Genomic DNA, 69,738 nt, shown 5'->3' with positions numbered 1-69,738 from the left:
ACTGCTCAGCCAAAGGAGCTGACAGTTCAGGGCTGTGAGGGGACACACACCCTTGTTCCCCACGGACTCCTCCATCCACGGCCATCTGGCTCCTGCCCCATCATGTCAGTGAACTGTCATGTTGCCAAATCTGATGGAACATTTTTAGTCCTCATCTCACTGGAACTGCAACATTTAACTCTTGAGTACTTCCCACTTTGTGAAATTGCCACAGCTTCTGTGGCACCAAGCTCTCCCAGTTCCCCTCCTGACCCTCTGGCTGTTCCTTCTGTCTTCCACAAGCTCTGTAAATGGTGTCCCCAGGACACCAGCCTCAGCTCTTTTCTCAGGGTAAATGTTCACCCTGGGTCATCTCATCTATCCCTGGGTTTTCCAGCTAACATCGGTAGAGCCAGTAGGAATTTGTTCCATGTCATTAAAGTATAAGAAATGTCATCTTTCTCTTTAAAAGTAGATTAAAATCTGACTTTGAACTGCTGCAGCCTGGCTGGAAAACATCTCTCATCACGTTCTTCCCCGGGAAGCTCAGCCCCAGGAGAGCCTGTCCGCTGCTCTTCAGGCGGGGTGCTCAGTCCGCAGCCATCACAGGGGGTGATTACAGGTCAAGGGAGTAGTTCACAAACTCTCTGCTCTCTGTACCCCTAGTCTCAGGAACCCCACTCTCCCTGGGTCAGGCCCAGGCTGCTCCCTTCTCTTCAACCCCCAAAGCCCTTCTGCTTGCAGACAACTCAGGTCTGTCTCTTATGAACACTGTACAAAGGCCAATAAATTCTCTCTAGGATCAAAGCCATTCTTTCCTGATGAGATCATGGCAGAAATCAAGATAGGCATAGATTTCAATGATTGTGTACAGATTTTCATGTGAACCTGTTTTCGCTCCTCTAGGACAAATTACTGTAGGTGAGATTATGGTTACCATATATGTTTAACTCTAAGAAACTGCCAAGCTGTTTTCAGAGGGGCTGTACCATTTTGCATTCCCACCTGCAATATGAGAGTTCCAGTTGCTCCGTATCTTCACCAGTTCTTGGTATTGCCAGATTTTTTATTGTAGCCCCTCTAATAGATGTGTAGTGGTGTCTCATTGTGGTTTTAACTTGCATGTCTCTAATGGCTAATGCTGTTGAGCATCTTTTTATGGGTTATTTGCCATCTATCTAGCCTCTTGAGTGAAATGTCTGTTCATATTTTTTGTCCGTTTGTTGGGTTGTTTCTTATTGTTGAGTTTTGAGAGTTCTTTATATATTCCAGATACCAGTCTTTGTTGAATATGTGATTTGTAAATATATTCTCCCCATGTGGCCCGTCTTTTCGTTCTCTTAATTGTGTCCTTACAGAGCAAAATTTTTAATTTGGTGAATTCCAATTTATCGATTTTTTTTTCTTTTTGGATTATTCTAAGAACTCTTTGACAAATCCAAGCTCTAGAAGAATTTTTCTGATATTTTCTCTTAAGAATTTTATTGTTTTATGTTTTACACTTGAACCTAAGATCCATTTGGAGTTACTTTTTGGATACCACTGAGTTATAGATTGTTTGTTTCTTTGTTTGCAAATGTATGGCCAGTTGTTCTAGCACCATTTGTTTGTTTCTTTGTTTGCAAATGTATGGCCAGTTGTTCTAGCACCATTTGTTGAAAAGACTGTACTTTTCCCATCCAAATGCCTTTGCATTTTGTCAAAAATCAATTGAGCATATCTGTACAGGTATATTTCTAGACTTTTTATTCTGTTCCATTGATCTACATGTCTATCCTTCACCAATGCCACCCTGTCTAAATTACTGTAGTCTTATAGTATGTCTTAAAGTTGGGTAGGGTGAATCCTCCAATTTTGTTCTTTTTCAACATGATTTTGGTTATTCTAGCTCTTTACATTTCCATATAGGTTTTAGAACCGACTTGCTTATATTTATAAAGAAGTCTGTTGGAATTTTGATTGGGATTGCATTAAATCTATAATCAATTTGGAGAGAATTAACATGTTAACTATTGAGTCTTCCAAACCATGAACACGATATGTCTCTCCATTTATTTAGATTTTACTTGATTTCCTTCATCTAGGTTTTGTAGTTTTTAGCATACAGATCCTGTTCCTATTTCATTATATTTGTAGCTGAGTACTTAATGTTAACAAAAATAATGTTTTTATTGAAACAATACTTTTTAAACAAAAAAGGGAGAAGAATGGCATTGTTTTACATTTTTGCAACTGTCTTTAATGTCTGGCTGAATGAAATAGCTGGATTCTCATTTTTGTTTCAGTGTTCAATCTGTTGTGATATGTTGTTTTGGTTGAAATATATGAAGAAAATTCAATATCACACAGATATAGAGTTGGAAAGTGGAAACATAGTTCATTAGCCTTTTCAGGTAATTGTGGATACTTTTTTTTGATACTTACTATACTCAAACTTGACAAGTGGCAGTTTCGTAAGGGTCAGATGCAATGTGGAATCTAAAACCTGTCAATGAACTTTTTTACTCAGTTACATTAAAATCTCTTGGTCTGTGTTGCACTCCAAATGGGTCTTTTTACCCATGCCTAATATTGTAACATCATGCCTTCATCAATTGGAAAATATTGATTCTGAGTTATGAACATCTTCCACATGCTGACACACTTCATTATACAATATCAAAAATAATATGTGTCAATATTACCACTGATCTCGGGACTTCCCGGGTGGCACAGTGGTTAAGAATCTGCCTGCCAATGCAGGGGACACGGGTTCAAGCCCTGGTCGGTGAAGATCCCACATGCTGCGGAGCAACTAATCCCGCTAGCCACAACTACCGAGCCCGCGTGCCACAACTACTGAAGCCCGCACGCCTAGAGCCCGTGCACTGCAACAAGAGAAGCCACTGCAGTGAGAAGCCTGAGCACCTCAAGGAAGAGCAGCCCCTGCTCGCCACAACTAGAGAAAGCCCGTGTGCAGCAATGAAGACCCAACGCAGCCAAAAATAAAAAAATAAATAAAAATATTACCGCTGATCTCTTAGAAAAGTATTTAAGGATTGGAAATCAGTCAAGCTCATGGGAAGGATGCAAATTTTCCAAAATTCTAATGTTCAATTGAGAGTTTAAATTCTATCCCTAGCAACAAATATTGTCTGTTGTTTTCCTTGCTGCGACAAGCTCATTCTGTTCATTTTTGAGAAAATGATTGCCAACTATCAAGTCTGAACAGTCATTTGTATGTTAATCTGCATTCAAGGAAAAATGGTATTTCACGAAAAAAATGTGGCTAGTTCAGCTTGCAGCTCAAAAATATTGGGTTGGCCAAAAACTTCGTTTGGGTTTTTCTGTAAAAGCTGTTACAGAAAAACCCAAACAAACTTGTTGGCCAACACAATACAAGGCTTTTCCTCAAGAAAACCTTAGTACTTTGGGATGCAGCAGAAGTGGTTCGTGCATATTTCCCATTTTTTCACACTGAACGTTAAAAAGACATGTATTTAGGATTGAGATTAAATAAAATGAATACTTTTCAATAATTAATCATTTCTACCACTTCATCAAAGATGTTCTTAAGTGAAACTGGCAAGAGTGTGCTGGCAAAGAACACAGTGACTACACACATGGTTTGGTGCCGTGGCCTTGATTCATGGTAAGGAGCCTGTAGTTTTGCGCACCACTGCTTTTGTACCATTGGTAAATGTCAACACAGTGAAAAATGCGAATGACATCATAGCATTATTATGAAAATAGTTTTGACCCTGCTGATCCCCTGAAAAATGTCTCAGGCACCTTAAGGGGTCCTCAGACCACACGTTGAGGACTGCTGTATTAGACCACACAGCAAGACAAAAACAGGGAAATCCGCAGGTATTGATTTTGGATAGGCACTTTCTGGAAATTCTACTGGAACCATATCTTGATCTTACTTTGCTGCTCACTCTGAGGAAAAAGTGAACAACCTCTCCCGTGAAGGGGGCTGAGGCTAGTCAGGTTTATGTGGTGATGTTGGGTCTTGTTGAAGAAGAGGGATGTTAATTTAACTGCAGTTTAATGAAGAGCTCAGTGGGTGGGAGAAAGAAGAGTGATTGGGAATTTGCATTTTCTTAACTTCCTCGGCTTGAAGCATCCCAGGTGTGTGTGCTAGAAACACTTCGATCATTCTGCCCAGGATTGGGGAAGCATGGCCAATAGCTTCAATATTGCAGATGAAGCCTGTGTGGGGTCTGCTTTGTGGTTGGGACTGGAGATTAGAACTCCATCAGGCTCTTCTCTGATAATCCTTCTAATTGGACTAATAGATGCCCCAAATTCTGTTGAATTCAACAAATTATGACAAGCAGTCACTAGTGCAAGGACTGCATTAAGTGCTGGGAGCAGGACTTGTGGTTGGAGTGGAGGACACACACCTATATCATGGTGTTCCTTCCCTGCCCCTTTCTACTCTGGTCTTTTTTTTTTAAAGCTTGATTGTTTCTGTAATTTTGCAATTAACTCTCACTACAGGAGCATCTGAAAAAAATCCAAACAATCCTGAAAACTATAAAAATAATATAAAGGGTACCATTTATTTGCCAGGCATAAACTCTCCACATCATCACATATTTTACTATCTCATTTAATCTCTCAACAACTATTACAATAGTAGGTACTATTGCAAAGAAGAAAGTAAAAATCACTTTAAATCCCACTACCCAGAGGTAAATATTATTAGCCCTTGGGTAAAATCTTTCTAGATCTCTCTCTATGTATCCATAGAGAGAGGTCTACAATTTCATATGAATGGGATCATATTATACAGATTATTTTGTACCTTGATTTCGTTTCCCTCAACAATAAGAGATAAACACCTTCCCCAGGGGGACGGATATTATCATCTTTAATGGTTGTAGAATACTCCATTGTGTAGATGTATCGATTTACTTAATCTGTCAGTGGACGTTTAAGTAGAGTAGTTAGTTTCCAGATTTTGATATTATGAACGTTAACGCCATAGATTTCTCTGTGCATGCTTCATTCTGAAGCAATGATCTCCTAAGGGTAAATTCCTGTAAGTAGGGTTGTCTACATATTTATCCAAAATGCTAAACTCTTTTTCAGAAGAGTTTAATTAACTTCTACAGCTCCACAGTGTCTAGGTCTGTTACCCCATGCTTCAAAGAATGCTAAAGGCAGACATAAAAGTACACATGAACGTGTTCTTACATGAATACCTGTGTGTCTATGTGAGCTGTCCACATGCATGAGGGGTTCATTTATTCATTTAACAAACATTGCTAGCATCTACCGTGAAGCAGGCACACAGCTAGGGGTGGAACTTTGAGAAACTCAACGTGATCACAGCTCTCACGGACTCAAACATACATTTTTTAAATATGTGAAGAAAAATTATACAAAGATATGACCAATGTTGATGAAAAATTAATCAATACTCAGTCTAAGAAAGAAATGGAAAATTTTATTTGCACCAATCTGGGGATTATAACCTGGGAGACAGTCTTTCAAAAAGCTCTGAGAACTGTTCCCCCTACCCCCCAACATTGCTATTAGACAAAGGGTTATATGTCAAAGGATTATACATCAAAGTAATATACTGACAGTTTACACAGTCCAGCAAGGTGAGTAGTTGGCCATTTTGACCCCTTACAGGATTAAGGAAGGAATGTTATCTCCTAAGGAGTTACCTCGCTGGCACGAGGAGGAAATTTCTTTTCTTTTTTTCTTTTTGTGGCTAATAGGCATTGCTGTGTCATCTAAGGGGATCTAGTTAAAGTATAATGCAGATGCACAATGCATACTAAAGAGGGGCGGTAGTGGCTCAAATAGCAGAGACAATTTTATGTTAAATTTTTTTCCTTTCCTGACTTAAAATAATTTCATTTTATCACCACCTATAATTAGACTCTGCCCTGGTCTAGTGATGGTGGTGGGAGTGGTAGGGGAATCAGGAAGGCTTCCTGGAGAAAGAGCTGTTAGAACCTAGATCTGAGGAGTTGGTAGGCATTAACTAGACAAAGAGTAGTGAAACCGAGTCCCCCTAAAACCGAGTTTTCATACCGAGTTTATGATTCATCTCTCTAGCCAAAATTTTATTCTTTTTTTGTCCCCTCTGACCTCAGTTCTATGCTAACTGAACACTAATCAGAGTCAGACTAAAATTACTGTTGTCAATAACACAGTTAGCATACTAAAATTGCCGTTGGTGTTACTGAACCAAAACCTGGGTCTGCTCGCCCACTGCACAGCAAAGCCAATCTACTGACACCGGGTTGTGGTGAAGGAGAGTACAGTGTTTATTGCAGGGCACCGAGCAAGGAGGATGACAGCTTATGCTCCAAAGACCTGAACTCCCTAATGGTTTTCAGGGAAGAGTTTTTAAAGGCAACATTTGGGGTGAGGGTTTGCAACTCGTGGACTTTCTTCTGATTGCTGCTGGTGAGGTGAGGTAATAGGGTGGTATTCAAGGAATCTTAATCATCAACCTTCTGGTTCCAACCAGTCTGGGGTCTACATGCTTGTGGTCAGTATGTAGTCACCATCCTCCACCCATGTGGGGGCTTAGTTTCTGCAGAACAACTCAAAGACAGATTGTTCTGTATATCCCTTGAGGAGGAACTAGGACTCTGCTCTATTGCTGAACTCTTGTTTAAGCTATCATTACTTTTCTTGCTAGACTGCTTCTCCTTTGTTTCTGCATTCCCTCACTTCCCTAATTAGGACATACTTCAGTCTATTCTTTGGAATTCAGGGAAGGCCTAGGAGACTAAAGCCTTTTTCTACAAACGAGAAACAGGAAACACGGAGGGACTTTTGAGGAGGGCCCCGCAGGATCCCACTTGGTTTCATTGCCCACAATGTGAATATACTAAGATTGCTATTATAGACATCATCATTAACATACAAACTCAGGTTGCTTCTCCAGGGCAAGCTGAGCTAACAGACCCCCCAAGCCATGGACCACCTGGCCAGAGAATTATAAACCAGAGGCATTCTGACTCCCGAAACTATGATTACGAAATATCACAAGACGATGATTAATCTCAGTCTTTTTGTTCTCCTTTTTAAAAACCGCTAGCTCAAAGGTCAAGTGGAAGTGGATGTGAGGCTTGTCTCCCACTCCCTTGCTCAGTGCCGTGCAGTAAATCCTTACTTTGATGCAAACTCCCACTGTCAGAGTTCAGCTTTCTGCACCACAGACACACAAGCCTTTGCTCAGTTTCAGTAGGAGAAAGTGTGTTCCAGGCAGAGAAAGTTTTTGTCTCTTGTTCCAGCCTCAGTGAGAACCATCTTGCCAGGAGAATCTACTGCCACTTCCCACTGTCGACTGAAAAAAAAAAAAAAAAGCACAACCTAAAAGTTGAGAATTATGTTTTATTCCGCAGACTTGCTGGGGACTTAAGCCCGGAAGACAGCAAGGAGCCAGGATATATAGGAGTTCTTGAAAAAAAAAAAAACCCGGGCAGCTGGAACACCAAAAGATTATTGTTAATTAAAGAAAAAACAAACAACTAAAGTTAATGAATTTAGCACTTTTCTATGTATGGGAAGATGCAAAAGTCTGGCTTAATGAAATCATTCCTTTGATATGCACCTCCACTATCTAGGGCCGGTATCCTGTTCTTTTCCATCCTGAATCCCCTCCAGTGTATACCGTTGGGGGCGCTACAGTAGCTGATGGTGTGGTGGCAGGCAGCCTGTTTGTCTCCATCCTGAGTTCCCTCAGGGCGCACCGTCAGGGTAGCTGCAGTGGCTGATGGCTTGATGACTGCAACATCCTCTGTTTGCTGATTCAGCAGGCAGCGTTCTTGGTCCACAGCTGACCACAGCACAAATGAGCGGTTCTGCTTTTCTGCCTCAATTTATTGCTCTCCTACCTCTCTTTCCTCCTGAGGCAGGAGGACCATGGCTTGAAGAATGCAGAGAAGACTGGAGATACTGAAGCCCAAAGACTGAGGGAGAGAGTGGGGCCAGAGGATGCTTAAGAGGTGGCAGGACCTGTGTCTGAACACGTGTGTCTTTGTGTGTACATGCATTGCAGCACACGTGTGAGTATCTCAGTGCTGTTGGTAGAGGCATTATTAGTGGGCTGGTTCTCAAAGTGCGGTCCCCTGGGGGCGGAGCCCAGCACTCTGTTTTAACAAGCCCTTCTGGTGGTTGTGAGGCTCGAGTCTCGCTTACATTCGTGAACCCCTCCTAGAAGACCTGTTTGTCTGAACACACCTGTGTGCACCAGGCTTGGGATAACTGACTTGCAGGTGGAGATTTGCATGTAGGCCTCCTGGCAGCAGGAAGCTCACTCCATCTTTCTTGACTATGTCCTCTCAGAGCACTCCCGAGTCTAGGGCAGGTGCTCTGGGGCACTTAGCAGATACCAAATGATGACAATAATGACAGTAGCCAGATGTGTCTCCAGCCTATTTCTTACCAGTTTCTGGTTAGAGCAGCCACAAGGCACCCTTCTTTGATCACAGACAGAAGTCTAATCTCAACAATACAGAAAGCAGGAAGTTCACGATGGGAGACCGAGGGAGATGGCCTATTCAGAGGGAAAAAAACTTCCGAGCACTTCCCCTAAACAGGTTGCTGGGACAAAGAAAGCAATTTCCTGCCTATCCCTGGCTAATGGCTTCTGGAATGCAGAGAGGGCAGGAGTGGGTGCCAGGGCCTCAGCCCAACACAGGGCAGGGGGCAGGGGTGGCTGGTGGCTACGAGAGGGTGTCCTTGTGTCACAAGATCATGCATAATGGGAGCCCTGGGGATTGGGGTCTTCTCGTGGGGAGAAGGGGCCAGGAGTGCAGAACCCCTGGAAGCTGTGAGCCGAGGTTGCATCCTCACCAAACAAACCCCAAACAAGCACTTGCTTTGCACCTGGATTTGGGTCCTGCCTCTGCCACTGATCAACTGAGCAACTTTGGGAAATTGCGTCATTCTTTTAGGCTCAGTTTCCTTGTCTGAGAAATGGGGACAAAAATAGGATCTGCATCGCAGGGCTGTTGTGTGGATTAAATGAGGGTGAGGCAGGAGATAGATGGGCTCCAGGCTAGACATTTACAACTGGCCACCTGTTCACACTTCTTGGGGCCGGAAAAAGATGGGCTCCAGGCCAGACACTTATTACCAGCCTCCTGTTTATATTTCCTGAGGCAAGAGACAAGTGGGCTCCGGGCAACGTATTTATGACCAGCCTCCTGTCCTCACTTTGAGATCTGCACTTTGATATAAAAACAACAGGAATAGGGTAACTTAGCCAGACATAGAACAATTTTATAGCAGGAACAGAGAGGGACTAAACCCTGTTTAAAAGATCAAGAGGTCACTTATTTCCCATCCTTGGGGCAAGGGAGACACGACACATGTGCAGAAAGGCTCCGTGGGGTCGAAAGGCAGGGGACGCCAGACCATAATTAGTCTTGCCATCCTCCGCAGACGCCCTTGCGCTGAAACCCACCTTTGCTGAGGGGTTCTTGCGCACCTAGGGGAGGGCCCTGAGAAAAATTAGCCATGGGGTCAAAGCAAGACGATTGGCCAAGAGAAGAGCAAAGTCCCAGAAGACTGGCCCCTTATAAAGGATCTAAACTTCCCAAAGGCATGACTCTAGCTACTCTCTCGATGAGTTCGCCCATGCGTCTTTCCCCACATATTCTGCTTTTCTAATAAACGCTTTACTTTCATCTATACCTTCTGTCTCCTTGTCAGATTTTTCCTCTCAAGGCAGACAAGGACTGGGGATTTAGACCCTAGACGCTGGCCCCCATGGTCTAGCAGTTAGGATTCCTGGTTTCCACCCAGGCGACCAGGGTTCGATTCCCGGTCAGGGAACTAAGTTCTCTTCCAGCTGCTGCTTACCGCAAGCTGCCACTCCCTGCTGCGTGCACCCGAAAAGAAGGGGATGTACGTGAACTCATCAGTGCTGTGCCAGGCCTGTGGTAAATGCTCAGAGGTGGCTGTTGGCATTTGTATCTCCTGCAGAATCCTCTCCCAACCAGAGAATGGTATTCAGTTCTCTTGGTCACTCCCCGAGCCAGCCTGATGAGTTAAATTGGATCAATCAGGGTCCCCCAGATACGGACAGGGTTAGCAGAACTTGGCACTTTCATCCTTCGCGGAGCACCCAGTTTCCTGCCGACGTGCAAAGGTCCACAGGTCAGAGCAGGGGGCGTGTCCCTCTGACCCTGCAGTTGCTGCTGTCTTGCATCTCTGCACCTGCTAGGACTTTTTGTCACAATGGTCTGCTACAGGGTGGAGTTCACAGGAAACTGGGAATCAGGAACACCTGGCACTCAAGGTTGTTGTGTGAGAGGGAGTGGGATATGCCTAGTTCCCTGCCTGGCACACGGTAGGTCCGTGATAGGTGTCAGTTACAGTTCTCTGTTGGGGCGGGTCAAAGTGGGCTTGGATAGTACAGGAAAGTCAAGAAACAAATGTCTGTTGAGCCATTGTCATTGCCAGGCACTGTGGTAGGTATTTTACACGTGTTTTCTATCCCAATCCCCATAATAATCCCATGGAATAGAGACTATCAATAATATGTCTTCACAGGTGAGGAAATTGGTGCCCAGAGAAGTTAAGTAGCTTGCTTAAGACCAACAGCACTCGAGTCCAATCAGTGATTATCCACGTCTGTTCTACGACTGGCTCACCGCCTTCCAGAAGAACCTGTTCTCTGGCATGGCGTTGTGGATCTCTCCGATGAGCAGGAATTATTTACCAAGGAAGTGAATTTACCAACCTCGCTCATTTTGCCCACTCTGATCACAAGGGAGTTCTTCCCTCTACGGGCCTTGACCTCTCCTACTACAAGCAAAATCCCTTCTCTCTTGTAAAATCTTGGGCCAAGGGCAGTCGGGAACATATAAATTGTGTGCTCCGTGCCTAGCAGTTCTTAGGAAAGAATGGGAAACTGAAAAGAAACTCAGCTGGGTGGTGTCTCTGAGGTCTCCCCTAATGATGAAGGGGGGGCTGGACTTTCAGGGGAGAGGGGGGCAGAGAATGGAATTCTGACACCAAATTCAGAAGCCCAGGGCCTCACTGAATTAGCTCCTGGGGCTCGCCCTCCCTCTCCCAGGACCTAGTCAGCTTTCTTATTAGCACAGCGGGGGGTTAGGTAGGGGCTCAGGAAGTCTGTGTCCAGGTCCTCCCACTTGGGCACCCGCCAGGCAGTCCTATCTCTCCTCCACTGGTGGAGGAACCAGACAAGAAAAACAGGCCCTAGATGGAAACTTACAAACCCCGGTGCCTTCCCGGCAGGGCTTCCAAATCTGCCAAGTAGATGGCCTGCACCTCCCTCACATCTTATTCCAACCTCTGAGCCTCAGCCTGCTCTCCCATCCCAACCCCCAACCCTCCTCCTTCAAAGCCCAACTCTTCCAGGAAGATGCCCCTGATTAGTCCCACCTCTTATTCTGATCCTTCTCTTGGATTGGGACATTAATAATAGGCACTCAAGTACACAGCTTAGTTAATATTTTAAAATATTTTCCATGCATTTAGGAAAGCGTGAGTTTTCTCCACTGCTCAGTTAGGACACAGAAACCCCGAGAGATGGGTGGGGCAAGGGAAGAAGGATAGGCCAGTCCTCAGGAGACCTCGCTCTGGTCCCCACTGGGCCACTAATAAGCTCTGTGACTTGGAGCCAGTCAGTTCCCCTCTCTGGGCCTTGGGGTCCCAATTTGCAAAATGTTCTCTAAGGTCTCATCTGGCTCAGATATTCCATAGCTCTGTTTCCTTAGACTCTCCTCCTGTGTCTTGTTCAGAGCTCCACACACAGATATCTCTTGTGCCCTGTTTCTTCAAGACTCTGCCTTTCTGAGTCTGTTTGATCTCTCTTACTCTGTGTCCCTGGCCTGGGTTCCTGCAGCTTTGACCCGCTGAGTCTGGGGTCACGGATGAAGCAGCCATGGGAGGAATAAGGGGGAGACCAAATTCTCCTTCTCGGTGCCAGGGAGGGCCTGTAAAAATACAGATGCCCAGGTCGATCCCTGGAGAGTCTGATCCATGGGCCTGCGGGGGACCCAGTCGCCTTGTTTTAGTCAGCTATGGCTGCAGAACAAAATGTTCCCAAATTTTCTGTTTATTATACTTATTTATATATTTATTATTTTTAATACCTGGAAGACCCACGTTTCCTGGACTGAGAATCAGCGTGTTGGGGCTCAGTGTGCTCTGCAAGGGCTGTGACCTGAAACTTTTTAAAGAACCATCCACATTTTGGGGAAGCATTTCTGAATTGTCCGTCACCAACCATTTCTTCTTGGATACCATCATGAAACACCTGTTTGCCGATTGGAGCTGTCCTTCAATTTGATGCACCTCTCGATCCGAATGAAACATTGAATTGTCTTCCTTCATCAGGCGTACAGTTTTTAAACTATCATTGGCATTTCAAGTCTTCTGAAAACAACATGGCAGTCTATGCACCAAATTTTCTGTTTCAAACAACAACCGTTTCATTTACTCCTGATCTGAGGAGCAGGAATTCAGGCGCCACTCCGTGGTTTGCGGTCAGCCTCACTCAAGGGGCTGCCTTCAGCTCGGCTGGGCTGGGAATGTTCACGCGGTCTGTCTGTCTGTCTGTCTCTCCCTCTCTCTCCAGGGGGAGTCTGACTTCTTCCAAAGCAGATGGCCTCCAAGAAGTGGCATTCCAAATGTCTAAGGCAGAAGTCGCAGATCTCTTAAGGCCCAGTCTAGAAAGTTACACGATGATAGTTCTGCCTCTTTCTGTTGCTGAAAACACGACACAGAGCCAGCCCAGACTCTCAGTGGGAAGAGTGGTGAAGTTTCACTGTAGAAGAGCCTGTGGGATGGGAGAGGCCATCTTTGGAAACACAATTTACCATCATTTTAAAAAATAGTCTCCTGGGACTTCCCTGGTGGTCCAGTGGTTAAGACTCCATGCTCCCAATGCTGGGGGCACGGGTTCGATACCTGGTCAGGGAACTAAGATCCTGCATGAAGCTAGGCACAGCCAAAAAGGAAAAAAAAAAAGCCTCCAGATGAGTCTGCTGCACCCGGTGTCTGCAAACCGCGTCTCAGGGAGCCTGCTTCCCATCTCTCCCTTTCTCCTTCCCGTCAGACAAGGCACAGCTTCAGACTGCCTCACAGCGCCCATATAGGGGCCAATTATTGACGCGTAGTGGTCTTCTCTGTCAATATCATTCCCATCATTTGCATTCAGTAAATACTGACCGTACACTAATTATATTGGTGAGTGGGGAGAGGGTTCAAAACATAACCCAGACACCCCTCCCGTCTTCAAATTACTCACCATGTAAAAGTAAACAACTTAGTCTGTTCCCTGGGTGAAATCATTGCATCCCTTCTCCTGATTCTGAAAAAGAAAGTCCTGAGTTAAATTTAGGAAGATGATTGCAGATTCTCTTTTTAACAAGGTCTCGGGAAGGAGTTGCGTGCCACGGGCTATATAAATGTTTACAATTAGAGTGAGTGGCTAGAATGGTGAGTGTTTTATACCTGTCACCTCCCACCAGCTACATCTAAGGTCCCATACAAGGTCTGAAAAATGAAAATCAATAGAGATAATGCTTGAAATGGTGGACATCAAATACGCCTCTGGTCTGAGAGGCAATTACTTGGACAGCATCATCAAAGAGACAAGTGAATTACAGGAGGGTTGAGAGGGACAGAGCAGGCAATGGTCCCAGGAGTCCAACATAAACAGAGAGAGAGACAGAGCCTCCATGACCACAGGGGGTCTGCTGACCTGCCCAGGATGCCAGGCTTCTGGCTACTGCCCTGTCCCCCTCGGGAAAAATGCAGGTTTGTCTCCAGACACCCGATTTTGCTCCGTAGGGAAGCTCCTCCCCTCATGGTAGTTAATCTGCAGGCTTCATGTGACTTCTCTATACAGAAGTTCAACAGTCTGCCAGCCCCAAACCATTTTTATTTCTTTCCTGAACTCCAGCTTGGGCTTTGGGGTGGCGGGGGGGAAGTTGGGGATGTGAGAAATAATAAGTGGATTCAGATCAGTCTTACTTGCCCAGCACATGTGCCTAGACTAATGGGATATTGTCTAGTTGCAAAGCTGGTTTAGAGACTGAAGGGAGGTGCCTTCTGGGTCACTATAGTTCTTCCTGGCCCCCAAACTCAGCTACAGCCTCTGTTCTGAGCCTGGATCCGGTGGGTTGGAAGAAAGGGTATGATGATAAACAGGTGTCTCTCTCCATGCACGCTGGCTCCAGGCACTCAGGGAGGGGCGGGGAGTTCAGATGCCTGCTTATGCTAACAGGCTGTCAGCTTCTCTGTGCACAGGGATAACAGAAACACGAAGCTATTCTGGTCTTGTTTGGGAGCCATTATGTATTGAATTTCCAACGTTATTATCTCCAAAGGGCAACACCACTCAGTTTTCTCCCATTTGCATTCACTGGGAAAAGACAAATGGGTGCATATTTGCAGAGTGGAAAGGCCGGGTGGGGGGAGGAGTGGTCATGTGCTCTAACTTGGATAACCAGCGGCTCTGGAAGAAGTGTGCTCATAATTAGAGATCAGCACCTTGAGGTGACGTTACACGCTTACAAGTTTAAGTTAATCAGGCAGCAACTGGTTTTCCAGACTACTGGGATTGGGGTGAATTTTTCACTTAGAAACAAATCTCATCCGTGCTTTGGCATGCCTTGCTTCCTGACATACGTCATAGTTTTCCTGTGGGAAGATAGGGAGAGATTATTTCAGACTTCCCCCGCCCTGACTGCCTTTGCTTTCTTCCTTTTCCAAAAATCAAGACCCAGATAAAGAGAGCTAAGGAAAGGGACCATGCAGGACGCACTCCACAAAGAGTGACGCTGGGATTTGTGTTTCTGATGTGCTGGTGTGTGTCAAGTGTGTGCCAGTGGGGCTGTAAGTGGCAGGTGTAGGTTTTCTAGGGGAGGAAGACGTGTGCTGAATTTCTGCTTTCTCATGATGAAAGGCTGCTCTCCTCTCTTGTATCCCTTAGGGGTGTGTTGGCTGCATGGGACAGAAAACCAACTACAGTCGATTTATGTACTGCGGGGTACAGCCGGTGCCACGTCTGATAGACTCAGCAAGAAGAGCCACTGTCAGCCTCTGGCGGGAGGGAGGGGTGACCTGGCCTGTACAAGCTTCTGCCCCCCATCCCTGTGTCCTCATCTTTAAAAAAAAATTCTCAGCCTGGAAAAAAAATTTATGTACTAGGAGCCGAGTTTTCTCATGTAACAAGAACTCTGAAATGAGGTAATTCAGATGTTGTTGATGGCTCTTTCGAGCTGCTGCCCTGTCATCCTTAGCTGCAGACTTCTTTCTTCATGCTTGCAAGATGGCTGTTTCATCTTCAGGCATCCCATCCATGTTTCTGACAAAAAAAAAAAAAGGACAGGACATAGAAAACAAACTTACAGTTGCCAAAGGGGAAAGGGGAGAGGAGAGATAAATTAGGAGTTTGGGATTAACAGATACACACTACTGTACATAAAATACATAAACAACAGGGACCTACCGTATAGCACAGGAAAGCTTATTCAATATTTGGTAATAACCTATAATGGAAAAGAATCTGAAAAAGAACACAGATATATATATGTATAACTGAATCACTTTGCTGTACACCTGAATCTAACACAGCATAGTTGTTATAAATTAGTTATAAATCAACTATACTTCAATACAAAAAAAAGGAGAAGGGGGAGGGGGAGAAAGGACAGGAGGAAGAAGAAAAGGAACAGAAGAAGGGAGAAAAAGAAAAGGGCAAAAGGGACATATTACTGTGTCTTTCTTAGAATTCTTCCTGAGTATAATTCTGTTCCCATCTCCTTGGCCGGAACTGGGTCATATGGACACCCCTAGTTGCTGGGAAATCAGTAGTTTAAACTGAACACGTTGCAGCTGAATTAGAAAAATGTTCTGACAGAAGGGAAAAGGAAGCGGGGGAAGGGAGAAATTAGGAGTTCGGGACTGACATATACACACTGCTATATATTAAATAGATAACTAATAAGGACCTACTGTATAGCGCAGGGAACTCTACTCAATACTCTGTAATGGCCTATATGGGAAAAGAATCTAAAAAAGAGTGGATATAGGTATATGTATAACTGATTCACTTTGTATACCCCTGAAACTAACACAACATTGTAAATCAACTATCCTCCAATTAAAAAAAAAAGAGTTCATTGATGAGGAAATGAAGAATTAAGTGAATTAACTAAAATCAAATAATAAATCACATTCTAAGGGGAAAAAAAAAAGAAGGGAAAAGGAAGAGAACGTACCTGGTCTAGGGAACCAGTGGTGTCTGTCATCCTACCCAGTCCCCACTGCTCCACCCACAGTCAGAGAAGTCCTGCTTTTCATCCCCCAATGTCAGTGTCAGGATTCCCTGCTCCTCCTCTCCAGGCAGTCTTGCCTGGGAACCATTCTCTCCTCTGCCTTGGGCCTCAATAGCACTAGTTTCCTCATCCCTTCATCTTGGGAAGAGAGAACGAAGCAGCTGCAGCTCACCGGCGTGGTCTGGGCCCAGGGTACCCGTGCCCAGGGAACCAGTTCTGAAGACCCTTTGGTTAAGCTGAGAGGTTGCTGGCTGGAGAGAGAGCATGGAAGAAAGTGTTCGGAATGCACCTGGAGAGGTGGGCTGAGGCAGGATCGTGTAGAGTCTTGTGAGCTGCAATTCACTTAAATTCAACCAGTTATAAGAGAGTCACCATGCAAGACACTAGGGCGTATAAATGGAGTGAGATGCCTGGCTGATCCCAAGGAGTTCCCATTCTACTTGGGCCACACACACGTGCAATTAAACACAGTAAAATTCAGACTATGATATGTACAAGCACAGACGAAGAGACACAGTGCAGTTCATGACAGTGTGGACAAGACAGCTTTAATTTCAAGAAGGTGATATTCGAATTTCACTTTGCATGGTAGGTATGACTCATGTAAGTAGAGAAGGGAGGGAGAGGATATCTCAAGCAGAGAGGATTATATGAGCAGAAGTTTTGGGGTGGGAAAGCAAGCAATGTATTTGGATAATTGTGAGTGGCCCTCTTGAGCTGGGGGACAGCGTTTGCAAGGACTGGGGTGACCAGAGTGATGAGATGGGGAAGGCAGGGCAGAGAATGGGTCGGAGAAGAAGCAGAAAATGTAGGTGGGTGTCAGGTGGTAAAGACTGAATGTTGGATTTTAAGAAGTTGGATTTTAACTTGTAGAAAATAGGGAGACTTGGAAGGTTTGAATCACATCTGTGTTGTGGAAAATTATTACCAAACAAGAGTTAGTGTGGGGTGGGGAGACTGAGGCAGAGGCACCAGCGGGAGGCTGGTACCTAGAACAGAAGCAGTGCGGGGCAAGGCATGAGGATGGTACACACTTTTCTGGATGAATAACTGAGTTGGGAAGGGATCAGGACCAAGGAGTGCTTTTGAAGCGAGAAGAGCTCTTTCAGCGAGGGGCTTAGCATTCGGCCGAGGGTGGGAGAGAACACGCTTTCAAAACCCTACAAAGTAAAATGAGTACGAATGGACCCAAGGTAGCAATTGGTGGGCAAGGTCTGCTCTGCTTCTGCAGTCTGCACCCTAGGATGAAACAGCACCCAAAGCTTGCTGTTTCTACTAGGAACTGCTAGGAGGGACGAGGGTCTCCTCGGGTGACTCCTGGTCTTGCCCCTTTAATATTCCCTGCAGGCCCTCTGCTTCCTGTCCGTAGCTGTGTGACCTGGGTACTGACATATTGCAGGTCTGTTTTTGCCACAGTACAAGGGAACTGGGGCAAGTGTTATCCAGATGGAGTTATCCAGATGAACAATTGCAAGATACTTAGCTCAGCACAAGTCCCTTAAGCTCCCAACACTTATACTATCCTTCCAAACCCTACGTCCTGGCATGGATCTTATTCTGGGCATGGAGGGGGGGTGAGAGTGGGGAGAGTTTTAGAAATGGCTTCTGTGCTTTCGTGCCCTATGCCCACCGTGGCTGGGCACACCTGCCCCAGCTCTCTCTCTCTTTGCTCCTTGGCCTCTAGAGAAGCAGGGTTCCCTTCAGTTGGGATCCAAGCCGATTTCTCAGCTTCAGATGAGCACTGCTCTCCTGACAGCTCCTGATTCTTGACTGTAGGGTCCCCCACACTATGGAGCCAGCAACTCCCCAATTCTTGCTTGCAGTAGTTTTCTTAATGCCCTTCAGTGGCTTCCCACTGTCGGGAGAATAAAAGCTGGACTCACCCAGGAACCACCAGGTCTGCCCGGTCTGGCATCTGCTTCCTTCTCCAGCCTGTCTCCTCTGCTCCAGAGCCACTGTGGCTCCTTTCACGACATGCTCCTTCTGCCTCAGGGCCTTTGCGCATGTGGCTTCTGTTCCCGTGTCAGAATCATTTCCCAACCCTGCCTGTCACTCCCGTTCCTGGCTCCTTCACCTCATCTCCTTAACACCTCCTGACCCTTCAGCTCGCTTCTCAAACGCTACATCCTCGGGGCTCTGAACGCTGTTTTAATGACACACTTCTCCATGGGATTATTTGATCAATCTCTGCCTTGCCAATTAGCTCTAAGGGACTGTGACTATCCTTTCACTGTGGAGCCTGGAGCTTGGCCCAGGGCTCACTGCCCAGTAGCTCCTCATGACAATAAATGTGTTGCAAGAATGAGGCAGCTGGTGACCTTTTTTTACTGACGCCCACATGTTTCATAGGGGCTAGATGTGTTTATTCCTCCCCTAGAAGGGAGCCAGGACTCCCGCTAGAACAAACTTGTGTGTGACTTCATAGCTGTGTCACCCCAAACTCCCTCAGCTGTGCCTCTGGATGGACTGGGGAGAAGCACATTTGAGGGGCAAGCCAAGGTCCTTCCTCACGTGAATGTAGCCCCGGCTGCCCCTCTGCGGCCTTTCACTGCTAAGGGGCATCTGAGTAATTTGGCCAAACACCTTGGAATTCTCTGGTAAGACAAGGGCTGGTACTAACAGGTGACTCGGCTTTGGAGTTCTGACCCCTGGCCTGTCTTTCTCAAACAGACTTTCAGACCTGGGTTTGAAGTGTCCTCACCGGGAGGAACTCCAAGAGGCAACACAGTGAGATGCTGGCAGGCAGTCCTCAAGGGCGTCTGCGAGGGACTAATCTACTTGCCCAAGGACATGGGCCTAGCGAGTGATTTTCAAAGGCACCCAAGGAACTTCGGGACTGGGCCAGAGAGACGTCCACTCTGTCCAAGGTTCTGTGCTCACGGAGTCCAACCTGTCCTCTCGAGGGTTCCCCACTCTTTCTCAGTGGCCATTTATGGCTTCCACATCTGTGCGAAGCCTTCTGGAATCCATGTATACTTCCTGCTTTGGGGTTTTGAGACTGGACCATTCATTAAAATAATTCAATCTAGGGTTCGAGCTGGAAGGGGCCTCTGGATTATCTAGCCCATGTCCTTCATTTCACAAATGAGAAAACTGAGGGCCAGGGCTTGGGGTGTTGAGGTAGGGCTGGGTCTCTTCCTGGCAGTACCCAGCGTACTAGGGTTCCGGGTGTGTAAGGAAGTCCCTGCGGCTCCTCTCGGGCTTGGACAGTTACAGCCTCTCTCAGGAACCGGCCCCCTCTCCCCCACCCCCAATCCTGTCGATCCCCCTCCTGGCTCAGGCTGGGCAGCCTCATGGCCGGCAGCATGGCTTCCTGGCTACCAACCGAGTGGCCAGCCCTTGCCGTGTCCGTGGTTTCTGCCAGTGCCTGGCCTCGGGCCTCGCAGCGACTGCCGGCTTACAGAGCGCTCGCTCTGAGCGCTGGGCTCAGCTCCCGGGGGTCAGGGTTCTCACCGCCGTTTCACATGGAAGGAAACTGAGGCTCAAGTGTTCCCTTCAGTGCTGTGCTCAAGGTCACATCACAGGTGCAGGTGCGGAGCTAGGATTTAAATCTGTTCATTAAGTTTGTCGTCTCGAATTTGGACCTGAGGAGTGGACTGGGGAGGGGGCGGTACTGTGAGCCGGCAGGAGCAGGACGAGGGGCCCTGATGAGGGGGATCTGGGCAGCAAATCTGTGGTTCTAGCGAGCCCCCGCCCTCAGCAGCCCCCCTGGCTCTTGCTGAAAATGACAAGTCCGGCCAGAACCGGCTCGCGCTCCCACGACACAGCCATTCATGCTTTAGGTGCGCATCCCACTTCATTGTCAAGACTTCCAATGAACGTGGGTTGCTGTGTCTGGTGCTGGGTTGTTTTCTCGTATTTTTCCGTCCCCCCTCCCCCCCTCCCCGAGTTTACTATTTCGGAGAGACACTTAGCTCTGTCATCGTGTTTGTCTCGCTCCCTCCCCACCCTCAGCAGAGGAAAACCAAAAAGCCACAGCTGGCGGCGAATGCGCGCCGGCGCTGGCCCGCGCCCTCGACGGCGGTCTCCTGTTGCTTCTCGGAGCGGCCCGCCCGCCCTTTGAAAAAGAATCTCTCCCGCACCCGGGAGCAGCGGCGGCGCGCTCCGAGGAGCCGGCGGCGCGCGGCGAGCAGGAGAGGGTCTGCGCGCGGACGCCAGCCGGAGGTCGGCGGACGGTGACAACGCGGTCGCCGGAGCCCAGCCCCGGCTGAGCTCCCGCCCACCACTCCCCACCCCTGCAGGACGCGCCTCTCCAACAAGCCCCAACCCTTCCCAGCAGGGGAGGCGGGAAAAAAGCGAAAGCCTCGCCCACAGCCCTGCCCCCAGCCCCGCCGCTCCCAGGCTCCTCTGGACTCCGCGCATCCTCCTGGGATTGTCTCGGAGGGGACCGCGCCGTGCAGGTAAGTGGCTGCGGTCGTGGCAAAGTTGGGTTCTTCTTCCGGAGAGGGAGAGAGGCTGGGGTGGGGACAGATCGCGGGGCACCGGGATGCTGCCAGGGTTGGTTTGTTTCGGTGGGTGTGAGCGGTCCTCGCCGGGCAGCTGCCGCCTGGGCCGCGGAAACCGGGCAGGGGATGGAAACCCGGAGGTGGTCGTCGGAAGAGAAGAGGGGCTGCCGAGGGGAGGCAGGCCGTGGCGGTGGGAGTGAAGGTGTTCTGGAAAGGGGCTTGCCGCTACCTGGAGCTTGGGGCTACGGTTTTGGGAGAAGGGGAAAGGGCTGCTCTCCGCTGTGTCCAGGGGGTTTTCCTTTGTTACTTGGAAGCTTGGACTCTTTAAGTGGAGTGTGCGGAGGTGAAGAGAGGGAGGGGGCCGGCTGTGTGTGTGCACACATAACCATACAAAATGGAACTTGCTGGCTCGGTGCTTGGGGGACAGGGAGAGCTGGGGCTGGGCAGTGGGCACTGGGAATGGGGGCAGATAAGGAAGGCTGATTCCAGGGCATGGGGCTCATGAGAGTGTCTGCATCAATTTTCCTCTCCTCTCGTCTAACCAGTCCTAGCTTCTTCCAGGGGGCCCTGACCGCCCCCCCCACCCCGATTCCCTCCTTTCCTGGTACCCAGCCCTCTTTCCCCAGCAGGGCTGGCCCTGGCACAGCCTTCCCCATTGTGTCTCTTGGGCTTCCATGGAGACTTGGAAGGGCCGCCTGGGGCTGCTGGCGCTCGCTTCTGGGCTCTTACAAGTGGTGGCGGGTAAAGGGAGCACCCGACGGTGGGAGCAGGGAGCAGCCACACTGGAGCAATGGGCCTGGCTAGGCCCCTGCTGCCCACCTCCAGACACGGTGGGCTGTGGCTGCCGGGGCTTCTCGCCACGAATGGGGCCTCTGTCTCCACTTGCTTTGTCTCCTTGGCGTTGTGCTCTCTGGCTGGGCCCAGATTTCCAGGTTTGGAGATGGATCAGTGGGCAGCCCACGTCCTCTGTTGAAGGATCCCTCTGTGAGGGCCCAGTACCCTCATACTGTGTATGTGTGGATATGTATATCTGTTTCCGCAACTTAGCCTTTTTCACGTGACCTGCCCGGTAGTTGCCATAGAAACCCCTCTTCAATTCTCAGCCTCCCTCCTTTTCCTGCCCATTCTTTACCTCCATATCTCCTCCCCTCCCCCCAACATGGTTGCCTAGATACTGGTTATCCCTGACTTCTCAGAGTAGGAGACCCTGGAGAGCTAGCTAGCTCCCAGCTCAAAGTGATGTGGCCCCTACCCCATCCAGGCCCCCCAACACACAGTACGCATCACAAACACACCCCAAACATATGCACACTTGCCACACCACCTATACACTCACACACATACCGCACATCCTACTTGCCACACACACTGCATCAACACATCACACACACATATATCATACCACACGTACACCACACAACACGCCGAATACACCATACATATACCACACCACAACACGTCACCCCCAATGCCACACGTACACCCTGTCATCGCACTGTGTGTGCTTTCACACATACCAGCAATAACATCCCATTGCTTCCCCAACGCACACGCAGTACTTCTTCGCAGTAGGTCTCTGGCTGGAAGAGAGAGGGCAGTTTCCTAGCTCTATGCCAAGGAGCATGTAGGGGAAGGCTCAAGAAGGCCAGAAGGAAACACCTCCCCAAGAACCCTGCAGAAGATGGTGGAGAGGAATGCACTTCCAGATGTCCTCAGAGGGCAGCCCCTCTCCTAGGCGCTAGATGCAAGAGGCTGGGCATGGACCAGAATTTAAATCTCTCCATGGCAGCTTTCTATCTGCCGTGACCCTGAGAAAGCCTGAGGCTCCTGGTCCCTCCTAGGAGGCTGGACTCTGCTGCTGAGTCTTCCTGCCTAGCAGAGGATCAGGCAGCTCTGGGACCAGCAGGAGGCTCTGAGCCTCCCCAGAGGAGGGAGGAAAAGTGTGACTGTGTTTGGAGAGCGGAGAGCAGAGAGGGCAGGGAGAGGAGACAAAGCCTGGATGGGGGCTGGGAGGAGAGGGGAGCCAGAAAGAGGAGCCAGGTGAGTGTAGAAAGTGTAGGTAGGGTGATGGCAGGGAGGAGGTCCAGGCTATCCTCCCTCCCGCAGGTACACTTTCCTGCTTTCTCCTTGGCTCCGCTAGCCACATCTGTGCATCTAGGAGAGGAAGTGGGTTTGCAGAGGGCTCCTGGATTGCCAGGGCTTTTCTAAGACCTGTCGCTTCTCTAGGGGTCCTCGTGGTAGTCACCGGAGGCAAGGGTCTCCTTCCTGGCCGCCTTGTGATCTCTGGACTGACTTAGGCCCCATTTCATTCAATTATTCAAGGAATTGTTTTAAGTACTTACAATGTGTTCATTGCTAGGGCCATGAGGGTGAGAAGGAAGACACAGTCCCTGACCTCAGAGTCCTAGATTTCTCAGAGCCGGAAGGGGAACATCCAATCAGGACATCACGTAGATGGGGAAACTGAGGCTCGGGGTCACACACCCAGCTGTGGCTGAGGCCTCTGACTCTTTAGCCAGGATTTGTGACCCCATACTTCCTGTCCCACATCACTTGCCTTCTTTTCTTTATTGCCAGCAATCCTCTGGGGACCAGGATCCCTTCCAAAGTGTGGGTGCCCTAGTGGGTGGGGAGCCTGCTCCATCCTATTTTCTGGGAGAATGTGGCCCGGAGAGGGGCCAGGAGGAGCACTTCCCTAGACCCTGGAAACTCCCCACAGCCATAGGGAAGCCAGCCCACCAGACCCCCCGTAAGTCAGAGCCCAGCCCTGTTGGACCTAGCTGGCTGCCATCTGGGTGGCAGACTGTGCCAGGCAGCCCCCAGGGCTCACTGTCTGACAAATCACCCACCAGCTTCTGCCTGAACACCCTGGAGGAAGCAAACCAGTCATGACAGGCACAGCCCCTGGAGGCAGAGAGCCTGTAGCAGAAAGGCTGTGAACTGGAGACAGACCCAGGTTGTAGTCCTGGCTGTGTTCCAGGGGGAAGTGCATTCATGGCACAGATATCCTTTAGGATGCAAACTGGGTTTCTGGCAAAAGTCAGAAATGGTTTAGACTGATCTCAAGCAACTGAAAGCCTCCACGATTTTAGACCTCTGTTTCCACATCCGTCAGCAGAGGGGCTAGATTTCATGATATCTAAGGCATTTCTGCCTCCTAATTTTTATAGATTGTACAGTCTTGAAAGAGATCCCTTTTCTCTCCGGGTGACAAACTGTACTCATGATTTCATAACACAGGGTTGTAGCTGAGCTGAGCAGGAAAGGGGCTGGTTTCCGGTCACTCCGGAGAAGGCCTCCCCTTTCACCCCGTGGGCCAGGAGATGCTCAGGCAGCTCAGACTGGGCTTCTTTCTCTCAGGCTGCAGTAGCCGGTCCCCCTGGACACCATGTGCACCTGGTCTCTTCTGCCAGGATGAAAACTGGGGCTGGGTGGAGTCTTGGGAGATGTGGTCTCTGGAGAGGATGAGGTTCAAGGCCATCATTTGCTGGGTCTATGAATCCTCTGGACGGAGAGCCTTGGACCAGCTGGAGAGCATGACGGGAGGTGCTGATCAGGGTTTTCTGTCTCTAATGAGAAGCAGGGTGTCTCTGGCCAAGACAAAAGCTTGGAACCAATTTGGCATCATCTTCTCTTCTCTGGAATGGGAAGGGGGAGGGGCCCTCTGACCTGGGAAAGTATGAAGTCAGCTTGGAGCTCACACAGGAACACACTTGTTACAAAGATGCGCGGGGGAGCGGGGCTGGGGCCCTGGGAACCAGGCTGGGACCATGGGAAGGTGCCTGCTGAGCTCAGAAGATCTGATCTGAAGCCAGGGATGAGGGAGGAATGACAGTGCCCCCCATGCAGCTGGAGGGCAAAGCCAGGCCTGGGAAGGGACAAGAGGCGGGGTCTTAAATTCATACAAGCCATCCCTTGAACAAATGTTAACTGAGTCCCTCCCCTATGCCAGGCCCTGTGGGCTTCCCAGGACCCACAGAGCTGTGAGAAAGTCAGATGCTGGTTTCATTCACCGGAGCCCTCCTGCACCGGTAGATCCATCCATTAGCCCTGTCCCTCCCTCTCTCCCCAGCTGACCTTACCCGCACCTCCCCTGGGAAGGCCCTGCAACGTCCTTCTTCAACAAGCAGGGCTCCGCGCTTGCTCGTGTGTCGCTCACACTGGCACACACTCTCCCCTTCTCACACATACATAATCTCCGTACCTAACACACAGGCATGAGCTCACAGGTTCCCGAGCACCCTCTCACCTCACCCCGGTGCAGTCTCTCACCCAGACCATTGTGACCGCCTCTTCCCTTCCACTTTCTCAGCCCCCATCCTTTTACCACTGACCTTGTGGCCCCATATGTCCGATCTCTCCATTGCCCTTTTTTTAAAAAATTTTTTAAAAAAATTATTTGTTTTATTTATTTATTCATTTTTGGCTGCATTGGATCCTCGTTACGGTGTGCGGGCTTCTCACTGCGGTGGCTTCTCTTGTTGCGGAGCACGGGCTCTAGGCACATGGGCTTCAGTAGTTGTGGCATGTGGGCTCAGTAGTTGTGTCTCACGGGCTCCAGAGCGCAGGCTGGGTAGTTGTGGCGCGTGGGGTTAGTTGTTCCGTGGCATGTGGGAGCCTCCGGACCAGGGGTTGAACCCGTGTCCCCCGCACTGGCAGGCGGACTCCCAACCACTGCGCCACCAGGGAAGCCCTCCATTGCCTATTAATGAGGACAGGTACTTGGCACTGGCCCTCGAGGCTCTCAGGAACTCGGCTGCAGCCATCTCTCCAGGCCCCTTCTCCAGATGGTCATCCTGAGCCTTGCACTTCCTACCCTCTGCCTCCACTTAGGCCCTAACAGGAATGAGCTGCCTCACTCCAGCCAGCTGAGTAGTGGGTAGCGGCCTTTGGAGACGCACAGACTTGGGCTGTAATCTGGGTGCTGATGCTTCCTAGTTTTCTTAGCTCTTCTAAGCCTCAGTTTTCTTATCTGTCAAATGGGCATGAGGTTTGAGCCAGGGGTAAGCTATGTCAAATGCTTCTTGGTGCCCAGCATATGGTAAACACTCAGTAGATACTAGCTGCTATAATAATAACAATAGTAATAATAATGACACATGGTTATTATTAAAATGACATTGTTGTTGTTATAGCGTCCTTTGAGGCTTCTCTCCAGTGCTCATTCTTTCAAATAGCTTTTCCTAATTCCGAGTAAACAGACAAGCTTTCCTCTTCCTGGCACCCCTGAAATGCTCGGTTGATTCTTCCCCTAGAGTACACGCCTACTGAGCCTTCATTTAGCTACTTATGTCCACACCTGCTCCCCATACCCGCTCCCACCTCTGCAAAGGCAAGGTCTGTTTTTTGCCCCAGACAGGGCCTGGCACAGTGTCAGACATGGAGAAAGCCCAGAGAGCATCTGTGAACTGAACATATGTGGGAAAAAGCCCTCACCCACCAGGGCACGGTGAAAGCCCACTTGTCCCTCTAAGCTCTCTCCCACCTGTCACTCCTACCCAGGTACCCACCACACATACCTGAAGGATACATTCATTCCTTTATGTCCATGTGTCATTTCAGTCTGCCTGTTCCTTTGGTAGAGTCTGAAAACTAAGAGTCAGACCCTATCGGAGGTCTGGAGGTGTTTAAGGGCTGAAGGCGATGGAAGGAAGCTGATTCATCGCAGCGTTTTGGTGATTGGGGCTTAACGGAGACCTGGAGAGCTGGCTGGAGGAGGTGGGGGCAGGGGAGCACTGAGAAAGTTTTAAAATTCCTTTAAAATTCCACACAGATCCTCAGGTTGTTCTGGGCTTAGATTGGATTATGACTAAAGGCATAATGAGACTGAAGCATCCATTCATTCAGGCATGGGCATTTACTGAGCAGCTACTATGCAAAGTGTTGGAGATTCAGAGATGCCTAGAATGTGCCTCTGCTTCCAAGGAGCTCACAGTCTGATGGGAGAGACGCACATGGTCGTGATGGTGGTACCTGGAGACAGGCATGGGCCTTGGCTCTGTGGGAACTGGGGCAATGAGGCGTGTGGCAGGAGGGAGGAGACAGCGCATTTCCCGAAGCAGAGACAAACAAGTCGGGTAAACCTCCACACAGGCGACGGGACCAGGTTGGGCAGGTTTCCAGGTATGCAGGCCCACGGGTCAGGGTGCATCCCTGTGTCATTTCTACCCTCAAGACAACGTGAGCATAGACAAAGTGCCCTGTGGGTTCAAACGCGCCTCCCAGAGCTGTGCTTTCAAAGGAGGTGGGCTGTTGAGCGGAGGCTGGAAGGGGCAGGGACTGTGGTCTGGCTGTGGGCAGGGTTACTCGGGCCTGGCCCCTGGGCCTCTGGCCGCTGCTCCGAGTTTCTGTTTCTGCCGCTAGGACTGTTCGTCTGGCCTCCCTTGAATGGGCCTTTGTCAGTAGGCTGCCCACCATCCAGACTCCCCGGAACTGGACTGAGATCCCCCGGGGGGCAGGGGCACAGGCCCCTGGGCTGGCAGGTGGCAGGCATAGTCCCGCTCCCTTACTCACTCTGGACAGCTGTATCACCGGCCTGTGCTGGGGTTGGCCGCACAACGCTGCCCTGTGTGCCTGCCTCTGAGGGCTGTTGGGACAAGCCCACAGGGTGATATCTGGGATGGCGCTGCAAAGACGGTCATAGTCGGCAGTGATGGGGGAGGGGGGAAGCAAGGCCCTCTGACCCTGCTGGTGGGCCAGCTTCAGGTCTCCCCACGGAATCTTTTTAGAAACCAGGCCTGTGTTTGTGATTTGTGAATTCGGTGTGTCTGCTTCTAGGGAAAGGGTCTTATTTCTTTTTGTGGTCAGGTCTTTTCTTCCTTTGCCTCAGAAGTAATCCCACATTAAAGATAAAGGTGCCTCCGAGTTAAAATAGTAAGTTCTCTGTACGTGATAAAGCAGTTTTGTCCCTCCCATGCCCCCTGTGCAGCCGGGTTGGATTGGGTCTGGGCTCACGGAATGGGAAGAGCTTTGAGTCATGGGGACCAGCGGGCCCAGCCTCCAGCCTCCCAGCTGTGGGGTGCCCTCCTCCCTGAAGGAAGGACGGTGGGGCAGACCCAGGGATGGGGCTACACAAGGGGGCCCTGCCAGGCCTGAGGGCCCTTGGGATGAGAGGGGCCTGGTAGGAAGGGGCCATCCTGGTGGGTGTCAGCAGCGATGATGGGGGCCAGAGGCCCGGCCCTGCTTGTAAGGAGGTCCAGCTGCCCTGGGGCAGTGCAGGGAATTCAGTAAAGGGACAGCAGCCACTGTGAGCCCCTCGGCCTGTGAGAACGTCACCACCCTCTGCTCTCTCCTGAGTCCCAGGCTTTGAGTTCTCTCTGCTCTTCAGCCCTTCTCTGGAATTTTATAGTTAGGCTATTAAAGAGAATAATTTATGTTTATGCTTATTTGATGAGCGTTTAACATGCAGATCAAGGGAACATGTTGCATGTTCCTCTGAAGGGTACAGGTCCATCAGCAACCTCTGGTTGGACCCAAAGCACTTGTTTGAAAAGGCAGCTCTAAAAGCCTTTGCTGGATTTTGGCTCTGGTCTGAACCAGAAGCCCAGCCCCTATCACAGAAACATCAGACACCACCAGCAGAGCACAGGGCTCCACACCGCTTGCCAGGAAGGTGAGCATGTGTGGTTGGGGAGCTGTTTTGTTTTAAAATGAATTAAAAATTTATTAAGTTATTTTTAATAGACTGTTTAAAGAAAAATTTTAGATTTACAGAAAAACAGAACAGCTAGTACAGAGAGTTCCAATATAACCCTCCTGCACAGTTTCCCCGATTAATGTCTTACATTAGTGTGGTACATTTGTTACAATTGATGAAATAATATTGATATATTATTATTAACTAAAGACCATGCTTTATTCAGATTTCTTTAGTTTTTCCCTAAGGTCCTTTTTCTATTCCAGGACCCCATCCAGTTAACCACATCCCATTTAGTTGTCGTGTCTCCTTAGGGTCCTCTTGGCTGTGACAGTTTCTCAGACTTGCCTTGTTTTTGATGATCTTGAGAGTTTTTGAAGAGGACTGGTCGGGTATATCGCAGGATACCCCTCAATGGGGATTTAGCTGACGTTTTTCTCGTGATAAGACTGGGCTTATGGCTTTGGTGGAGGAAAATCACAAAGGTAAAGTGCAACTTTTATCACATCAGATCAAGGGTACATACCCTCAGCACGATTCCTCACTGTCGATGTTGACAGCGCTGGGTTTCCAGTCCCTTTTAGTGCCCCCGCTTCAGCAGGGTTCCAGGGCCTGGTGATCAGAGCTGTGCTTTCCACTCCTCGAGACAAACATCGATCTGTCAACCAGCATTCGCCGGCTGTCTGCACCGCCCCAGGTCTTACAAGTTGTGGAGTAGCACAGAGAGCTTCCAGGCAGGAGAACCTTATTAAAGAGAGCATTAAACCAGAATGTGCTGTGTGGCAAATCAGTGCTAATGACAGGTCACAGGCTGGAGAAAGAAAGTCAGCCCGTGGGCTGGAGTGGCAGTTGGACAAAGACAGCATTTTTCAACCTTGGCTACACATTAGAATGAGTGAAGAGATTCTAAAAATTACTGATGCCTTGGTCCCACCCCCAGAGTTTAGAATTTGATGGGACATAGTTGATCCCCATTATTATTATTATGAAAAAGCTCTCCATGTGATCCTGAGGTGCAGCCAGAGCTGAGAACTGGAATAAACAGGGGAGGGAAGGGCATTCTAAGTGGAGGGAACAGAATATACAACGGCCTGGAGATCAAAACATGCGTGGCAGGGGATGGGAGTAGACCATCTTAGCTGAAAGTAATGGGAGAAAATACTGAAAGGATAGAAAAGGGATAGACTTAGAGGTATTTATATGCCAGAATAAAAAGTTTTGATTTTTTAAAAAATAAATAGAATACGGAAGCACCATGATACACTTGAGTTTGGGAGAGAAGTGATCAGCATACCAGCAGCCCAGGGGCGCAATGATGAGGGTCTGAACTATAGAGCGAGCAACGGGAGAGAAGATGATAGAGATAGCGCAGGAGTCAGCGTGGCTGGGACTTTGCCACCGACACCACGTGAAGTTCGGCAGGCAGGGAGGAAATCCTGTGAACTCAGTTAAGACTGTAAGCTCCGTGAGGCAGGGACTGTGTTGCTGCAGCTCCCCCAGTGATGGCTAAGGTCCTGGGCAGCAGTAGGCCATCAAGAAATGTTTGTTAATTTGGTTACTGGAAGGATAATGATGCCACTCTTTCCAAAATTACACCTTGCTCCAAAATTATCCTCTCTTCTCCACCAATTTCTCCACCTAAGTGCAGGCGGATCTCAGCTCTTTGGAAAGCAATCTGATTAAATACCTCAGGCCGAGATATAAATAACTGTTAGGAATGTAAGTATTTACCTTTTAAACGAAGCATTTGGTTGAATTAAGCACTCTCTCCTTGGGAGAATGTTGTGGGCGTGGATATATTTTTGAGTAGGGGTGGTCTTTATTTCAATTCTACACCCTAATCTGATTCTGAACCATACCAGAAGAGAAGGGGATCTGCAGCTTGGCAGTGTGCTCTGAAAGGCTGTCAGTTGCTGGGCTGGTAGTTCTGTTGGCATCCCCTGTGAGCTTAGCTCCAATGGACAGGATGCCCTACAACTGGTCTGGGATGCTGTATAGCTCCCTGCATACATACACTGATGTTCTGCTAGGCAGAGAGCATCAGGGCGCCCAGCAGCTGCTGTGGGGAGACTGGGGAGGGAGAGAAGAGAGCCCGTGGTGGTGCTGAAGCTCAGCTGGGAGCAACGGGAAGACCTGTGAATAGCTGGGGGCCAGCGATGGCTGAAGGATATGCCAGGCCTCCTCCCGCCTCCTGAGGGGCTCCAGGGTCCCAGCCTTCACATCAGTCGTAGTAGACAGAATAGAGTTGAGCAGGAAACTGTGAAAGGGAAAAAAATGACATAATACATGCCAAAATTAAATAAAGCTATTTAATTTTATTTGGGTTATTCTCTCACACTGGTTTTTCTCCCCTGGCCTGGGTAAGAACACTCCCGTCCAATGAGCCCTTCATGGTCTTGGGTCAAGGTCAGCATTGTGACTTCCCTTAGTCCCCATGCATTGCCACATGTGCCAGGGAGGCAACAAGGAAGAGTGGAAAGGGCCTAGCATGTGGCATCCACAGAATTAGGAGCCGATGCCAGCTGTGCCATTGTTAGCTGTGGGGCCTTGAACGAGGCAACGTAACTCGGAGCCTCACCTTCTCTAATCTGTTAAATGGCAATGATATCCAACATCGCCTGCAGTTGTGATGTTCCTTTGAGCTAATGCTTGTGACGTTGCCTGGTGAGTCGGGTGTCTTACAGACGTTTGGTGTTATCAACATCACCACCGTCACCCTCATCAGCCCCTTCAGCCACCGTGGGCAGGTAGCAGGAGCAGGGTTGGGTGGAGTGTACACACCATCGGTCCCCCTTTGTCTTAACGACAGCCACAGGTACACTCGAGGGTCTGGGGCTGTAGGACAAGAGTCTCTGTGCTGATATATCTTGCCTCAACCTCCCTTAAATCCAAGAGGCAGGAGGACCAGGGTGCACAGTATCCCAGTCTAGCAGAAGTCTGCTCGGCCCTGCCCAGCAGGCTGCTTGGACAGCAGAGACCCTGTATCTTCCACTGGGCAGCTGTCCTACAGTCAGGGAGGGGGATGAAATGTCTTCTCCCAGGAGCTGCAGCTGTCCGTTGACTCTCCTCCCCACGCCCTGCCCAGGGGCATTTTCCCTTCTCTGCTCTTTGGAGCACCCGTGTGACTGGAGCAGGCAGGGTATGGTGGAGGCACACAGGCAGCCAAGGATGGAGGCCCAGCTGGGCCCTCACGGGGAGGGCGACAGCGTGGAGCCTTGCTTGATGTTTCTACAAAGCCGATTTCTTTTCTTAGCAGTCTCCGCCTCTCCTTGCTTTGTCACCGTGTGCATCTCTTGCTCAGTTTCTGCTGGGAGCCCCTCCCCTTGGCCAGCCTCTGTTCTGTCCTGCAGACTCTTCCTTTCTCTTCCCTTTGCCTGCCTGTCTCGCACTTCTCTTTGGGCCCCTCCCCGTTCAGCTGCTCTTCCTCTGGGGTTTCTTTCCTCTTCTGTCTCAGGTCCTGTCTTGCTTCTGTGTCTCTTGGTAGGGGCTCGCCCATGTGGCCCCGTCCCTGCTGTCCCAGGCAGATCTGAGCTCCCCACGCCACTTGTTGGTGGCCCTGGGTGATGCAGCCTGTTTTTCTGGAGGCCAGAGAGGGCAGTGGCTCTGGGGAGCCTTTTGCATCTGTAGAGCCTGCTTCCTCTGCGGGCTGAGGCCTGTCCCCCGCCTGTGTTGGGAAGTGAAAGGGGGCACCTGGGGCCTTTCCCCAGCTGTGTTCTCTATATCTCTTCCCCATTTCCCAAGAGAAGCTAGATAATAAAGGTGGAAGCTGAGGAAAGAGTTGGGGGGATGGTGATAGAATCAACAGTTGATACTTAAAAAGCAGTTGCTGTTTACCATGCAGAGTGCTCGGCTGTGACATGGTATCTCTTCATCGCAAATGACCCAAACAACACTGCATCTGCCTGGGGGCAAGGCAGGGATTACCGGTTCATAGAGCCGGCCTGTGGGATGGGCAGAGCAGCGCTGGGCTGAGAACAGATGAGCTGGAGCACGGTCAGCCAGTACCCTGTCCCCATCTCTTCTCCCTGCTTCTCTCCCACGGGCTCTTCACCTGTGAGCTGCTGCCTGACTTCCCCCGCCAGATCCCCCCACCCCCAGATTTCACAGCTTGGCTGCTTTGACCCTTCTTCCCTTGCTTCTGGACGATGTGACAGCCCCTGGGGGAATACCGAAGTCTCAGACCCAGTCCTTTTAGCAACAAGGGAGGGGCTGTGATTGGCAGCCCCCAGTAGACCTGTAGCTTTGGAGTGGGGGAGGAGCTGTCTCCCCTCCAGAGGGGAAGGTGTGGGCAATTAACTGCGCATGCACAGAGGCTGGTTCATCTAATCCTCCCAGCTCCTGAGATGCCTGTTATTGTTCCTGTTTTACAGTTTCAGAAGCAAAGGTTCTGAGAGGTAGAGTGACTTGTTCAAGGCCCCAACGCCACCGGGTGGCAGAGAGGCAGGATGGTGGAGTGGTTCAAAGCGAGGTTTGCAGGGCAGAAATAGAGGCACAGATGTAGAGAACAAACGTATGGACACCAAGGGGGGAAAGTGGCGGGGTGGTGGTGGTGGTGGTGGTGGTGGGATGAACTGGGAGATTGAGATTGACATATATACACTAATATGTATAAAATAGATAACTAATAAGAACCTGCTGTATAAAAAAATAAATAAAATAAAATTCTAAAATTCAAAAAAAAAAGCGAGGACTCGGGAGCAAAGACTTTAGACAACTTGCTTAACCTTTCTGGCCTCAGTTTCTCCATCTGTATAATGGGAATGATCAGAGCCATTTCCTAGAACTACTGTAAGGATTGAATGAGTTAGTACACGTAAACCACTTAGAACAGTACTTGGCATGCCATGAATGCCTAATAAATATTAGGTATTGTTATCACAGAGCTTCACAGTTTACAAAGAACCTTCACATATATTATCTCACTTGACCTTTATAATAGCCTTGGAAAGTGGGCAGGGGAGTTGGCTGATCCCCCACTGCCCCCGACACCATGCTCTCACCTCTGACCTAATCAACAGCATAAATCCCATAATCTGTTACAAAAAAAAATCACCCTCTCCAGTGAACAGCTCTCTATCCAACAAGGGAATAGAAATTCTCTTTTGGGGGTGAGCTGGCAGGCACTGTCCATGCCGCTGTCTCCTTCTCTCGTGAGTATGTATGAAGCCAACAATGTTAGAGGGCTTGGTTGGTAAATGTTCACCCAGAGGCAGGAACCCCTCTTTGCAGAGTTCATTTGATTCTCTCAGGGGGCTGAGCCTTGCAGCCTAAGCCCACTGGACTGGGACAGGAGTAAGGAACAGAGTGGCAGTTGCTTGGGAGGTAAGCCCTCTGGGAGCAGCAGTGCAGGTGGCCCATCATGGCCCTTTGCCCTGAGTGGGTGTGAGCCCTCCCCTGGGATGTGGGGCTGGGCGGGCTGGAATCCAGGACTCACAGCAGGAAGATTACCCTTCCTACCCCCAGCAGGGAAGCAGACTGAGCTGGGCAGAAGTTTGGGATCCAGCTCTCACTCCCCAGGGGACTGCTCTTCCTCTGCCTCAATTTGTTTCCCTTTAAAATGGATTTGATGGTAACACATATTTCACAGGCTACTTTTAAAGATTAAATGAGAATGAATACTTAAAGTAGCAGAAATAGCACCTGACCTGTATGCTGTTTATCGTGATTATTATTATCATTTCTTATATCCAATCCAGGCCCCAAGCTAGGCTTCAAATATGGGCTTCCCATCCCAGAGTTTTCATTTCCTCTCATTTCCGCCAGGGAATTCTCCCAAGATGGTGTTCTCATGGAGAGCCCAGGAGCCTGGCAGTGCTTCTCTGCTCCCCGCCTCACTGCCCTCGTCACCCGCATTCCTAGAGGTGCCTTTCCTGGCTCCGGCTGGGCTGCCCGAGGGCTCTCGGGCATTGCTCAGCCTTCCCTGCTGCCGTCACTGTGCTCCTCTCCTCCGGCCCTGGCCCGCCCACTGCCCAATCCCAGCAGACCAGAGCAGTAGGCAGGGGCTGGAGGCGTGGGTTCTGGGCCCGGCTCTGCCCCTGACCAGCTGGACGAATTGGCTGCAGCACTCCTCTTGGGGCCCCAGTCTCCTCAAATAAAAAGTAAGAGCTTTCATCTCAGTCATTCGAACTCACTGGCATTCTGTGATTCTAACTCCATCTGGTAAACCTCAGATCTTGCTTATATCCTATTTATATACAGTGGAATTTTCTTTTAACCAGCTTCTTTGTCACAAAGGTTTGGATACGTCATAGGCTAAATCATACAATAACGTGTCTAGGGTAACCTGTTAGCCTAAACGTTGGGGCTCGGGCATTCTGTGACCCCATAAAAGGCTCCCTTCTGGCATGTGCTGTCTGGAGAGGGGGCCTCATCTTTCTCTGGGGATCCTGCCAGTACCCAGGCCTTGATGATACCCCTGGGCATGTTTTTGATGGGCTGAACCCAAAGGAAGGCAAGCAGGTGGGATGGAAGGGATGGGAGGTGAGGCCTTGGGGGCTGAGTGAGACAGAGATGAGGATGAGATAATGATGTTCCACTGTAATTTGGAGCCTATACATTTTAAAGGGAGGTCATTTCTGAGTTATTTTCACAATAGAACTGGGTATTCTGATCCACCTCGCTGCTGCGTGTAATCAAAAATAACATAGCATGATGCTGGATCATCAACTAGTGGCTTCTCTTTCTGAGCAGCTTCTACCCAGCAATTATGTGAAATTATGTGACTCAGATGGAAAGATAATCACCGGAGAAACTCTTCTGATTGCTTTTCTCCTGCACATGCAGAAAAGCAAGTGTGCAGACAGCAGAAAGATCAGGGGGGAAAATTAACATGGATGTGCTATTGCCGCCCAACGTGTCAGCTGTTTACCAATGTAGAGATAAATGAGAGTATGGAAAGGAGCAGAAAAATGAATGGAAAATCAATCCTTTCTCAGGAGATGCTGCCGAGGAAGCAAAATGTGACTGGTTCCATTTTCTACATGGGGAGGATGATCTGAATGATCTAGAGTTCAAGACTCCCCATCTAACAGCGATGATTTTGCCAGAGCCCCCTCCCAGGGAGCCAGGTCCTCAGGCACCCCCAGGTAGGGGGTCCATGACCTCACATGCACAGGAAGCTAAGGTAATATTCCCGAACGTCCTCTCCCAGCTCCACCCAATTCTGCCTTGCTTTTCCGTCTTCCAAAGATCCCTCCCTCCTTTCTTCCATCTACTTCTTAAACTCTGTGGCCTGGAAATGAGATGTACCACTTCTACCACATCTTAATCTCCCCCTCCCCCTAGCCAGCCCCAGGCAGCCCAGCTTCCTTTCTGGGATAAAGGAATGTGTGGGAACTGGGAGGGTGTAGGACACAGAGGGGTGGCTGTGTGGGAGGGAGGGAAGGCAGAGAGAGAGTCTCTGGTGCATCAGTGAGAGAAAGGCGTTTTGTGTCCCGTCAGAGGCTCTGTATGTGTACATGGCCACTCGACTCGAGGGCAGTGCCAGGGGTACCAGCGGGATTTTAAAAAAATGGGTGTGGGGGTCCAAGAGGCACCCTGAGGAAGCTTGTGCTGAGGTGTGGCTGGTATAGTCCAGGCCTGGGCAGCAGCTTGATCGAGCGAAGTTGGTCCCTTTTCAAATCTGTAACAGTATTTCTTTCAGCTCACTGTAACTTGATCAGGAATGTTTTCTTTAGAATACAAAGACAGGTCTTTACTCTTTAGCCTGGCATTCAAGATCCTCTAGAGGCTGTCTCCCAAGTGTCTTACCAGAATTCTCACCACCCACACCCTCATGCTTTACACAACCCGATTATTCACTGTTTTGGAAGGTATCTTACTCTAGAAATGGCAAATACTTTGCAGATGGCTGTCACGGCCCCCTCCTGCGCTATGTAGACATTACTAATGGATGAAGGCCCTCTCTCCTGCCCCATTTCATTCAGAATCCTTCTGAGGAAGCCACTAAAGGCGGCCACTTTTTTTGTTTTGTTTTTAATTTATTTTGGGCTGCATTGGGCCTTCGTTGCTGCGCGTGGGCTTTCTGTAGTTGCAGTGAGTGGGGGCTACTCTTCATTGCGGTGTGCGGGCTTCTCATTGCGGTGGCTTCTCTTGTTGCGGAGCACAGGCTCTAGGCACGCGGGCTTCAGTAGTTGTGGCACATGGGCTCAGTAGTTGTGGCTCACGGGCTTAGTTGCTCCGCAGCATGTGGACCAGGGCTCTAACCCATGTTCCCTGCATTGGCAGGCGGATTCTTAAACACTGTGCCACCAGGGAAGCCCAGGTGACCACTACTGAATGAAGTACCTTGAGGTTCCACTTGAACCGAACTTGAACTTGAATACTATTGTTATCCCCGCCTCCCATTTTCCCTTCTCACTGCCTTTGCTCATGCTGTGTCCTCTGCCAGAATGCCCTTCCTCTTCTCTCTTCTTACCCCTGTCCATCAAAATCCCATCCTGCTTTCAAGGTTCAGCTGGAATGTCAACTCCTCCATGGAAATGTCCCAGGTCTCCTGTTGTATTCCCTGCTCCCCTTTTCCGTGCCCTGCTGGCTGAACCTTGAATGTAGTCTCTGCCTTTTGTGAAGCTCTCTTCACATTTGCTGATACACCAGAGCCCTCTGCTTTCAAACCTTGCTGCCCTGTCCTGTTCACCTGTTTATCCCTTGCAGAACCCGCTATCGTATAACCCCGTCTAGGAATTCAGTGTGTATGTGTGTGGGGGATTAACTTGAACGTGAGCATCTATGGAGGTGATTGGGGGGAGCTGAGGGGAAGGTGTAGCAGTGACTAGTGGCCTGGAACCCTTGATATGTGTCCTTCCTACTCCCAGGAGGGGCCCTGCTCACCTAATAACCCCTCTCCTGGCTAGAAGCAAGTCCCAGCTGCTACTCCTGTTCAAGGGGAGGGGATTACACAAAGGTTTGAATACTAGAAGGTTGGAATTATTGGGGATCACATTAGAGTCTGTCCACCAGAAGGGTGAAATTATAAACAAAAACTGAGTTTACAACTAATGGATCTTCATTAAAGAAAATTCTAAAAGATGTTCTCTGGGAATTAAGAAAATGGCTTGATGGAGGTCTGAGATTCAAAAGGAATCACGAACAAATGAGTTAGTAAATAAGTTGTATTAGTTATCTGTTGCAACATAACAAATTACCGCCAAACTCAGTAGCTTAAAACAACAAACATTTGTCATCTCACACAGTTTCTGAGGGTCAGGAGTCAGGCAGCAGCCTAGCTGGGTGGTTTTGCTCGAGGTCTTTGATGAGGTTGCACTCAAGCTGGCAGCCAGGGTGGCAGTCAGTGAAGGCTGGAGAACCTGCTTCCAGGCTCACTTCCATGGTTCGTAGCAGCCTTACTTCCTAGTGGGCTTTTGAACTGCGGCTCTCAGTTCTTTGCCACGTGGGCCTCTCCACAGGGATGCCTGGGCATCCTTAAGACATGGCAGGTAACTTTCCCCAGAGCAAGCAATCCGAGAGAGAGAGAGAGCAGGAAAAGAAAGCTGTGGTGCCTTTTATATCTAATACTGGAAGTGACATATCAGTTCTGCCATATATTATGGGTCACACAGACTAACCCTGGTGCACTGTGGAAGAGGAGTATACAAGGATGTGAATACCAGGACGTACTGGGGGCTCGCTTGAAGGCTGGCCACTATACACGTGAGTGAATCTAAACAAATGTTCTTTCCAAGAAATAGAAACACTAGCGTCTGTTTCATAGGATTAAGAAAAGAACTGAAAATTGGTACAGTAATAGCATATATATCATGAAGGGGGTGATTTGTATTTTTCAAGAAGAGTATTGTACCTAATAACTATTATACATTTTAACTTTAGACTTTTAAAATCTTTGTTAAGTTGAATACTGTTTTGGTCTGTTCAGAGGCTGCTATAACAGCATACCATAGACTACATGGCTTATAAACGATAGCGATTTATTTCTCACAGATCTGGAGGCTGGGAAGTCCAAGGTCAAGTTGCCAGCAGATTCAGTATCTGATGAGGACCTGCTTCCTGGTTCATAGACAGCGTCTCCTCACGGACCCCTCACATGGAAGAAAGGGCAAGAGGGCTTCCTGGGGTCTCTTTTAGAAGAGCACTAATCCCGTCACGAGGGCTTCCCCCACTCATGGCCTAATCACCTCCCAAAGGCCTACCTCCACATACCATCTCATTGAGGATTAGGTTTCAACATATGAATTTTGGGAATCCAAACATTCAGTCTATAGAAAATACAAATGGTAAAATTCCAAAGGTAACCACTAAAAGACTAGAAATAACTTGTGTAATTTCTCAAGCAGTAGAGGGAGAAAATGAATAAGAAAAAAAAAAAAGTCGAAAGAGAAATACACATAAGAAAAGTAGGGAAGAACAGATGGTAGAAATCAGACCAAATATGTCAATAGTCACAATAAAGTTGAATGGAGTAAACTTGACAGTTAATAATCAGGTTGAATTTTTAAAAATCTAGCTCTTTACATTTATAAGATGGTAAGATACAATGTGTAAAGACACAGAAGAGTAGAAAGTAAAATGGAATTTAAGACAGGATCCCTATATAATCCTAAAAGGTCCAACCCACAGGACAATATAACAGTTTTAAACTTTCTGTTACGATATTGTGAGAAACACAGGGATAAATTTATATATCCTTCCTCACAGTGGCAGACTTTAAAGCACCTATCTCAGTTTTTGGTAGGTCACATAGTCAAAAACTGAGAAAATATATAGAAATTTAAATAACACCATTAATAATCTTAATTTAATGGGCATATAGAACTTTCTTCCCAAAAATGAAGGAATTACACAGAATATAATTTTTGAAACAAATAACCATATACTAGATCATAAAGCAAGTCTCAGTAAATTTCAAGGTATCTATATCCTACAGACCACATTCTCTGACCACAGTGCACTTGTTAGAAGTCAGTAACAAAGGCAAATTAAAAATCACTATACATTGGGACATTTTAAAAACATGCTTCTTAATGCACAGGTCAAATAAATTATAATACAAGTCTAAAGTGCTAAGAACTAAACAATAATCAAAAAGCCACATTTCAAAGCTTATATTTGGAGTGAAAGTGGCACTTAGAGGGTTATATAGTCTTTTTATTTATTTATTTATTTATTTATTTATTTAGGGCTGCGTTGGGTCTCCGTTGCTGTGCGCGGGCTTTCTCTAGTTGTGGCGAGCAGGGGGGTACTCTTTGTTGCGGTGCGTGGACCTCTCATTGCGGTGTCTTCTCTTGTGGAGCACGGGCTCTAGGTGCGCGGTCTTCAGTAGTTGTGGCTCGCAGGCTCTAGAGCACAGGCTCAGTAGTTGTGGCATATGGGTTTAGTTGCTCCATGGCATGTGGGATCTTCCTGGACCAGGGCTCGAACCCGGGTCCCCTGCCTTGGCAGGCGGATTCTTAACCACTGCGCCACCAGGGAAGCCCTGGTTATATAGTCTTAAATGCTGATATTAGAAAACAAGAAAGGCTAAATATTAATGAACTAGGCATCCAACATAAGATAAATCTAAAGAAAAAAACAATAGAATAAACTCAAAGAACCTATAAGGACATGTATTTTATGATACTTTTATATGAAATGTCCAGAATAGGCAAGTCCATAGAGACAGAAAGTAGATTACTGGTTGTTAGGGACTGGGAGAAAGGAAAAATGGGAAATGACTGCCAGTGGGTACCGGCTTTCTTTTTGAGATGATGAAATGTTTCTTAGTGCTGATGGTTGCATAGTTTTGTGAATATACTAAAATCATTGAATCATACATTTTAAAAGGATGAATTTCATGGTATGTGAATGGTATCTTAATTTAAAATTTTTGTTTGAAGAAGAGCAAGGGACTGATTAAAAATATATATTCAGGGTACTCTTTACTTTTGGGAGTAAGGCGGAGGGATGGGTTGGAGGAAAATAGAAGTAAATGTAGCAGTATGTATAAAGTTCTAGTTCTTAAGTTACTTAATGGGTGTTTCCTTTATGTTTCATTACATGTGTGTTATATATATATATATATATATTTTTTTTTTTTTAAATTTTATTTATTTATTTATTTACCTATCTTTGGCTGTGCTGGGTCTTCGCCTCTGTGCGAGGGCTTTCTCTAGTTGCGGCGAGTGGGGGCCACTCTTCATCGCGGTGCGCGGGCCTCTCACTGTCGCAGCCTCTCTTGTTGCGGAGCACGGGCTCCAGACGTGCAGGCTCAGTAGTTGTGGCTCACGGGCCCAGTTGCTCTGCGGCACGTTGGATGTTCCCAGACCAGGGCTCGAACCCGTGTCCCCTGCATTGGCAGGCAGACTGTCAACCACTGCGCCAGGGAAGCCCACATATATTTTTGTACATGTAAAATGTAATATGAAACTTAAAAGAAATACAAATATTAAATGAAGTAGCATTGAAGGCAAATGACTGCCTTATGAGAAACGCTCCTTGAATTGGGAGTCCAGAGTTCTGGGTCTGTGCCTTGGCCTGACCCTGGATGGAGCTGTTCTGACCTCTGCTGGCTGGGAGGTGAAGGGCAGCTGGGGGCTGCTGGCTGCGGGGCGGGAACGGAATAGGGCGTGAACCGACAGAGCAAGCATGGTCCTGGCCCCTAGACAGTGTGCAGGGGGTTAGGCCGCTGCCAGTCTCACCCCACTAAGAAAGAGGAAGCAGCCTTGGGCTTTCGTGTTTCGGGTTTCATTCCCCTTTCCTCTCTGGCTCTTTACCACATTCCTTTAATTAAGCCCAGGAATGAGGTGTGTGTAACTGCACCGAAATCCATCCCTGGGAGGGACCAACCGGCCCTGCCCTCTGCCTCCATCCAGGGGCCACTGACCCCAGAGCCCAGGGGCTTGAGCTCACGAGCAGAAGTCTCAGGCCCTTTCTGGGGAAGGAGAGACCAGGGCGCCGATGCTCAGAGAGCATGTCTCCGTGCTCCCTTTGTTTAATCAAACCACCTATCTGGAGGATTATGAACTGAAGTCTATAGGAAGAGTTGACCTGGGCACTCTGGAGGTGAGAGCGTGAGGGGTACCTTGATGGAGAGCTGCCAGCATTTCAGGGTTTACTCTAAAGAGTCCAGGAAACAGCAGGCCTTCCTCCCCAACCCCTGGCTTACCTGCCCCATTTAATCTGATTGAAAGAAGAACTTCCGCCAGTGGGTCTCGGTTGTAGGGAACCAGGCCAGAAAGTCCCAGACATCTTAATGAGCTAGAGATGGCCACATCTCTAGGTGGCCCAGAGAGGAGGACACAGGTGATGTGATCTCCCAAGCCCTTGGGGTTTTATGACTTTGGCACCAGAGAGGCAGCCGGGCAGAGGCATTCCTGAGCTGCGTTGGGATCCAGACAGTGCTACTCGCTACCATGATTGCCCTTTCACCTCCTTAACCTCAGCCTCTTCACCTGCGAAATGGGTTAGTCACAGTGCCTGCTAGTTGAACTGATTCTGTTGTAATTGAACTCATGCGTGCAGAGCACTCCGTAAGGAGTCTATAAACGTCAGCTGCTTGGGCTCTGTCGTCTGACCTCACACCGTGTGGAGAGAGCTCAGAGTCGGGGTGGGAAGCCAACTGGGGCCCTCGCCAGGCTGAGGGTCGGAGTGGGGAGTCTCCTACCCAGAGAGTCATTTTCCTCCCTCCGTCCCCAGACGCCATGGAGGTGGTGTTGCTCTACCTGTGCGGCCTGCTGGCCCCGGCGGTCCTGGCCAATGGTAAGTACCCCTTTCTGGTGGAAGGTCCAGGCCCTTTGGGACACTAGGGTTGGGGGGCTCTCAGGTTCTACATGTCTGACCAGCTGTCCCGCCTTTAGTCAGCAAAGAAAGTCCTGGAAGGCAGCAGCTAACACAGCCCCTATTCCAGCCTGCCCACCTCTCCCCATGGGCTCCAGCCCTCAAACCCACCAGGTCCCTGTAGACTTTTAACCTGAACTTTGGGAGTCAGCCTTGTACATCAGTCTCTAGATTGTGCAAGTCACGTGTCCTTCCGTGGTCTTAGTTTCCCCACCTATAACAAGAGGAAAATAGACCCTGCCTTTTGATGATGACCTAAGGTACAAAGGAGCAATAAATGTGGATGCTGTGAATGCAGACTGATTGGTGCTCTGAGCTGCACCTGCCTTTGGCTTCTAGGCTGGCCCTGGCAGGCAGGCCCACCCTTCCGTGCTTCTCTGGGCATCTCTGCTTCATGGGCCCTGTTTCCCAGGAATTCCTTTGTGGGGAGTGAGGCCTGTGAGAAGGTAGGACATTTGGGAATCAGGATGTGTAGCTCTCTCCCCCTTGACCACACCTGTTTGTTTTTCTAGCAGCTGAGCAGGAGAAAGAAAAGGACCCTTTTCATTATGGTGAGCAGGGACGGTGACCCTGGGTGGGGAGGGGGAGGCACAGCCCCGTCCAGGGGAGGGATGGACACGCTCTCACTGGCCCTTCCCCTCTTCCATCTCTCACTCTTGTTCCTCTGGCAGACTACCAGACCCTGAGGATCGGGGGATTGGTGTTTGCTGTGGTCCTCTTCTCGGTGGGGATCCTGCTTATCCTAAGTAAGTTTGTTTGTTCCTTTGTTCACTCTAAGGGCAATGTCTGCAGCTGTGAAGTGAGTGGGGAACAGTGTAAGAGACTGGCGGTTCTCTTTCCTGGAGAGGGAAGGAGCCTGTCTGTCTTCCTAGTTATCTCCAGGGCCTAGTACACTGCTGGGCACATAATAGGTGCTCAGTGAAACAGTGAAGAATGAACAAAATAAGTGCTCGATGAAAACAAGCACAGATACGAAGGGGCGGAGGTGGCTGTCCCCCTGCTGTCCCCATCAGGGCGCGAGTGGGGGCGTCACAGGAGAGGAGACAGGGGCTGTCTTTAGAGTGCTCCAAGGGGTGTGCCCCTGCGTGTGTTTCCCCTCGTGAGCCTGGGCTGCATGGAGCTGTCTGCGTTTACATGGTCAAGCAGACAGTGGTGCTGTAGCCATCCAAACTGCTGACGGTTGAACCTTGGCCGCCGAAGAGCCCTGCTCCAACCAGGGATCGCCGCATGCAAACCGTGTGCAAACCGCTGTGCCGCATGCAAACCGCATGCAAACCGCTGTGCAAACCGTGCAGTGCCCAGGAGTCGGGGCTGCTGTTCGCACAGTCTCACAGACTCACTGGGCAGCCCTGCTGTGGCTAAGGCAGGACATTGACCTTGGATGGTTTCTTTGCTTTTCAGGTCGTAGATGCAAGTGCGGTTTTAACCAGAAGCCGCGGTAAGGATGCCATGGCTGTGGACATCTGGGGTGATGACGCTAAGAGGGGACAGGGAGGGGCCTGTGGTGTGTGACCCCAAATGAGTGTGCTTTTGGATTCTTGTCTCAGAAACAGGCTGTGTGTGTTGGGGTAGAGGTGGAAGTTTTGAGGTTGTCAGGCAGTCTTTGGGGCAGAGGAGAGGTCAGAACATCAAGGGTTAGCCCATCCTTCTTTTTTCTGATGTATGTATGGGGTGGGGGAAGGGGGAGAAGATGCTGGATCCTTGTCTGGAGGCCCTTGAGTTGGGCTTGGGAGAAGGGAAGCAGAGGGCCTCCGGGCCTCTCCTGAGATCTGTCTCCTCTCTTCAGGACTTGTGACACTGTCCTGTGGTCACCTGCTCATGAGGTTCTTTGAGCTTTGTGGAATGTTGGGCTTCCTTTCGCCCACCCTCTACCTCCACCTAAGGGCACAACCCATTAGTCCACCATGGTAACCCAGGGCAGCGCTGGACCTCAGGAGTCCAAAGTCTGTGGCAGGACACAACCCAAGACCCCATGCAGCCCTAGGCCATCTCTTCCCAGTACTTAGCTCTCTCAGGGGCCGACATTGAAGGGTGCCTGTAAGTTCCCCTGACTACATCCCCTTTGGCCCTGGCCTCCCCCGCCCCATGAGCCCCATGAGCCCCATGGTGGGGAATGATCCACTATGACTTGGAGGAGAAGGATCCTAGGGCCCTGCCCCAGCAAGGTGAGTGGCGATGCTCTCTGGGTTTGCCCTGGAGACCTCTGACGGGCTTGCATTTCATCCTCTTGCAGCGCTCCAGGGGACGAGGAGGCCCAGGTGGAGAACCTCGTCACTGCAAATGGTAAGTGTCAGGACCACCCGCCCAGGTGGGATGGAGGGAATGGGCAAGGGTTCTCCTACAGCTTGAGGGTCGGGGACGGTTGCCAGGTGCCGTCGTCTCTTGAGAGCTGGCCGGTCAGACGTGCTTGCATAGTGCCAGAGTGGGGGGGTCCCCGGGGCTCTGCTGTGCATCACTCCCTCCCCTCCACCAACAGGCTGCTGCTCCTGACGGCTGCTGTTTACAGGAATCTTCTTAGTGTTTGGCATGATACGAAGTGCTTCACTTCTCATTTAATGGGCGCACAGCCCCTCGGGGTAGGCGTCGCTCTCCACATTTTACAACCAAGGGACTCAGAAAAGTTAAGGAACGTGCCAGGTTCTCTAACAAGCGAATAACAGGACAAGGATCTGCCCCAGGTCTGTCTGACTCGAAATCCACATGAGTCACCTTTGCTGTGCGGGTCAGGTTCCCACAGAGACAGGCACAGTCACGGCTGCGGCAGGGGGTGGCCCGCTGGGGTGAGGGGTTCATGCACTACCCTCCATTCTGGTTCTCTTTCCAGCAACGGAGCCTCAGAAAGCAGAGAACTGAAGTGCAGCCCTCAGGCACAAAGGTAAGATGCTGTCTGCCTGCATCTTCCTGTCACCATCACTGTTCTGACTGAGGTCCGGCCGAGGAGTCATCGGGGAAGAACTGGGCTAGCTCTTGCAACGCGCCCAGCTTTTATTATGAGCTGTGCTCTCAGGAGGCTCATGTCTGAAGGGTGATGAGACAGACGGATTGAAACCTCCCAGGTGTACCACACACACACAGAATGAGCAGTCGGGAAATAGAGCTTCCGTAGCAACCCAGCGGTCAAGTTGATAGGGTGCCATCCTAGCTACCACGTGGGCATGACTTGGGAGAGAATTAGTCAGTGAAATACTCCTAATGTCAAAGTAGCATAAAGACAATGGCTTTCAGTGATGATTCAGAGAGTACCTTCAGGCCGCTTTTTAAAGTTAACATTTTAGTCTTAAACTTTCCAACCCTACGTAAAAGTAGGGAGAATAGTATATGACCCCCCCCATACCAGCATTATCAGTTCTTGACGTTTAGGGGCGCTGTTTTTAGTTCTATTTAGTATCCGTTTCCATTGTTCATTATATCAACAGTAATGCAGGAAAGTAATAAATGCTTTACAGTTTTCAAAATGCTGCCACAAACACAAACTCACTCAAGCCTGCCAGAAGATGTAAGAAGGACAGGTAGGGTTTAGCCCCATTTTACAGATGAAGAAACTGAGGTCAGACAGAGTAGCCATACATATAGTAAGTAACCGGCTGGAACTCGAGCTCAGGGCTTTGTAGTTGAGTGCTGCATCTCACTACACCCCTCTGCTCCTGCCCGTCTCCCTTTGTAACATACCCTGGAATATACTGGGGCGTGGCGGGGATCAGTCTTCTATCAGCTCACTTCTGCCTTTCTTTCCACACAAATAAGGGATATACTTTATCCTAAATCGTAAGTTAAAGGAGATTTCTGGATGTAAAATGCCTGACACACCAGCTTTTACCATCACGGTAATAACACAGGGTACTTGTGGAGCATTTGAATTCTTTCCTAAGGGTGGGCAGAGTGGGGCTCATTACCTCCTGTCTTCTAGCTGGGCCTCGGGAAGGTTAAAGATGCCTCAGTTTGACGTAGATCCAATCCAGGAGGCAGGCATCCCAGCTGCAGCTCGGTGTTCTGTCTATGTCATGGCAGCTGGCAACTCGGATCTGGGGAGCGGTGTGGGAAGCTCCAGGGAGAGAGCCTTGAGCCAGCAGTTGTCTTTTTTTTTTTTTTAACTAGAACTTCCTCGGAAACCCTGTTTTCCTGAGTCTCAGGACTGTGAGCGATTCTTGGAGGTGTCCTGAGATAGAAATCCCGGGTTTAACAATTTCCTTTCCACATCTACCAGGTTCCATCCCCCTGAGAGAGCCCTTCTCCTGAGCTCCACGCCCTCCTCCACCTTCATCTCCTGGCCCTGCTTCTCAGGCTCATCCTCCTTGATTTGCTGAGAACAAGGCACTCAGAGTGGGTCTCATCTTGGGAGTTTCCGTGGGCAGAGGGTCTGTCCTAATTAATGGCTGGGAGACGAGCAGGTAAAGAGTTTTGAAAGGAAGCCAGAGTTTCGTTTTAATTTAAATTCTCTCTCACTTCAACCTCTAGAACCTGAAGGCAGCTGCTTGAACCTTTAGATGCAAATTCTGATGCTTAAGAAAACCGGCCACTTCAGCAACAGATCTTTCCCCAGGAGAAGCCAAGAACTTGTGTGTCCCCCACCCTCTCCCCAACCCCTCGACACCTGTCCTCAACTTGATGATGCAACCCCTGCCTCCCTGCCGCCTGTGGTCTCGTCCGCCTCCTGTGACGTGTGTCTGTGTGTGTGTGTGTCTGTCTGATGATGTGGTCTTTGTGGCTGCTTGTTCGTGGATGACATTGTATCTTAGTGAACCTGGCCCCACTTTCCCGGGCAGGAGCTGAGCCATGTGGCTGTCAGCTCGTCTCTGCTCTCCATGGCCCCATCGCCTTCCACTCCCGGGAGTCTGCTTTGTCCCTAAGAGGCCAGTTCCTTCTCTTGATTTACGGGTGGATGGAGGGGTTGGGCACGGGCGGAGTCTCCGATCGGCTTGGGACTTGGGAAGGTTTACATCACCTTCGTGATCCTTCTACATGGCCCGTCTTCACTCCTTTTATAAGAACCTTGCTTCCATATTTGTCCCTGGACCAAGTCTGTTCTGAGGTCTCTTGGCAGTGGGAGGTTCCCAGCAAGGAGCCGATGAGCCCGCTTTGCCCTGGGGCAGCTACACCCCTTCCCTGGTGCCCATCTGCCCCACCTTACTCCGCCCCTGGGGAACGTGCCCCTTGCATATCTTCTCAGCAATAACCCCGTGGGCTCTGGAACCCCACCCCCTTCTCCAGCCTTTCCTGCTCCCAAGATGCCCATCTATAGCCCAGCTCGTCTGGACTCAGACTCCTGTCCCTGGACTGAGGCTCTGTCAGGTGATGGCTGAAGGGGTGCATTCAGCTGGGGCCGGTGCTCTGGGGAGGGGCAGCTGGGAGAGCAGGGGTCCTTTGCTTCTCTGTCCACATCCCACTGGCCAGGCAGCAGCGGGGGCTCCTGCACCCTCTGCTCGCCTGTCGCCGGCCAGAACGGCAAGTGCAGCGGCTGTGCTGCGGGTTAGGGACCCGGCAGGGCTCCGCACAGCCCTGCTGCAGGGGGAACAGCACGAGGTCGAAGCTGGTGAAGAGAGTGGAAAATCAGACCCCGCCCCTCCCGCTCATCGTGTTCTCGTGGAAACTAACCAAACCGTGCCGCTGTGACCAGGACTGCTGTTCTCTGTGTCGTGATCTCTCCTCAACAACGACGAAAAGGAATAAAATACCACTTGTTTCCTAGTGGCTCTGAGGTGCTTTCCTTTCTGTGAAAGAACTTGAATATTTGTAGGGTCTGTGGTGCTTGAAGGGCTAAAGGGACCGTGTCCTCGGTCAGAGGGAGGAGGTGGCAGCTGCAGGGCCAGCTGGGAGGTGTTTTATTTCCGGGGGTGTGTTTGTTTCCGCTGCTTGACCACTTAGCTCCTCCCCTGTTTCTCCTCGTGCCTCCCCTTCCTCTCCCCTCCTTTACCCGCACCCCTCCTCCTCACCCCTTCCTCCCCCTGCTTCTGCCCCCGGTCAGTGGGTTCAGGCTCCACCCCATAGCTGGACCTGTGCCTCCCACATGCCCTGGAGAGAAGGGAATCACGATGGCTTGACCGAGGGCTTGCTGGCCTGGAAGGAAAGGTTCTCACCTGTCCCTTTGGTCAAGTCTGGGGCCACTACCTAAGGACCTGACAAAGAGGGGTGTGGCTGGGTTACTTGGGTTATGATCAAAGCCCTTTTACCCTTTCATCTTTCTCTAAACCCAAATACCCCCTCCTCTGTGAAGCCTTCTTGGACTTAAGGTAGATGAGTCCCTTCTTTCTATGCTCCAGTCACACTGGTTCCTGCCTTTATCTTCATGTTTAATGCTCTGTGCCTTGGATCACAACTGTAGAGGCCCGTTGGGTAATGTCTGTCTGGTAGTGACACAATAGATGGGGAGCATAGGGACCTGGGGTCACCTCGAGCATCCTCCCAAAGACATTCCGATTCAGCTTTTTAAAAAGTACTGTTGGGCAAACAAATACAGCTGTGAGCTGATTCCCTTGGAGGACGCCCATGTGTGGCCCCCACCTCTGTGTGTCTTATGTGTCTTTATGGTGAGACCCAAATCCTAGAGGGCAAGGGCTATGTCTTGTTCTGACCTAAGAATGCCTGCAACACCTTACGTTCTTAAAAAAGTCTTCATAGGGTCTGCCTAGATTCTTTGAGTTGTTTGGAGCTGCAGACTCACAAGGCATGGGTCCTGAGGGACTTGGGGGTCCAGCCACTCACGCCTGGCCACCCCTGGGACATCCGTGTTGCCTGTCCTCCTTCTCCACTGCTTAGGCCCTCGGTCCCCCAGGTCCTTGAAAAGACTGAGGCTTAGAGTTGAGGTCAAGCTCGGCATTGTCGACCCAGAGATCATGGTGGTTAAAACATCTCTGGTCATGCTTAAACTTGGGAATAAGCCAATGACCCCCTGATCATGGAACACTCACTGTGTGCCGGGGAATTGCAGCAAGTTCAGAGGAAGGCTGGATGGAGATGCTTAGAGGCCCCAGGTACACAAAGGTTGGTGGGTACCTTCCCACATTCGTTATTGAAAAGAAAACATTAAACTACAGAAATAAGTGTAAGGAAGTCCAGCGGGGAGGTTCTGATTTTTCTCATAATAATTATGTTAACAATAGGGAATGGTAGTTCTCATTTCTAGCATAGATAGAAAATGGTTACCTCTACTCTGGCAGACTCTGAGAACCTACCTATTTTTCCTGCTGGTAATCCAGCATGATCTCTGAGCTAGATGTTCACGTTGTAGATTCTCTCTGATAAACTTGTGACTGGTCTAGGGCCACACGGCTGGCAGGTAGAGGAGCTAGGAGTTGAGCCCAGGCTGTCTGTCTCCAGAGCTCTTTATAGTACACACGTGGCCTGGCTTCCTTCTTTGGGAGGCTGATATCCAGATAGAGGAAGAGGATCGTCTGGGCTGGTGAGGCTGCTTCCGGAGCCTGGCGGCCCCTTCAGGGCATAAACTAGCTGAACTGTGCTCTGAGGAGAGTCCTGTGAGAGGTGAGTGGTCTGGAAACAAGACACGTAAAGAACAGTCAAAGAAACTGGCGATCAAAATAATAACAATAACGAATGAATGGATGCAGCTAACATTTATCAAGCACTTACTATGCCAAACACTGGGCTGAGGTCTTCGTGCACCAACTCATTCAGAACTCGGGACTCTGTACGATGGCATCCCTATTTTACAGATGAGGAAACTGAGGCTTGGTGGATCCTGCCTGAGTTTGCACTGCTGGTGTCAAAGCCAGGGTCTAGCCCAGGCCCATCCAGCTCCAAGCCAGTGTGACCCTGTGCCACAGAGGCGAGGACCCAGGCCCATCAGCTGGACGTGAGCAGGAGGTGAAGCTTGGCCTATCGTGAGTGAGGGCCTAGTCCCCAGGCTACGGTGATCCCAAACTGGAGTGAGCTCCCAGTCACCAGAAGTGTTCAAGGTGAGGGAAAATAACCAGCAGATAGGATCCCCTAGGCAAGATGGACTCTGAGAACCTACCCAGAATGACCTAAGTGTCCGGGCCTGAACGGACGACCCCCTCACCTCCCAACCAATAGATGAGCTGCTTCTTCCTCTTTGGTCTAGCGCTGCAGGGCCAGGGCAGAAGAATCCGGAATCCAGGCATGGGTCACTGCTTAATGTGTGTCTTCCTTCTGGGCCAGAATCCCGTGCAGGCAGGACCGCGTCTGTCCACTCAGCCTCTAGGCACGCAACTTATATTTGTGATTTGACTGAATATAGCAGATGTAACTCGGTGGAACAGGAAAGCTGTCGTGCTGTGCCGGTTCCCAGAAGGGTCTCAGAGATCTCGGGTGTCCTGCAAGTTTCACCTCCCGGCTGTACCCGCTGCTCCCCACCTCCCCACGAATTTCACTCCAAAGATTTTCAAGTCTATTTGCATGAGCTGTTGGTGCTACTTAGTACCACATAAAAAAAGGTCAGTCTGCCTTCCGGGTCCCCCTGGGCTGTGGCCCTCCCCATCCCTTTTTTTTTTGCAGGTTGTGAATAGGAACTTGCCAAATTGTTCTTGGAAGAGAGTCAGAGGCACAGAGCAAGCAGCAGGGAGAGAGGGGTGGGTGAGGGGGACGCCAGGCTGAAGCACACCTCAAGGTCAGTGGGCTCCTTCTCTTCTTGTGGGGAGGAGGGTGCTGCCCTCCGCAGGATCATGGGCTGGCAGAGCCAGGGTGGGAGAGTGGTCCAGCTCTGTCTGGTTCCCCCAACCTTGTCCCTGGTAGTTCTGCCTCACCCTGGGCCCAGAGAGAGTGAGACCGATGGTGGGGGGTAGGTCAGGTGTGTTTGCCTGAGCCAGGGGAGGAACCTTGGAAATACCTATCTCCAGGCCACAGAGGGGGAGAGCGGCCACCTCTCACCATTAGTGTGATTCATGGCTGTCCCAGCTGAACTCCAGGGGGCCAGGATCAGCCAGCTCAAGCCAACCGGCTGCTGACGTTGCGGAGCCAGCCCCAGCCCCAGCCCCGTGCCTGGTTGCACAATAGTGGGGCACTTTCCAAGGCGGGGATCGCAGAGCAGGTGATGGCGTGATCGGGTATCCTGAAGGACTTGGGGTGTTAGGGGCTGCCAGGGGGTCGGCCCCCTGTATCATCCAGAGGAGTGGGTTCCTGCCTCCCAGCCAGGCTTGGGGGTGGCCTGGTGGAACAGAAAGAGGCTCAGGACATTTCCTTGTGTTCCCTCTAGCTGTGTGATCCGGGGCGGACCCCAGCATCTTTGTCAGTTTCCTTCTCTGCAAAATGAAGTCCTTCCTAGCCATGGGGTAAGCTGGGCTTCTGTGTACACATGGGAGCCTTGGTTTCCTCAACTGTCCAGTGGGCCTATCAGTATCTTTCCTGTTACCTCACAGAGTCAGAGTGACACGATGGACATAAAAACACTGAAAATTTTACGTGTAGATATTATGTTATTGTCGACAATAACACACAACCTAAAAGTTGAGAATTATGTGTTATTCGGGGGTACTACTGAGGACTATGGTGTGGAAGACAGCCTCTCAGATAGCTCTGCGGAGCTGTTCCAAAGAGGTAAGGGAGAAGCCAGGATATATAGGAGTCTTTACTGAAAAACAAACAAACAAACAAAAAGAAACCATGTACAGCTAAACATGAAAAGATTACTGCTAATCACAAAAACCAGGCATCCCAAGTTAAGGATTTTAGTGCCTTTCTATGTATGGGAAGATGCATGAATCTGGGCTCACTGAAATCATTCCTTTGATATTTATCTTAACCGCCTAGGGCCAGTATCCTGTTTTTCTTCATCCTATATCCCCCTCAGGGTGTACTGTCACCGGCAGTGGCCGATGGTGGGCAACATTCATTGTTTACTAAAATATGGAGGCAACATTTTTTTGTCCACGTTATTAATATTTACATTACCAGCCAGTTCCTTATGTGCTCTTTCTTTGATAGCAGGGTTCCCCTTCTGTCTTTTAGACTGGGGTTCAAGTTTTGACTTGTCCACATACCATGGGAGATTCCTCTTCTGTAGGATGGGTATCTCAAAACTTGCTTGACTAAGTCGTTGGACGGAACGAAGGAGATCAAACAGGCAAGAGTTCTTTGGAACAATCAAGAACCATAAAATGGATGGAATTGTTACCAAGTGATCCGAGATGGGCACCAGACTCAGTGAAGACAGACATTTAACAGACCCCATGATCTGTGTCCTCGAAAAAGCCAGAATAGACTTGGTAGTCTTGTGAAATAAATGCCGAAGATGATTACAAAGCCAGGTGTGAGCCGTTTGGGCCATGTCAGTGACATCCAGAAGGTCATGGAGGAAGGGTGGGAGCGGCAAGGGGCAGGCTTGATCCTGGAGGTCTTCCTGGAAGTAGTGAGTTGGGACCTGCCTTTCAGAGGTAGGGAGGGATGTGGTTACTGGAAGGAGAAGGGCTGCAGCTGGAGAGAAACAGCCTCCGTTCTAGTTCAAACCCAGACGTGACTTAGAAAAGTCAAGAATGCATTTCTCTCCAGGGTATTCACTGTGGGAGAGGTGGGTCAAACGGCTTTGCCCTTGTCACCAGCTGTAGAGGCAGAAGGGGACGTCCCCATCTCCTGCCTGCTCAGGGAGCAGAAAGACCTGGGCGACCTTGACTCTGAGTACATTGCCCTTTGGCAGCTCCCAGGACCTGTGTGCCCCATGGCTTGCGCCATCTTGAAGCCAACAATTAAGGAATGGACCCTCCAGGGCCCACCCCCTCCCAGCCCTGCCTTATAAGACCCCAGGGACCCTGGCATTCACAGCCACAGCAGGAGACAGGAGCCAGCGTTCCTTGGGATTCGGGACACCTGGGCAACACAGATGGGGCCTGAGAGTCACCACCTTCCCTGCCGAGTGACCACACGTGCCATGGAGCTGAAGACGGACCTGAGCCGGGAATCGGGGCTTTCTAGGGGCTTCTGGCTTCTCTCCAGCTGTGAGCCAGCACCAGGAGGATTGGCTGGGGGCCTGGAGTCCAAGGCTGTGCCCTCTGCCTTGCAGCCCCCCACACCCAGGGCAGGTGAATCTGGAGGATCCCGTCTCGAGGAGATGTGATGAGGGCCCTCGCCTCACTGCTGGTTCTTGAGCACCAGGGAGACAAGGCTCAGCCCATGTCCCAGTCTGTTTACTCCCTGCCCCACGAGCCCAACCATGACCACCCCAGACGGTCGCCCAAGGCTGAGGAATCCGGAGACAAAGGAGGCCTGCTGGGGGAGGACGGGAGAGGCTGAGGCACGGCAGCTGAGGACACTGTCCCTCTGGACAGGCAGCCCTGAAGGAGGGATCTGGGAGTTGGGACTGCCTCTCCGTACCTCCCAAATTGCTCCTTGATTTCTGGGTTTTGGGGAAAACAGCAGAGTGTGCCCCTCTTTGGCTGTAGCCTGGAACAACAGACAAAGGAGGAGGGCTTGGGGGTCTTTGCCTTGTGGTCTTTCCAGGACGGAAGAGTGGTGCTCCCACCCCAGTTGCCCCCATATCCCAGAAAAGACTGGAAGAACAAGAGGTAGGGCCAGATGCCAGCAGGGAACAGCCGTTTTGCATGGGGTTTCGGGGGAAGAAGGGAAGGCTGGGGATGCCGGATGGGTGGTTGGCTGGCAGAGATCGTGCTGAGGGTCCGGGACAGAAAGGTGCCCCAAGAGCCTGCTTTAAAGATCACCCCACTGGCGACTGAGCCCAGGGAGGGGGTTACCGCAAGTGTCCACAAGGAACTGGAGGGCCAGCTCAGGGTGAGGGTTGTGAAGCTGGCACTTATCAGGACCCTCTTGCCAGGCCTTCTACCTACATCACATCTATTCCTGCGACAGCCCTGCAAGGTAGGTGCTATCATCCCATTTTACAGATGGGAGAAGAGGACTCGGAGAGGTAACCTTCCCCAGCATCACGCAATCCGTAGTAAGGAGTCGGGATGCAACAGGATTTAAGCATGGGTGCATCTATCTGCAAGGGACCCCTGTGCTGCTCGCAGAGATGCATGGGGGGAGGCTTCCCTGGGCTTCTCTCCGGGGGATCGTGGCCATGATCCAGGTTGAAGGAGCCAGGACCTCCCTGGAAGGCTGTAGGGTCTCTGGCGGGGGGGGGGGGGGGTCCCTGTCCCCAGTGTCAGCCAGGCTGATGACCTCAGTCAGGACAAGGAAGGACTTGGTTGTGGGTGAGGTGAGAGGGGCAGGACCTCCTTGACTCTTAACATCTGGCTTCCCCTGAACGGACAAACGAACACTTTTATGAAAATTGCTGCAGAGCTCCAGGTGAGGCGCTGGAGGGAAGCAGGGGGCCGGGGCCGGGGAACTCCCCAGGAAGGACTCTGGGGAAGCTGTCTGCTGGGGGTGGGGTGTGCTGTCTCTCCGTGGGGACAAACTAGTTCTTGCTACTTATTACAGGTGATTTCATGGGAAGAGGCTGCGTTAGGCAAGTTGTGGGTCTGCCTGTGCAGCTGGCAAAATTATTTCACCTCTGGAACTAATCCATTCATCTAACAAAACTAGGGATCCGCTAAGTGCCAGGCCCTGTTCTAGGCACTGGGGATCTAGGAATGAACAGAACCAACAAAACTCCTTGCTCTCCTGGAGCTTAAGTTTTAGTTAGAGAGAAATGAGAAACAAGATAAGGAAAATATGTACTTAATCGGATATAGTAAGTGCCACAAAAAAGAACCCGAATTTGAAATGTTGCAGAGTGGGTGTGTAAATACTATGCGGGGATGCAAGGAAGGGTCTTTGGAGTCAGTCTTTGAAGAATGACCCGAGCAAATTCAGCCAGGAAGTCCTCTGGAGGAAGAGTCTTCAGGAAGAGGGAATAGCCGTGTGAAGGTCCTGAGGCAGGAGCGTGTCTGGAGGATTAGAGGACCGTAAAGGGGACCGGTATGGCTGGAGTGGAGAGAAGGGGCAGGGAAGTCATTGGAGACAAGGTAGAGAGGTCAGCCCTGTATCTAGAAGCCAGATAAAGACGGGCTTCTAGGACACAGAAAGGGCTTTGGCTTACACTCTGAGCCCTCAGCGTGTAAGTAGGAGAGGGAACCCTTAGTGAAGTGAGGGCGTTGGGTGGGATGACCTTGGAGGCCCTTTCTGGTTAGTCTATGATGCAGGGTCTCCATTTGGGATGGAGATGTCTTTCTTCCCAGCGTTCGTGTCTGGGAGTGTGTGTGTGTGTGTGTGTGTGTGTGTGTGTGTGTGTGTGTGTGTGTGTGATGGGGGTATTTCTGGCTGAGGTCTCCACTCTTGGGACCACTGACATTTTTGGACGGGTAACTAGACTGGGACTAAAGGCCCATCTAGCCCCAAGATTTAGGAACTTCTCCAAGTGCCCAACCTGGGGAATGTCTGCTTGGCGCTCTGGGCCGTGAGCACGCAGGTTTCCACTTGGGAACATGTGACTAGGCCTGGTCTTGTGAGAAGCTGGGTCCCTGGGCAGGTGGGCCCCTGCCTCGTGGGGAAGGGACGAGGAGCCTGGAGGCAGGGCTGCCTGCTGGGGGGGGGTGGCCCCCCAGGACAGATCTCAGCCCAGTCAGACAACCCCCTCCAGGCCTGCCTGTCTCTATTTCTAGAGTGTTTTCCAGCCCGGGCAGCTCTGAGGGGGTGTATGAGTCACCCTCTCAGGGCAGGAAGCTTTGCTAAGGAGGAACAGAGTGGTGGGTGTCATCTGACCAGAGCCAAGGGTCAGTGTCTGGGGCCAGACCAGCACCTCCCAGACTCTGCTTTTCAGTGTCTGTGTTGGGATGGCCGAGCAGGGTGACCCACAAGGAAGGGACCTGAGGACGATCCTGCGGTCCCGAGTGAGCCACACAGACTGCTTATTTTTTTTTCTTTCTCTGTGGCCACTTATATATATATTTTTTTATTGGAGTATAGTTGCTTTACAATATTGTGTTAGTTTCTCCTGGACAGCAAAGTGAATCAGCTATATGTATACCTATATCCCCTCCTTTTTGGATTTCCTTCCCATTTAGGTCACCCCAGAGCACTGAGCAGAGTTCCCTGTGCTATACAGTAGGTTCTCATTGGCTGTCTGCTTTATACATAGTATTAATAGTGTATATGTGTCAATCCCAATCTCCCAGTTCATCCCCCGCCGCCCCGCTTCCCCCGTGGTCAGAGGCCTCAGTGGCCAGGGAACAGGGTCTTGTCTGAGCCAGGGTAGGGGCTGCTCTGCCCTCCTGCTCCCACGGTTGGCTCCTGGCTCCAGCTGGGAGGCCGGCCCTGCACACCTGCCTTCCCACTGGAAGTGCTGTCTTCCGTCCTCCCCGCGCTGCGGCACCAACCAGCAGCCCTCAGAGGCCTCGCTGAGCTGCTGGTATCTCCTGCTGGGCCGCTGGGCGGATCTGACATCATAGCCTCAGGTAAGTCACTGGGGGCTAAGTGGGGGTTCCCAGCTGAGGAAGGGTGGGTCACACACCGGCTCCCTCTCCCAGCCCCAGCGGCTCCCCATCTCTGCCCAGGTCCCGGGGTGACACAGGAGGCTGCAGCTGGTGCCCTGGGCCATGGCCTGGACACATCCCCTCCTCACCCAGGGCAGCTTCCAAGGACCTGCTGCAGTTCTGCCCAGTCCCAGGGGATTCCTAGCTGGAGAACAAGCCCTCAAGGCAGGATCATCAGGGCCAAGCCTGACTGGGCTGGAGGAGTGAGGTGTCGCTGAGTAAAGGCCCGGGGGGACCCCTGAGTGTCTCCGTCAGCTGCCTCAGGGGCAGGTGGAGAGCAAGGGCTCTGATTCCACGGGCTGTGGCCCCAGCCAGTGCCCTCCTGGCTCCTGGTGACCTTCGCAGGCACCTTGGGCTGCACGGAGGCCGCTGGCTGTGGCATCTCTCCCCAGTGCTCTGCCGTCCCGCTCCCACTGTTTGCTGTGGCTCACAGCTTCCCCCTTCCTCAGGTCACCTTGGAGGTCAGAGAATCTCCCCCACACTCGCGTGGATCCTGGCCCAGCCTGGCCCCGGCAGCAGGCGGCACGAGATGAGGGCTCCCTTGCCAGTCCCTCCTCCCTGCCTTTGTCTCTTCCTGCCCGTGGGCTCGGCTGGGGTGTGGAGGGAGGGAGGGCCACTCTTCCCATCCAGGCCCTGGGTCACTAGCACCTCATAACTTTCTCTTCCACTGAGGACACAGCCAGCAGCTCCTGCCATGGACAGGTGGTACCTGGGTGAGTCCCCTGAACCCCATCCCCCCACCTTCTCAGACTCTGACACAGGTGTCCACCCCATCACTTTCAAGTGCACCCCCAGCTCCCCAGGAGTACAGGAAAAGCAGAAACAAGGAGAGGTGGGATTTCTAGACAAGGGCATCTCAGTATGGGTCCTGGGCGTGCCGTCATCTCTCCTCCCAGCATCTCTGAGCTGCAAGAGCTGGGAAGGCAACTTGTGCAACAGCCCCCTTTCTGTCTGTGTGTCCATCTGTCTGTCCACCTGCAGGAACCAAGCCAGACTCAGAGCTTGGTTCCCCCACTTCGTAGCTGCCTGACCTCTGGCAAGTTATTTTACTTCTCTGGACCTCAGTTTCTTCATCTATAAAATGGGGATGATAGTAATGCCTTCCTTGCCTCATAGAGTTGCTGTGATGATTAAATGAGTTAATTTTTGTGAAGTGTTCAGAACAGTACCTCGCATATAGAGTTAAAAACGCAGCTACTGATTTATTTCTCTTGTCTTCTATCATCTCCTATCTATCTACCTATCTATCCATCTATCATCTTCATCATCATCTATCATCTATTATAGTCATTCATCTATCTATCTATCTATCAACTTTCTACCTATTTTTATGCTCCAGAAAGAATCCACAGTGGCTTACAAAGACAGACAAAATGTACTGAGATACCAGGATAATGTACAGTAAGGAGGTACCAGTGTCTGTGTGGAGGGCCCCAGGAGTTTTGGGAGTACAGCCGTGGGGGCTTTCTAGCTCTGGTTTTGTCCCTGACTGGGTGTTTCAGGCAAATCCCTCAACCTCCCTGCCCTCAGTCTTCCTGGGCTGCCCAGTGGGGATCGTGGCGCTGCCCTGGCCACCTTCAGGGTCATTGTGGAGTCAATGACCAGCTCAGTTTCTTTATCTGTGGAATGGAGCAAACGTGCATTCAGCAGGACAATGCATGCAAGAACTCGACACACGCTCAGCCCCTACCGAAGGTTAGCTCTGTTGTATTTTCATGAATATTCATCACTTGGCCCTGAAAGCAGAAGAGCTGAATGGGTGTCTCGGCTCCTGGTCTGCAGGCCGTGACATTTCCTCTTTCCATCTCACCCTCATGTTCATTCTGCTGGAAGGTGGTTGGCTTTTCTGGGTCTGACGGTGTATGACAGTAACAATGATGACACTTACTGTGTACCAGGCCCCCTGCCACACCCTTTACTGCATTATCTCACTTTCTCCTCATCACAACCCATTCTACAGATGAGGAGACTGAGGCACACAGAGATTAAGTCACTTGACAGAGGCCATATACTGAGCAAGTGCAGGAGCCAGGAAGTGAACTCAAACCTTGATCCCATGCCACTGCTCCAGGAAGATTAATAGATGGAGTCCTTTTGAAGGACTAACCCACCCCTGATGAGCACGGACTGCTGACCTTGGCCCTTTGGCTATAACTGAGCATCAGCCTCTACTGGAAGCCAATTCGATTGGTTAGAACTCAGCTAGGAATGTGAGCTACCCAGCGCTGCGGTCCCCAAGGTGAGCGGGGCCACAGTAGAGGCGGGGAGGAGGCCTTGGAAGTGTGGGAATTTCCTGATTCCTAAAGCTGAGGGTGTGGCTCTCAGTCTCCACCTTGCCTCTCACCGCTGTGTGCCCTTGAGCCAGGGCCCTACCCTCTCTGTGCCTCAGGTGACTCATCTGTAAAATGGGGAAATAACCCAAAGTGCAAGGAACTAATAGGAACGTGTTTTGCAAATCGTGAAAACAAGGCGCTCTCCCTGTGGCAGGGCTTGGTCCCTCCCGAGGGAGCCTACCGTGTAACAGTGGGAAACTGGCACGGAAGCTGTGCTTCACGGCTGGAGAAGGAGAGTGCCAGAGGCTGCAGGAGACGAGGGGTTGGTTAGGGATGACACTGACTGAGGTGTGAGCTGTTAGATGCAGCCTGGATGGATGAAGAAGATAACAGAGGAAAGGGCGCTCCCAGGCAGCGAAGGCCTGGAGGTGTGAACGTGCATGGGGGGCTCAGGTGGGCTGTGAGGCAGGAGGGGCCGGGTACCCTGGGACCACCGCAGAGGAGCCTTGAGTGCCAGACAAGACACATCAGCTGAAACAGCGATCTCCATAGCGGTGGGTGAGGTGGGCAGCTGCTAGGGTCAGGGGTCTCCATGGGACCCCCGACCTTGCCCCCCAGGCTGTAGTATACACGGAATATATTTCAAAACTCCCACTTCCCCATTGTCACAGCCGCAGCCGTGACCTCTCGGGCTGGGGGAAGGACACCACGGCTGATCTGTCCCCAGCACTTCTCTCTGGAAATTTCCTTGGGGAGGGTTTGGAAAGCCGGCCAACTCCTCCCTGCCCCTGCTGCCCCTGCACCTCCTCATGCCTCAGCAGGAGCCCCGCTACCCACACCAGGGCCTTTCTTGTGACCAGGGTAAATATTACCTGGCACTGTTAATGTTTAATGTCCCCCCCATCCCTGGCCACCCCACAGCCAGGCACTCTCCCCGAAGCAGAGGCCGCGGGAAGAGGGCAGTGGGACGTGCCCGTCTGCGGGGGGACATGGCAGGATTGTCAACAGATGATGGTGAGTGTGTGTGTGCGTGTGAAACATTAGGTGCCTCGGACCATCTTTGGAGGGTGAGCAGGACCCCACTCTTCCGTCTCCTGGCACCCCTGCCTTCCAAGAGTACCCACCACCTCTGCCACATCCCGTGCCAGGCTTCCCGCTAAGAAAATATGCTTTTAAAAGAGGATCCTGCCTTAACTCCAAAGAAATCTAGCATGAATGGCGGAACCTTGGGCGCCCAGTAGGAGCTGCTGGGGGGTGGGGAGCGGTGAGCTTCTATCTTGACTTTCTGGCATGCATCCGTCCTGGTTCCATGTATCTTTGGGACTATCTAAGCTCAGAGCAGCAGGCAGATGGGGGTCAGGCTGGCTGGGGCAGGAGTGGGCCCCTCTGCTCAGCCTTTTCAGGCTGGCTTTGGGGTGAGAGCCCCCAAGTTCAGGACACGCACCCAGAAGTCATCCTGCGAACGAGGGTGATCAGGCCTGGAATCCAGTAGGCCTTCTGTCGTCTGTGGTGGTCTTAGAGCCAGATCTAGAAAAGACGAGGGCTTTGGGTGAGGGCTGGCTCATCCAGTGGCTCAAGACGTGGTGGTCAGGGAGGAGACGGGTTCCTGGTATGGTGAGGGGAGCTGTGAGTTTGCTCATGGCTCTGACACTAATGCCCCATGTGACCTTGAATGAGACCTGAACCGAATCTGGGGAGACAACTTCGGAGGTCTTCTGCATGGTGACGGGTGCCTGGGCCCCCCATAGGCTCCCTCGGCCTCAGGCCCTACAGGCCCAGGAGCAGACCCCTTCTAGCCTGTTCCCTCCTGGCCTAGGGCGGGTGTACCGCCAGGACAGCTGGGCTCACCAGGCCCCACGGCCCAGGCACAGTTCAGCACAGCCTGGGAGGTGCCGACTGGTGCGTTCCTTTGACCTTGGGCACTGCTGCCCTAGTGCCAAGAAGGGGCTCAAGTAGGGCAGAGAAAAGGGGCCACCCCTAGCCGTGGCAGAAAAGCTCTGGCCAGGTGCCCTCCAGCTGCCCAACAGTGAGCGTGCTCAGTTTACAGGGCCGGAAGCAGAGCCATGATATCTGCTCGGGGCTGGACACTGGACCGAACCACTTGGCCTTGAAATGTCTCCTTCCTCCTGACCATGTGACAGGCAGCCCAGCAAAGGGGTTAAGCACCTAGATTCTTAACAACCAATTGCCTGGGTTCATTCCCAGCTCAACCCTTTTCTAGCTGTGTGACTGTGGGTGAGTTGCTTTGCCCCTCTGTGCCTCCGTCTTCTCATGGACTATATTGGAAGAATATTAATGCCTCATAGGGTTGTTACAGTGGTTAAATGAGCTACTGCTTTGTTCGCCGCAGCCTGGCACATGGTAAGCAAAATATATTAATGCTTCTGAAATAAATTTGCTTCCCCCTGAGGATAGCAACGTAGGAGAGAAGAATCTAGAAACATGGGTCCAAGACTCAGGTCTGCCTCCAACTTTTATTGGGACTTTAGACAAGTCTTCAAACTGGGCCTCAGTTTCCTCCTTCTGTTCAGTGAACGTTAAGGTTCTATTTATTTATTTATTCATCCGTTCACTTCACAGATATTTGCTAAGTACCTTGTAGTTCATTAGTTATATGGAGAGAGGTTGCTGGTGAGTCTTATGGGAGATGCCTCTGTTGGTCTTTTCCTACTTTTGTATGAAGCAAGGAGAGGAAGGAAGCAGCCCCTCCCAGAGGTGCCAGGGGCCTCCACAGGCATCGTTTGGAGGCACAGTATCTGGTCCCAAGCCGATGGTGGGGAGCTGCCTAGGGCAGTGGGGACTCACCAGTCCCCACTCGTGGGTGTCTCTCCACCAGCCTCGCCTGGCCCCCTTGGACCCCTAGGGGTGCTGGGATGGGAAGGATGGGAGTTCCACAGTTTCTGTGGCTGAAACACACCGCCGTCGGTGACTCGCCCTTCACCCACTTCTGGCTCTCTCCTCAGGTGGCAGCCCCAAGGAGGACGTGGACCCATTCTCCTACGGTGAGCCTGGTGGGCCCCTCCTCCGCACCCTTCCTGAGCGCCCCCCATGTAACCCCGGTTCCTGGCTCTGTGTTATGTGTCCCCCACCTTCGCCAGTTACTGTAGGGCTGCTGCCAGGTTGGCTGCAGGGAGGGGTCTGGGATCGCTCATCCCACTTCCTTGCCCTCTCCTCCCTCAGACTATGAGACTGTCCGCAACGGGGGCCTGATCTTCGCTGCCCTGGCCTTCATCGTGGGGCTTATCATCATCCTCAGTAAGTGGGGCCTTCGTGTGGGAAGTGGGGCGCTGATGGGGACACATCACTGAGCGCACTGGCTTCCCAGGTGCGGGGTGGAGGGGGGAGAGCCCTCTCGCCCCCTTCCCAGATCCAGGAAGGGGGAAGTGAGTTTCTCGGACCCCCTCCGGTCCCCCACCCAGGATGTGGAAACGGATGGCCACCTTGATGGAAAGAGGAGTCTTGGATGTCCCATTGCTTGGTCCTCAGACCACCCAGGAGGTTCCTTCTTCCTCCAGGGAGCCCTCCAGTGGATGCTGGGGGGAAGGCTGTGGAGATGGGAGCGCTGGCTTCCAGCGGCCCAGGGAAGCTCCAGTGCACGTGGAGCCAGGCGAAGGGAGGGAACCAGCCTCCGCTGGACACCCCCTCCCCCAGATCTGGACGCTTCCTTGGCTTGAGCTACGTCTCGGCCCATTTAATCCTCTTGGCAACACTGAGGGATGGCCACCAATGTCACCATTTTGCAGATGAAAAACCAGACCCACCCTGATAGGGGCAGCAAGCTGCCTGAGGTTCCGTAGCTGAATCGGAAGCGGAGCAGGTTCAGCCGCAACCCCCCCACAACCCCCTGCCTGCTGCCGGGAGGCAACCGTGCCTGGCAGCCAGAGGCCTTCGGCACCCCTGCTCTCTGGGCCTCAGTTTGCTCATCTGTTAAATGGGGATGATCCCACTTGCCTCAGAAGGTTAGGGCTGGCAGCCAAAGACACAGCAGCTAAGGAAGCACTCAGAACGCTCCAGTGTAGGCATGGGGCGTCCTAGGGGAGAAAAGGGTCCTGGCTCCAGCCCCAGCCCCGGCAGGCACACAGCAGGAGCCTTGTTCAGGTGCAACCAGAAGAAACATACACAGAGACACACCAATGAAAAGAAGAGAGAGAATGTAGCAGATACACCTGTGTCCTGGGATCCTAACACATCCATGGGTGGTGCCCGCCCTCCTGACGGCTGCGCTTTGCAGACGTGGCCAGTCTCCCCGATTCCCCTGGAGGCTCCCTGGTGGCGGTGTTGAGCACGTAGGAGGTGGAAGGCAGATGGGCAGGAGCAGGGGTCTTGGCTCTGGACTTGCTGCCATTCTTCTCCAAGAGCTTTTACTGAGCAGCGTCTGCATGCCCAGCCCCACGCTCAGGGCGCTCACAGCCCCCCATGGAGCCACTGCAGTGAGTGTTTGTTGACTGACCAATCGACTGACTTGGGCTTCTGATTGCTTATGGTGCAGCCCTATATACAGAGAGAGACAGTCAACTGTGGCCTCCAAGGCAGACACCAAGCGGTACAGGCAGGTGGGAGGGAGGAGGGAATACAGAGCCGAGTCCTCCAGGGCAGAGAAGGTCTCCTTGGAAAACTAACCTCCTGTCTCTCTTTAAGGCAGACGATTCCGCTGCGGGGGCAGGAAGAAGCACCGGTGCGTGCCTGCCTGGGTGACTGATGGGGTGGGCGGGGCGGGGCGGGGGCGGGAGGAGCATGTCGAGGAGTTTGGTCACTGAGGCCTGTGAGGAGGGTCTACAACTTCAGGGACCCCTGAACTCACCGCCCCCCCCCCAACTTACCTGTCTGCTTTCCTCCATCCCAGGCAAGTTCACGAAGATGAGCTGTAATGAGAGGTAGGTTTGCGAGGGGCGGGCAAGGGGGTGGCCGGGGATGGCTGTGGTTAATAAGGAAGAGGTGAGGACGAACTGGGAAGGACGTCAGGGTCTTTCATCCATCAGCCGGGCGTCTGTCACCCTCATATGTTTTTAAACGATGGCCAAGTGCCTGACGTGGCACGTGTAGCCAAGGGAGGCTGCTGAGACATGCCAGGGAGAGGTAAGATGAATAAGGAACGAAATGAGAGTCCCGACCTCTGCCCCCTCACAGCCCCAATCCTGTCTTTGTCTTTGCAGAGCCAGTCGTGTCCACCATTGCACCGGGGCCGCTTGGGAAGCCCTCCCTGAGCTATAGGTCTTTGTACCTGGGACTGCCGGGCCCTCGGGCTGAAGGAAGCCCCGGGCTCCGCATGACCCCTGGGTGGGTATCGCCTCCTCCCACCCCGTGCTGATAATAAAACCGGCCTCAGAGACGGCTCCTTCCCTGGCCTGCCTCCCTCCCTCCTTCTCTCCTGTAACTGCCACCATCCGCTCCTCCAGGTCGGAGTCCATACAGCCCGGTCCCTTGTTTTTCGATTATTCGCTCAGGTGCCCATGCCTGCTTAAGCAAGAAGTTCAGTACCATCCCCTCTAGGACTTTCCTAGCGATGCCAAGGACCCCAGAGACAGACGGCTCAGCCTGCCTTCCAAATGCCAGGCAAAGAGAAAGATGGGAAGGTCAAGGTCACAGGTTCAAAGCCGCTGGGTCTGTTGGAGCTGCCTGATCATCGGCCCAGGCCCTGGGTGGGGCTGTTGGAGCGCTCCAGTGGGAGACGCTGCAGCCATGCCCTGGGCTGCCAGCGTTGTAGCTGTTTGTGGCCATATTATGTGCTCTGCCATTTCCCCAGGTGCACCAACGTGCCAGGGTGGGTGGGTCTCGGGGTCCGGGCGGGGGCCTCAGCACACGCTCTCTTCCTATCCCCTTCCTGACCCTGGTGCTAAGCTCCGGCCACCCCTTTTCCACTCGTGGGGCCAGGGGGCCTCAGCTGGACCTAACCTCATCTACCTATTTGGGTGCTGACTTGGTTAACCCCAGGGCCAGGGGCCAGAAAGTGGACGGTGAGGGTGGGCCCCTTGTTAACCGTTTCCTCCAGCCCCCTGTCCGCTCTGGCAGGTACTCACCCAGGACAGCTTCAACCCAGGATGGTGTCAGGCCGGCCCTGCCGCCAGCGCCTGACTTCCTGTTGCCTGGGGCCCCCTGGCAGCCCAGCACGCTGCTCCCCTCGGGCAGTTTCTGTGCCCTGGAAGGAGCCCCTCTTCCCTCTCTCTCCCTTCCCTGCAGAGGCCTCTGCGAGAGGCTGGATGGGATGGTGGGATCATGGCACTACCTAGTGTCCAGTTTACTCATCTGGGTCCTGGAGCAGCCAGGGAAGGAGGCGGGACTGGCCTGGGAACCCAAGACAGCAGCAAGTGAGCAGAGTTTAAAGCGAACAGGGAGGGCGTGTTTGGGGACCAGAGGCAGGGTAGGCAGCATTCTGCTTGAGAACTGAGCTCTTTGTCATAATCCACTGCTGCCTGGACCACCAGCCCTCACGGACTCGCAGAATGCTTGAGCACCAAAGGCCCCTAAAGAGTAAAATAAACAATCCTCAATTTTCAGCAAGGGAAACTGAGGTCCCGAGAAGGGCAGTGACTTGTCCAGGTGACCCTGCCAGCCTGTGTCGGAGCCAGAGCTACAACCCAGGTCTCTCCCCCCAGTTTCAGAGTCCTTCTCACTGACCCCGTGGGTTGGGAGGAGAAGCTCCAGGGAGACACAGAGGGGAAAGCCTGATTCTTACAACTCAGAGCTAAGGTCTTTGTGACACCCTGCTCCGAATGTGGGCTCACCCATGACAACTAAATCCTGAGAGGCCAAACCCTTAAATAGAATTCAGTATTTCCATACACAAGACACTGGAGCCATCCACGACAGTGGGAGAAATGAACGGGAATGGGGCAGGTCCAGCCAGCGGGGCTTTTGGGAGGAGGGGTCTCCCGAAGCTTCTTGGATGTAGCAGCAAGGCGAACGAGAAGAGGGGTATTCCAGGCCTGCGGCCTGCCTGAGGAGAAGTAAGCGCCTTGGAGAGGAGTCACATTTCTAGAAGGTTCCATACACAGGCCCTGAGCTGCCAACCCAGAGGGCAACTCCAGCTGCTTTGGAGGGAAATGGTCCTGAGTGAGTCACTTCCGCCTCTGCCCCTGCTGCAAGCCCTCTGTCCTTGTGAACCGTGAGGCTCCACCGGGTTCCAGACTGTCGCCCTGCAGAACCTGGGGTGCTGTTCAAAGCACTAGCTACCCAGCATCCCCTCCAGAACTATCAACTATTAACCTTGGGATGGGCCCATGCCAGGTGATGCTTAACCAGCTCCCAGGAGAGCAGCCAGTGTGGAAACCACAGATCCAGGTGACATTCAGAGCCCTCATCAACACTTTCCCTTCCCCCTCCATTAAGGTCACGTTGACTGGGAGCTACTGAACTTTCACTTCACTTTGGGATTTTCCACAATTCGTACACAGATTAAGTCACAAATAACAACCAAGGCTGGGAAGTGATTGAATGAATTAACTTTTAATCACACAACAGCAACAATAGCAGCCTTAGTCTGAGGGGATGCAATTCCCTTTGTCACCACCAGATGGAGCATGTGTCTTACTCCAAATCCCTTTCAAACACGCTTTCAACTCAGTCTAAGGGCTGGCGGAACCTTTGCTGGGAGGAGGGGGCTCCCGGTCTGCCAGGAGCTCTGGTTTCCCAGGAAAGCCCTGAGCTCTTCTCATTCCGTCTGCACACCCCTCAGGTGTATTACCTGCCCTTGCTCTGGGATAAGTCTTGGCTGTGTGATCTCGAGCCCTCCTCACTCCTCCTGGAAGGGAGAGACCCTCTGTGATCTGCACATCTTCCTTACCTTAGGGTGACCATGAGACCTTCACCCACATAGTTTGAGTTAATCAACGTCATGAGCATCAACGTCATGAGCAGGATCCAGAGAGAGGTGGGTAAGGAGAGGGCGGCCCCAAGACCCCCGCCCCCCACCCGCCGCCCGCAGCAACCCCACTGGTCCTATCTCACCCAAGGGAGTGGGCGCGCTGAGCTGAAGAGGGGCCCAGGGCAGAGGGGAGTGCTGAGCCTTCCCCCAGGCCCTCCTCCCACTCATCCCTGCTGGAGAGATTAATGGCCGCCCTGTTGATCCGTGGCCCCAGGCAGCTGAGGTCTGAACTGCAATTCAGCAGGGCCTCCGGGCGGCAGTGACCCGCTCCTTGCCAGGCGTTCATTCTTCATCGTCCTCCTGACGTACACTCGGCCAGGGCAGATCAGAGGCCAATGCTGTGGCCGCCCAGCCTTGTCCTGTTGTCGCAGTGAGTCTCTGGCTGGGAAGATGGATCGGGCCTGGGCCTTGGAGCCGGGACCACAGCAGTCCCACTGCAGGGCCTTGGGAGGGCAGCGCGGAGCCCGGGGCTGGGCTGGGAGAGCCAGCGTGGCGCCCGAGTGAGCCAGCCTTAGAAGAAACCCTCCCCTTAGCCTCGGTGTCCCCCTCCCACACTGGGGACACTCAATGTCGTCTGCAGTTGAGTGACTGAGGGCTTGGGAAGAAATCCTGCTTAGAACTTGGGACCTTGGTGCCCATGACCTCAGCTTGACACTGGGGTTGGGGGGACCTAAGGAGGCGGCCGCAGAAACCAGGGTGAGGGGTTTTCCCAGGTATGGAAGGGCCTCCTACCTGAAAGGCACTCGAACCCACTGCATGTAGGGGTGGCGGCTCCCCAGGCTCTGACTCAGCAGCTTATTTGGGGGGCTTATAGGCTGCCTGCCCTGAACCTGCGTGACCCCCCAAGCCCCCTCCTCAGGCCCTGGGGCGCTCCTGGCTGCTGTTGGTCTCCAGAGCTCTTAAACTCGGTTCCCTTTTCAAGAAATTCTCTGTTGCTTCCCTGAAGGCCTTCCTTGGTGTCACCAAGAGGAATTCCCCAGGTGAGGTGGCGGGGCGGGCATAGAAGACGGGCAGCTCCAGGCGGGGGCAGCAGCTCGAGGCCCCGGAACCTCGCCTGCAGCTCAGTGCCGTCCGTGCTGCGGACGGTAGGGAACTGGCCTCACTGCCAGCTTTGCCTTCAGCCCGCTGTGTGACTGTGAGACGGCCCTCGGCTGCCTCTGGACTTGGCTTTGGGAAAAGCAAACACAGGACAAAAATTCCAGGCGCTGGCTTCAAAGTCAAGGGCTTCTGGGAAGGGATAAGTGGGGACCTGTAGCTGGTCCCCTTGTTACCTCCTGCCCCCAGAAGAGCAGCGCTCAGGGAGGCTGGGTGTGCGCGGGCACACACACACACACACACACACAAACACACACACAAATATACACTCGCTCCCTCCTAGTAGTTAAAACAGAGGCGCCCAGCAAGTAATGAAGGCAGACAAAAAGACACACTTGACAAAGCAGAGGAGATGAGGCTGGCCTGGCCCAGAGCCAGGAGCATGTTGAATTCTCTCGTGGTCTTTGTTTCCTGAAAGGCCTATCAATCAGTAACACAGCTGTGCCAACCCAGCCTGCACGGGAGCTGAGTGCCCACCACCCCTGCCGCAGTAAGTAATATTTCAGGTCTCGTGTCCGTGTACCATCTGCTCCTGACAGTGACTCACGTCATCCCGGAGTGGCCTCAGCCCTCAGACACCCTCCTCCCAGGGGACCTGCTGGGGGCCCCATAACTCTTGGCATTCTGACAGTCCCTTTATGTCTGTCTGCACGGCCTGCAAGCCGCATGAGGGCGGGGGTGGCGTCTGATGGTTTACCCAGGAATCCCCAGCGCCTCGCCCATCCTAGCACGTGCTCAATAAATGTTTGCTGTTGACTGAGCACATGACTGGCTGGCCAGAGGAATGAATGAGTGATTACCCACAGCTGGACCTACCACTTCCCTGCTTCTCAGGGGGCAGGGAGAGCTGCTGGGCGTTGCAGTCTGGGCAGGTAGCTGGGTAGTGTGTCTGCCAGGTGGCGCTCATGGAGCTTGGACGGGGAGGGGGCTACCAGGGGCCTGTCCCAGTGACAGCCGGCATTTTGTCCCTGGCATCACAGTTAAGATCAGAGGCTTTGGAATCAGCCGGCCCAGATGTGAGCCCTGGCTTGGCCAGCTGTGGACTATGGGACTGTGGGCAAGTCCCCCCTGAGCCTCGGTTTCCCGAAATGGAGAAACAATGTCTGACTCGTGGAGTTCCTGCTCCTGACCGGTCCTCGGTGACCAGTGGCTGCTGTGATTACTTTCTCGAATGTTCTCCCAGTGCTGACACTGGACGCTGCTGTCTTTCCCTGGACCCCTGCAGGCATCTCGGCCCTTGGCCATAATGTTTTACCGTCCAGTGCATTCTTCTCAGGACACTGTTCACGGCCAGGAGGTAGGGGCTCCTGAGTCCACCCTCAGCCCCAGACCCTCCTCAGCACCCTTTGGGCCACAGTGGGGACTTGGTCTGGCCCATCCTGGGAGGCCCCGCCCCCTGGGTCCTCTGCCAGCTTGGCCATGGGCTCCCCCGTTCCCTTGAGACCAGTGGAGGGTGGTCTATGGCTGCTGTGCTGGGACCAGGAACGGTCTGTGGAAAAACTTTCTGTGTGTGTGTTGGGTGTGCAAGGGATTGTGTGTGAGTGTCCATGTACGTGTACGTGCATTTGTGCGTGTGTGCGTTGGAACGGGGGAAGAGCCAGACAGACAAGGTGGTAGGGAACTGACTGCATGGAGGATGCAAGAGGCTGGGCCCAGAGTCTGGAGGCCAGGGAAATGGGCAGCTCCACTCTGCTGGCCCCTCTCTGGACCTCGGCCCCCTCCGCTGAGAATGGGGGCTGGGTCAGAGGTCATTGTCTGTTGCTCCCAGTGATTCTTAGACACACAGACACATGGACAAAGCTGGGGCAGGGAGTGAGTCCAGATCCCAGCTTCACTGTGACACATGGCCTGGGGTGAGGGGCAGCGTGTGTGGTGGAGAATCTGAGCCTGCGGCACCCCCATCCCGTCCCGGGATGCTAGGGGAGGCAGATAACCAGATTCCCTGCGCAGAGACCTGGGAATGGAGGCATCTGCAAGGGACCAGAGACTACAGGGTGCAGGCAGTGGGATGTCCCCTCTGGAGGGCA

The 69,738-nt window shown here is 51.5% G+C and overlaps 2 protein-coding genes across 4 annotated transcripts; both read left to right on the top strand.

The window, feature by feature from the left end:
• The first annotated feature begins 20,523 nt into the window (after positions 1–20,523).
• Positions 20,524–47,795, top strand: FXYD6 (FXYD domain containing ion transport regulator 6). Of its 2 annotated transcripts, none has more exons than XM_033434522.2 (8): positions 20,524–20,659; positions 41,967–42,029; positions 42,623–42,658; positions 42,779–42,853; positions 43,509–43,545; positions 44,341–44,390; positions 44,932–44,982; positions 46,563–47,795. In XM_033434522.2, the coding sequence occupies exons 2-7, from the start codon at positions 41,972–41,974 to the stop codon at positions 44,958–44,960; spliced, it is 285 nt and encodes a 94-aa protein (XP_033290413.1). In that variant the 5' UTR covers positions 20,524–20,659; positions 41,967–41,971; the 3' UTR covers positions 44,961–44,982; positions 46,563–47,795. The 2 variants fall into 2 exon arrangements, with proteins under 2 accessions (XP_033290413.1, XP_033290412.1); XM_033434521.2 differs by having other exon boundaries at positions 42,620–42,658.
• Positions 47,796–56,954: 9,159 nt separating this feature from the next.
• On the top strand, positions 56,955–64,100 carry FXYD2 (FXYD domain containing ion transport regulator 2). Of its 2 annotated transcripts, none has more exons than XM_033434520.2 (6): positions 56,955–57,195; positions 61,719–61,757; positions 61,936–62,010; positions 63,394–63,430; positions 63,599–63,629; positions 63,909–64,100. In XM_033434520.2, exons 1-5 carry the CDS (start codon positions 57,177–57,179, stop codon positions 63,621–63,623), a joined length of 195 nt encoding a protein of 64 aa, XP_033290411.1. In that variant the 5' UTR covers positions 56,955–57,176; the 3' UTR covers positions 63,624–63,629; positions 63,909–64,100. The 2 variants fall into 2 exon arrangements, with proteins under 2 accessions (XP_033290411.1, XP_033290410.1); XM_033434519.2 differs by lacking the exon at positions 56,955–57,195 and adding an exon at positions 59,537–59,769.
• Positions 64,101–69,738: the final 5,638 nt, after the last annotated feature.

This window comes from Orcinus orca, chromosome 8 (assembly GCF_937001465.1).
Source record: "Orcinus orca chromosome 8, mOrcOrc1.1, whole genome shotgun sequence".
Lineage (NCBI taxonomy): Eukaryota > Metazoa > Chordata > Mammalia > Artiodactyla > Delphinidae > Orcinus > Orcinus orca.
Note: the sequence above shows the minus strand (reverse complement) of the source record. Positions and strands in the feature narration are given on the sequence as shown.

Coding starts and splice junctions, on each gene's coding strand:
- FXYD2 (XM_033434519.2), top strand. CDS start 59,565: ATGCCTCAGCAGGAGCCCCGCTACCCACACCAGGGCCTTTCTTGTGAC. Junction 61,758..61,935: donor CGTGGACCCATTCTCCTACG/GTGAGCCTGGTG, acceptor CTCCTCCCTCAG/ACTATGAGACTGTCCGCAAC. Junction 63,431..63,598: donor GGGGGCAGGAAGAAGCACCG/GTGCGTGCCTGC, acceptor CCTCCATCCCAG/GCAAGTTCACGAAGATGAGC.
- FXYD6 (XM_033434521.2), top strand. CDS start 41,972: ATGGAGGTGGTGTTGCTCTACCTGTGCGGCCTGCTGGCCCCGGCGGTC. Junction 42,659..42,778: donor AAAGGACCCTTTTCATTATG/GTGAGCAGGGAC, acceptor TTCCTCTGGCAG/ACTACCAGACCCTGAGGATC. Junction 43,546..44,340: donor GGTTTTAACCAGAAGCCGCG/GTAAGGATGCCA, acceptor ATCCTCTTGCAG/CGCTCCAGGGGACGAGGAGG.